The following is a 72,089-nucleotide window of genomic DNA, read 5'->3' as shown; positions in this document are numbered from 1 at the left end:
GTTTCAGGAGGGGCTCTGATGTCTTTTAGTATAGGAAAGCATTAAGATGTAACTACACAGAAAGGTAGAAATAAAAGCTAGATTTTAGTGACAGCAGCATCAGGTTTAAACAAGTTTTTGAGCTTGTTTAAGAAATATGAATATTTGTTTCGCTGTATCTCGTGTACTGTCAGTGATGACTTTTCAGGGACCTCAGAGATTTAATGGAAAAGTAAACTGATGAGCACGTGATTAAGCCATCAGACCCTGCAGCCATCAGGTAAATGGAAAACCCAGCTTTCCCCTCAGCCCCGTCTCTATGGCCCCTGAGCCCACCTCGACCTGAGGTGCAGATTTCTTTACAATGCTCTCTCTCTCTTTTCTCTCTTTCAGTCTTTCTCTCTGGTGTCTTATTTACCGAGTTTTTCTATCCTAAAGCTTTCACGGTCCAATCTCTATGGTGCTCCCTTGCAAAGTCATTTTAACATTTGGTAGGTTTAATTGCTGGAATAATTATGCCCTTCCCTGAACTGATGTGCTGGGGTGTGGAGTGGAATGAACAAGTGAATATCTGTTTATGGCACTTGAAGAGTGATAAACAGATTTACATCAAGCAAGCTGCATAGTCTGAACTGACATGTAAGATGCCCCTGGAGAGTGACTGATTTTTTGCTTTTTTTTTTTTTTTCATTTGAAGTACCTGTCGTTTCTTTTCATTTCATATTTCTTCAGAGGCAATCAAGACATGTTAGTGAATATAAAATGCACAAGTCAAACATTTCTTTAAAAAGAAACTGCTTTGAAATAATGTAACCTGTAGAAGTCAGATATATTTTCTAACCTTATGAGAAACATTTGCTAGTGTAAAAGCCTTATTATGTAAGCCCATCTGCATATGCAATGGTAAATATTTCCTTAATACCATCAGTGGGTTATGAAATAGTCTTACAGGTTGAAAAATAAATTATACCTTCTGTTAAAAGTATATATTTCTCTCCTTCCTCACTTATGGTTCCTGTAGCTCAAAATCCATGGTGGTCTGTGACATCTCCTGCATATATTAGTTTGGTTTCTCCGGTGAACCTCTGTTTGTTAGATTACCTTGTGGTTCTTAAGCCTCTTTCAGTTCGTTCTTGTCTCATTTTCTCTTTCTCTCTCCCAGAAAAATCATTTGGAAAATTTATCGCTAGTCAACATGTGTTGACTGTTTCCCATTATAGGCTCTTTGTGGTTTGGAATGTGGGGAGATATGAATTAAGCAGTGGGAGAGGCAGCCTGTGGAATGGACCAGGCTGACCTGGTTGATCAGGTTGATGTAACCAGATCAATCATCTCATCACCCTCTCTCTCCGCTTCCCCCCATCTGCCCACCTCCTCCCACTGTCCCCAGTACTTCAGACAAAGGCAGTAGAAAGAGCATGAGCGTTGGCGTCAGACAGACCTGTCTTTGAATCCTGCCAACTCCTAAGCTGTGTGACTGGTCAGGCACTTGGTCCTGTAGGTCAGGGTTTTGTTAGCTGGAACATGAGCTGGGTGACCATATGCCCCGCCTTGCCTGGCCAATCTTGTCTTATGCTTTGTGTCCTGGCATCCTTATTAATAACGTCTCCTGGACTTCCCTGGTGGCGCAGTGGTTAAGAATCTGCCTGACAATGCAGGGGACACGGGTTCGATCTGGTCCGGGAAGATCCCACATGCTGCAGAGGAACTAAGCCAGTGTGCCACAACTACTGAGCCCACGAGCCACAGCTACTGAAGCCCACGTGCCCTAGAGCCCGAGCTCCACAACAAGAGAAGCCACCGCAATGAGTAGCCTGCGCACCACAAGGAAGAGTAGCCCCCGCTCACCACAACTAGAGAAAGCCTGTGTGCAGCAATGAAGACTCAACGCAGCCAAAAAATAAAAAACTAAAAAAAAAAGTCTCCTTTCACTGCCTCAAGTGCCCTGAGTAGATTATATGGTGACTCTAAAAATGAGGATAACTGTTATCTTCTGTTGTTGTGGTGAGGATGGCATTACAACCGTCTACTGTAGTGTCTGGCACATAGATCCTCGAGATGGTACCTTTCATTAGTAGCAGTAATTATTTGAAAGGAGGCTCCACCTGATCTAAGTGGTTTACTTGATGGGTGAGTCTGGACATGAGCTCAGAACTGAAAATTTCATTTTCGTTTTCTACTATAGAATTCATTTAGGTTTTATGCTTTGTTTTAGAAATAGAATTAACTCCCACCTAGGTTTTTTAGGCTCTCAATTAAATGTAGGGCTCACCAAATAAATTTACCAATGTCAGAAGAAGTAATGATGACTTTAGGTTGGAAAAGAGAAGAGAAGTTAGGCACAATTTATTTCATTTTTAACAGGAAAACAGTGCTGTTTAAAACAAAAAAAACAAAAAAAATAAAGCATTCCAGGGAAGGGTAGAATTAATCATAGGCATAGATTGCTTTCTTAAAAGTACTTCTCTCGGATGAGCTCTTTGGGTAGAGGTTGAGAGCTGAATAGCCTGGTAACAAAATCCAGAGGGCAGAAGTCCTTGGAAAGATGGGTGGGGTGTCCCAGTAGGGGTCCAAGTGATGCACAAGGTAGAAACCACATATACAAGAAGTTCTCTATCGTGGAAATGGCAGAGGGATTTATGGGAAAAAGATTGTTAGGAAGAAAACCAAGGGTTGGCCCTGTGTGTTTCTTTCCTGGAGTCATGAACCAGCTGCCAGACATATTAACTGCACACTGTCATGTTCCAGACCCTGTACGAGGCCCTGGTAAGGTGGGGATGTGACACACGGTCCCTGCCTCAAGGAGCACAGACTATAGAGAAGGAGAGACACATGAACAACAGCAGTCCTCTGTACTGTGGTAAAGATGTGCTTGGTGGCTAGATTGGTTAACTGCTGCAACAAACAGCCCCAAAGCGCTCAATGACTCACCACATAGACATTGTTTCCCTCTTCTGTTAGAGTAATGAGGTGTTGGGAAGGCAGTCCTCACACGGCTCCGGTGATCTCCATGGCCTTCGAGCTCTCTTCCAGATCCTCTGCATCCAGTCATCAGATGGAAGAAAGAGGACACGGAAGTGTTGCACAGGAAGACTTTCTGGGCCAGGTTTGGAAGTGGTGCCCACAGCCATTTGTCATAGCTTAGTCACATTGGCCCATGTAATGCCCTGGCCAGGCAGCCAATTTCTGGCAACAATTCTACACTATGGAAGAGGAACTTTAGTCTTTGGTGAACAGCCAACTGTTTCTGGGACTTATGCATGGAGAAGGAGTGTAATGGGAGCTTAGAAGCAAGAGAAACGCAAGTGTGTGCCGGGGGTCGGGAGGAGGGAAGGGAAATGATAGTAAAAACCTCTCAGGAGATTAACATTTAAACGGAGTTTGGGAAGAGAAATAGGATTTAAGTCATAAAGAACAGTGGGGGAAGGACGGTTTAAATAGAAGAAACAGCATGTGCAAAAGCACTGGGGCACTCATTCATTCATTTATCTAACGAATCTTTATAAAAGCGCCTTTGAGGTGCAGGAATCATTCCAAATGCTGGGATGGCACTATGTAAAAGACAGACGGGTTTCCCACTCTCATGACCCTATATTCTAGTGAAGGGAGACAAACCATAAATAAACAAGCCAGTAAGAACACAACTCAGAACATCAAAGAGCGTGTTGTGTGGGGGAACCACATGTCTTCAAGTCGGGTTGGGGCAAACGGCACATGGTGAAGGTGGAGGTGAAGGCAGAGAGAAATGATGAGACTGGAGAAGACAGACAAGGCAGCCAGGAAAGGGCCCTTCATGCATTAAGGGGCAGCAGGCAGAGGAGACAGGCTCAGCTTTGACTCGTGGAAAGGTCTGGGGCGGGCTCGTGGCTGCAGGGAGGCCAATTACAAGGCTGTTGGAATAAATGAGGTATGAAATAACGAGGCGTTGGTGGAAACGAGAGCTACGAAGGCGGTACAGTATGTAGCAGGGGTCCCCAACTCCCGGGCCACAGACCGCTATTGGTCCGTGGGCTATGAGGAACCCTGCCGTGCAGCAGAAGGTGAGCGGCGGGCGAGTGAGCGAAGCTTCATCTGCATTTACAGCCGCTCCCCATCGCTCGCGTTACCGCCTGAGTTCCGCCTCCTGTCAGCATTATGGTGAGTTGTATAATTATTTCATTATATATTACAGTGTAATAATAATAGAAATAAAGTGCACAATAAATGTAATGCGCTTGAATCATCCCCAAACCATCCCCCCCTCCCCCCCAAGTCCATGGAAAAAGTGTCTTCCACGAAGCCGGTCCCTGGTGCCAAAAAGGTTGGGGACTGAAGGTATATAGGACTAGGCAGTGGCGTCACAAGCACTAAAGAAACAGAGAGTCCAAGAATGACCCCTTGTCCCCTCCTCCCAGGTTTCCAGCAGAAAACAGGTAGCATGTGTCTCGTTGACTTCAGTCCAATCATTCTAGTTTGTGAACACTTTTTAAAAATATATTTGTACAATGTCACAGAAAAGTTGAAAAATTAAAATTTGTCTCTGTTCTTTTATTAGACAGTAGTGGGTACAAATTATTTACTTAACACTATTTGTTTTATATGTATTGGCTTAACTATTTCCATTTCTTGTTCCAGGTGTTACCTGTTGTGAGGGGCATGTGTCCAGGGAAGGGTAGACTTAATGGCATTGCTGTGAGAGGGGAGTGTCCACAGGGTCTGTTTCCGGTAGGGTGGGCCCCCCACTGGGGGGCATCATTGGACTGTGTCTGCCCAACATGACAGTCGAAAGGGGGAAAACGCATTTGAATATATGCTGATGTAAATATAAACAATCCACTAGATTATAGAATTCTGTAGTCACGTGTTGTATATGAGGGTTTTCGGAGCTTGGTAGAGGTCAGCTGTGCACCATGCAGGCTGGTCCATAGGGATCCAGACAGAGAAGAGAAATCACTGAGAAAAGACTGGCTTGTGTGAGTTCCTTATAATAGAAACCTCCCGCTTTTTACAGCCTGACAGATACTTACTACACTCCTCTAATATGTCACTGTGTTAGGTGGCTGGGAAGGCAGTAGATTAAGGTTCAGCAGAGCAAACTTTGGAATCAGACTTGGGTTTAAGGCAGCGGTGTGCCGGAAGCAGCCTGAACAGGCTCCCAAGAGCCGGTAGTGAAATAGGCAGGAATTTTGCAAGGTGCATGTTAAACCATTGGTAGCTTGAAATCAGCCACGGAATATTTACACTGTGGAAATTGACAAGTGCTACAAATCAGGCCTTTATTTATTTGTTCATTTATTTTTGCCCAGTGAGCTGGTGTACCAGCATGCCACTGGAAGTCAGCTGCTACTTACTAGCTATGTGACTTCAGGTGAAAAATGTAACATTTTCTAGCTTCGTTTCCTCATCTGTAAAATGGTGATTCAGTTCAATGCTATTCACCCCATAGCCTTATCTAGAGAGTTAAATGAAATAATGGTTGGAAAGCACTTTGTATAATGTCAATTCCATATTAAGAGCTCAAACCATGGTTACTATTATTGTTGTTGTTGGATGCTGTTAGATAACAGTATCTACCTATACTGAGGACACAGACTGATTTGCTTGCACAGTAGGTGTTATTATCTCCATATTAAAGGTCAGGAAACTGAGGTTCAATGAAGTCAAGTTACTTGCTTGAGATTATAAACCTAGTAACTGATGGAAGTAAAAGCTGCCAGATAGCAGAGCCCATGTACTTTGCAGAAAGTACAGATTCCATCCTGCATCTGTGCTGGTTGCCGGTGGCCTTTAAGGTTGCCTGACCAGGTTACTGGCCCAGAACAGCACAGGGAAGCACCTGGCAGCCTTCTGTGGGCTCACCCATCTCCGAGACAGGCTGGAACCACACCACCTGCCGCTTTCTTTCCACGTTATCACATTTCACTTTCTTTCATCCCTCAAATGAGACGACCCGACATTCTTCGTGACCAAGCTGGAATTCTAGCTAGTATTTTTGATTTGGAACTAAAATTTTTAAAGATAGCAATGGACAGTTTAGAACTGATTCACTATTCTATTAGAAGTGAACAGATATATTTTGGGGAATAGGAAAGAAAAGAATATTGAGGTGACAAATGCAATTATTATTACACAGAACAGCTTTCCTGAAGACCAGCTCTGCAATCTTTATATGTTTTTAAATTAACTTACAAAGGATGTGACTAAACATATCTACTTTGTTTGTGTCTGTGGCTCCTGGGGTTTTTAGCATACACTTTTATAGTAACTCTTTGTAATAGAAACATGGCTGTCTTCTAAGACAGATTTAAAATATTTCTCAGAATAAATATGACCATCAACTGGGAAGGAGACTGTTAAACGGTGAGTTTAGTTTCCTAAGGTGCATCATTAGTAGCAACTGTTTTATGTGTAAGAACTTCTCCCTTAGGGAGAAAAATGGAACCCCAGTAGTCAAGGCAGAACATTATGCCTATAACCTTCTGGATTCAAATGATGGGGCTCTAACCTGAATGTAATGAAAATGTCAAAGATGAAGTGAGTTGCCAGAAGTGCAACTCCTTAGAGCATAGAGGGAGGAAGGAGAGGCATCAGAGAGGATCCCAGGACAAGTCTACTCACTCCAGATACCCTGGAAACGAGACAGATGTGCTGCTGAGGCAGGGGTGCAGCGGCCTTCCCTCTGGGTGGCCCCAGATATCCCTGTGGAAGGAGCTGGGCTCCTACCCCTATGCCCTGGTGAAGGGAAGGGATCAGGAACTCTGGAGACTGACCTGTTTTCTCAGTGAAGCTGAGCAATGCTAGGCAGAGCTCAGAAGCCAGAAATAAACAGTCCTTTAAAGTTCAAGGTATCCAAGAAAGAAAGATCATCTCCTTTCTGCTGTGTGTGTTTATAGAGAAGAGGCATGCTAGATTTGAGTGTGAATTTAACACCAGTGCTGTTAATCAATTGCTTATTCATTTTTTCAGTTTTTTGTTTTTTATTTTATTCTCTTTTTCCAGTTTTATTGAGATGCAATTGACATACAGCACTGTATAAGTTTCAGGTTTACAGCATTAATGACTTGACCTACATACATCTTGAAATGATGACCACAGTAAGTTTAGTGAACATCTGTCACCTCACCTCATAGATACAAAAGAAAAGGAAAAAAAATATTTTTTCCTTGTGATGAGAACTCAGGGTTTACTCTCTTAATAACTTTCATATATAACGTACAGCAGTGTTGATTATATTAATCACGTTGCACATTGCAGCCCTAGTCCTTATTTATCTTATACATTTTGCATATTCATTTATTCAAACTCACACTTCTTGAGCATCTACCATGTGCCAGAAACTAGGCTTGATTCTAAGGATCTAAAGCTGAATTAAGCATAATGTTTTATCTTCCAAACTCAAAACCCCAGTGGCAACAGTCGTTTAGACAAGTCAATTTAATACAGTGAGATAAGTGCTAATAGACGTATGTACAAAACGCCAGGAGGGACCATGGTAAGACCAGCTCCATGAAGTTGGGGAAGGTTTATTTCATAGTGGAGATGATATTTAAACAGATTAAACTTATCTTCCCTTGTCTGTCTAAACTCCAGTGAAAACCAGTAAACATAAACAATATTGTCTAGTTCAGTGCTTCTTCTTAGCTACGCAAACCACAGAGGACAAAGGAGCAGTTTCCAAACCTGGCACCCTGCGGGTGCCTGTGGGGCTTAACAGAATTTCTGTGACCTTGAAACATATGAAAAAACTCTCAACCACACTCACACACACACAAACGCAAATTACTTGTCACATTGACGAAAATCCAAGACCCATTCTGTTCGTGAGGCTGTAGGGGAGACGGGTCCTCTTGTGTATCGTGGTGGGAATGTAAACTGGTACCATGCAGGGGAATGTGGCAATACATTATAGGGTAATAAATTAAAGAAGCGCTTATTCTTTGACCCAGCAACTCCACTCCGAGAAATGTATTCTAAGCGTAGACCTGCATAAGTGCAAAATTACACATGCACAGAAGTTATTCTTTGTGGTTTTCTTTCTTTCCCCTCCCTCCCTCCCTCCCTTCCCTTGTAATTGTTAGGTATCTGTGGGAAGGGACTTTGAAACTATGTAAATATCCTGTTTCTCAACAAACTTTTGATTAACTCATTAATATCGTGATTCCCTATTTTATTCATGGATTATAATTTGTCCTATCATTACTTACTTTGAGGCCCAAATTGTCCCAGATTGGTCTAGTAGGAGCTTCTTTAAGCTGGCTTCTTTGTCCTTTTTAGATGGTGTCATTATTCTTGGAGTACTTCCTTGCTTTCTGGCACAAGATGTTCTAATGTTGGACTTTCCCTGCCCCACCCCTGGAATTGGTCACCTCTCCAAGGATCCCTGGTTCCTTTTCGTGGTGAATGGTGTTTAGAAACTAAGATTTATGTGCTAGCTCTGCCCATTCCAGTTGGGGTGTCACTGCTCTCAGGCTCTCTCAGTGGACAGATGGATATATATGTGTGTTTGTGTATATATGTTTACATCTGTATTTATTTCTATGTCTATGTATATATTTCAAAACTGAGTTTACCTTGATATCTCCAATTCCTATCTAATATCACAGGATTCATCCTAGTTTTCTCCTTATTATTTGTAACTCCCTTCTCTGACACTGAGAAACTTGGCTCCCATTTTCCTTAATATAGTCACGTATTTGCTCAATCCACCTGGTGTAACCCACTTCCCATCACTGCCTCTGCCCCTATGCAGATGCTCTCCTCACTCCGCCTGTGCTCTGATACTTGCATCAGTTGGAACCACGGCCCAGAGCCCTCACCTTGCTGGGGCTCCAGCACCCTGCACCAGGTAGCCCTCCCAGGTGAACCCCTCCTCACCCTGCTCGGGCTCTGATGACGCACGCCCAGCCCCTGCCACCTGTGGATGCCCTCCTTACCCAGCCTGGGCTCTGGCCCCCTGTTTTGGGCCATCACAGCAATGCCTACCTTCCTCCATAGCCACTTGCTTTACTCTGACCTGCTAAGAGCTTTAGGACTAAATAGTTCAGGAAGGCAACATTGGGAGGAGGAAGTGGAGGAAGACAAAAAGTGGAAGCATTTAAATAATTTCTTTTTTTTTAATTACAAGATGGAGGAGACAGGGTTGGAATCAAGACTCACGTACATTTTTATTTAATTCTGATTTTTTTGACCGAGTGACTCTTTTAATATTCAAAAAGAGAATTCTTAAATTTGAAAATAAATAAATGTAATTATATATCAAATAGGTAACAAACATACCAAGAAAATCAAATTATTTTAAATGCTTTAGAAGACAATATTTTAAAATTTATTTTATTGAAGTATAGTTGATTTACAATGTTGTGTTAATTTCTACTGTACAGCAAAGTGATTCAGTCATACATATATATATATATATATATATAAATTCTTTTTCATATTCTTTTCCATTATGGTTTATCACAGGATATTGAATATAGTTCCCTGTGCCATTCAGTAGGACCTTGTTTATCCATCCTGTATATAGTAGTTTGCATCTGTTAACCCCAAACTCCCAATCCATCCCTCTCTCACCCCTCCTTGGCAACCACAAGTCTGTTCTCTATGTCTATGAGTCTGTTTCTGTTTCGTAGATAAGTTCATTTGTGTCATATTTTAGATTCCACATATAAGTAATGTCATATGGTATTTGTCTTTCTCTTTCTGACTTACTTCACTTAGGATGATAATCTTTAGTTGCATCCATGTTGCTGCAAATGGCATTATTTCATTCTTTTTTTATGGCTGAGTAATATTCCACTGTATATATGTATGACATCTTCTTTTTCCATTCATCTGTCGTTGGATATTTAGGTCATTTCCATCTCTTGGCTACTGTAAATAGTGCTGCAATAAACACTGGGGTGCATGTATCTTTTCAAATTATAGTTTTCTCCAGATATATGCCAAGAAGTGGAACTGCAGGATCATAGGGTAACTCTATTTTTAGTTTTTGAGGGACCTCCATTCTGTTCTCCATAGTGGTTGCACCAATTCACATTCCCACCAACAGTGTAGGAGGGTTCCCTTCTCTCCACACCCTCTACAGCATTTGTTGTTTGTGGACTTTTTAATGATGGCCATTCTGACTTGTGTGAGGTGGTATCTCATTGTAGTTTTGATCTGCATTTCTCTAACAATTAGTGATGTTGAACATCTTACATGTGCCTACTGGCCATCTGTAGGTCTTCTTTGGAGAAATGTCTATTTAAGTCTAGAAGACAATGTTTTAACCTGCTTAGTGGGATATATTCTCAGAACAAAAAATCTCAAATTTAATTCAGGATTTTAAAACAAGTTGTAATACTATTTTAATTTTTTAAAAAAAGACATACCAGTTAGCCGATTTATTTATTTATTTATTTTAATAAATCTATTCATTTTATTTATCTGTTTTTGGCTGCGTTGGGTCTTCATTGCTGCATGTGGGCTTTCTCTAGTTGTGGTGAGCGGGGCTACTCTTCGTTACTGTGTGTGGGTTTCTCCTTGCCGTGGCTTCTCTTGCTGTGGAGCACGGGCTCTAGGCACGTGGGCTTCAGCAGTTGTGGCACGCGGGCTCAAGAGTTGTGGCTTGTGGGGTCTAGAGTGCAGGCTCAGCAGTTGTGGCGCACGGGCTTAGTTGCTCTGCGGCATGTGGGATCTTCCCGGACCAGGGCTCGAACCCGTGTCCCCTGCATTGGCAGGCAGATTCTTAACCACTGTGCCACCAGGGAAGTCCCTGATGTTTTAATTTTGAAACTAATATATATTGCAAGATAAAGCAAATAAGTGATATGTTAATGTTGTTAGCAACTAAATTTTTAGTATAAGAGAAAAGCAGTGTTAAGTATAAAAATCAAAAAAGTTAAAGACCTCTGTATTGTTAAATTTGAATTGGAAATTTCAATATGAACATATGATTTAAAAATATATACATGTATATTTCCCCCTACCTCTATCCATTGGAAGGACCTAGAAGCATTAACAGCTCAGTAGCAGTGAGTATCCCTAACACCCAGATTTTGATGTCTAACCATTATTCCCACTGAAAGGAATCAAGGTTCTTTTAGAGAAATGGCTGATCTTGGGTCAGGGTACAAGGTGAGACTGGGCTACATTTCTGTGCCAATGATTGGTTCTCACTGGCCAGAGATGGGACAATTTGAGCTTCAGAAAGAAAGACTGCAATGGAATAAAACACTGAATAGATACAAATCTGTAAGTCTATAAAATGATACTCAGAAAAGAGAAAAACAAAGACAGAACAAAACAAACGAAATACCATTTGTCACCTATCCCTGACTCTGAAAAGTGATAATTTAAATAAATAATTATCTACCTTGCCTTTCCAGAAGGAGCAGTTGATGAGATAAATCTCCCTTTCTCTCTCTCACTCTTTCTTTCTCTCTCCTATTATCAGCTAATAAATGTTGGATGAATGTTAGAAACAAAAACATAATCATATTGCAACCCCTAATGTAGTAATTGATTGAGGCAAGAACCATCCGCAGATGAGAAAGCAATTATATATATAGTGATGGAGCATTGGGTGCTCCAGTGCTGCTGAAGTATTACTCCACAGATTATCTGATGATTTAAAAAGAAAAATGGAACTTTACGATGGAGGCATGAAGCTGTCTCTGGCTTACTGATAATGGGTCAATTAGGTATGATGTACTTCGCAATGTGTTGCAATATGATACAGCATCGGTAATGATATCTTGCCTAAAATGTTTAACCAGAACGTAATCCAGCCTCTATCTCCAACCTCCAGTTTACACGAAATGCTTGGGTGACTGGAATAAGTTAAATGACACTACAAATTTAACAGTTGGGCAAAGTCAGAAAGTAGGCCATTCTGAGGAAGAGCTGGCCTGGCCAAAGAAATGGGAGGGGGGCATTTTTCTGGGTTACAAGTGACTTAACAGATATAACAACCAAATATAATGTGGATTGGATCCCGGTAGGACTAAACTGGGAGTAACATATATTTTTGGAGCAACTGACAAAATTTGAATATGGATCAGGTATTAGAGGATGATAAAGAATTTTAATTAATTTTGTCAGCTGTATAATGGTATTGACTTTAAGAAGGAAGATGTTCTTATTTTCATGGTGTCAATATAATTTATTGAAAACACTTTAACATAAAGATTAATGAGGCAAACATGGTAAAAATGTTAACAATTATTAGTCTAGGAAATGGGTATGTAGGTGGTAAGTATACCATTCTCTTTTTTTCTTTATGCTTGAATATCTTAATAATAAAAAAGTTAAAAATCATTCTGATCCCTAGGTCCCAAACCAGACTTACTGAATGAACATAAACCCTAGTTGGTATCTGCATTTTTTTCAAGTAGCCTATCTCAGTGAAGGGATGGATGAATGAATGTCTTCTTCCTATGTGTAATCTTTTTTTTAACAAGTATTTATCAGGTCCTTACTGTGAGCCAAGCACTTTTCTAGGTGCTGAAGATTCAGCAGTGAACAAAACAGATACAAGTCATCTTAAGCCCATCGAGCTTGGCACCCTGCCTTGTCCATAGTAGGCATCTTTAAAGCAAACAAGCAAACTTAAAAAAAATCATTAACTGTAACACAGACACAGGAAACCACATGAAACAGATGCACAGTTTAATGAATTGTTCGGCAGCACACCCCCGCCTCCCACAGGAGTTAGGAGTCTTCCATTCCCCCCACACCCCAGTCACCACCGCCCAGTCAGAAAGCCTCTTACCCCCCGGCAGAGTATGTTTTAGGATGCTATGAAGAATCAAAGACAAAGTTCAGAACGCTGCCCTTAAAATTCTTCTGCGTATGTCTCTACCCCCGCCCCCAAAGTGAGATTTTACATTTTTCCTTTGGTTCAAAAGGTTTTTTTCATCTCAGTTTTACAGAACAGTACAACTCAGTTATGCATTATTAGACATGCACTTTTCACTTTATGATATCAAGGAAATGGAGCAGCTCTGGGGCAGACTCATTCCTGATTCGCAGCTAATTCTGAGAACATAATGTCATAAAGGATCTTCAGAGGCGAACACGTAATACTATCATGGTGGGATGAAGAAATTAAAACGTTATTTAAAATAACCTCAGCGCCGGCGGCTTCAAACGAGTGAAGGTAAGGTCTCCAGAGACTGTCTGCAGAGTCATTACGCTTGTAGTGATGTTAAAAGGTGGCCGGAGGCCCTGCTTGTTACCTGGGGTGGTCGAATCAAAATGAGAAATAAGCTTTTCTCCTTTTTTTTTTTTTTTCCCCCTTAACACTCAGAGAACTTTAATCTTCTCCCCATTTTATACGATTTTTTTTCCTCTTTTAATTTGGGTCTTCCAGACCCAGAGCTGAAAGAGTGTAAAAATGGACCATGTGTTCCCTGCCTGACTGTTCTCAGAATGCCCAAATCTTGGTAACAACACAGGGGCTGAGAAGTAAAGATACATGCGTTTCGTTTGGAAGTCACAAAGCTCTAATACTAGGCGATTTTTAATGCACAGTAATGTGCCGTCTTCACCAGGCTGTTGTGTGCATTAAGTAAAATAATGAGCATGCACAGCGGCTTGGGGTACACCCCAGGAGTGCAGGAAGGGTTGGGAAAGCAGCTGAGTTGGGGGGCAAGCGTTCCAGACTGGGTAGGAATTGGACTCCCCTTCCTGCAACTCTATCTCCTCCTTGGATGGCCTTGGGCCCATCTCCACGTGGTGAAGCCTCAGTCTCTCCACAGGTAAATGGGGGGAAGATACCACTTTCTCCCAGGAATGCTGAGGATTAATGGTGATTCTTACCATTGCCCTAGTGCTCACTGTGGGCTGCTCTGTCTTGACATCTGTCATCTCATGTGTTCCTCTCAACGTACTGCCCTCCTCATGTTACTTACTCATGAGCAACTAGAAAATGTAGGAGACGTAAGTTTTTTTTTTTTTAAAAAGGGGCACTTTGCCATTTCCCCTCATCCCCACCCCATCCTCAGACAAGAGGCATATTGATTGCGTACTGGGTCCTCCTTTGACAGCTTGAAACCTCTTTCAAGTTACTTGATCTCTCTAAACCTTAATTTCCTCACATACAAAATGGGGATTAAAATAGTACCTTTCTATTGGGCTGTAGTGAGGATTAAATGAGATAAGGCATTTTTGTTTTTACTGGTGGTGACAAGTCTGGGTTGTTATGGAAGGTCTCATCTGAGGCTCTGCTGCCCACGGGGCGACCTTTGCTGTGCTGAGAGTTCCCCCACCTCATCCCTCCAGGTGTGAGCAAAGTAGAGAGAGTTTTCTGCAGCTGGGGCTAGAGGATGACAGATGTGGCTTTTGGCCTGTGATGGAAACTCCTGCTACAGCCCAGGCTCCCCTCAGCAAGACCTGGAAAATAGCAGAGAGATGGGGAAAGCACAATTGTATTACTTTTCTCTATCACTTCCTTTCTCTAGTTCATAAATTTCTCCCAGCTATTGCCTCTCAGCGGCTTCCTCAGGGTTTAGAGCTTGACACTTCAACTTTTAATGAGGAATGATAGCCACATTTGGCTTTCACTGTTTTTCTCTTGTGCAAAACCTTTTATTTGTTTGCTTTCTGGAAGAAAAATAGAAGTGTATCATGTTGTCCATCTTGGGCTGGACATTAAATAAAAACAGTCAGATTGAAACTGAATGTCAGAAAAAGTGTTTAGCTTTGGCTGTGGGGTTTCAGAAGTGACCTTCCTGGTCCCTGAGGACTAGGAAGAATTGCGACTCCTCACAGCAGGAGTACAGGCTGTTTCTTTATGGAAGTCTCTTAAAGGGCCTTGATGAAGGAAATTTTCACATATTTAGGTATGGGGAAGTCATTCTTGTTTATACATGAGTTAACTTGAGTCTGATGTTAACTAGAACAGCCTGTTTGTGGTCTATCAAACATACATTGTACATCTGCTTTAATTATTAACGAAAAGGGCACATTGACTAGAAGTAAAGAACATCCTTGTTAAAAATAAAGACATCCATTTGCAGCAACATGGATGGACCTAGAGATTATCATGCTAAGTGAAGTATGCCAGACAGAGAAAGACAAATATCGTATGATATCGCCTATATGTGGAATCTAAAAGAAAAAAGAATGATATAAATGAACTTCTATACGACACAGAAATAGACCCATAGACATAAACATAGAAACCATAGACATAGAAAACAAACTTGTGGTTACCAATGGGGAAGGAGGGGGAGGGATAAATTAGGAGCTTGGGACTAACATACACATACTGTTATGTATAAAATAGATAAACTATTTTATACAGTAGCAAGGACCTACTGTATAGCACAGGGAACTATACTCAATGTTTTGTAATAACCTATGAGGGAAAAGAATCTGAAAAAGAATATGTATGTGTATGTATATATATAAAACTGAATCACTTTGCTGTATGCATGAAACTAACACAACATTGTAAATCAACTATATTTCAATTAAAAAAGTAAGAAGATAAAATAAAGACTAAGTTCCTCCCTTCCTGGGATGCAATGCTGGTACTCCTTCGATGATAGGACTCCCTTCCCAGATGCCAAGGCCGTACTGACTCACTGTGTACGTGCTGACCTGTTTTTTTGAAACTTTGAAGGAATGTATCCCTGACTTGTTTGATGTTCTTTGTTCTGACAAGAACGTGTAAAACTGCTGAAAACCATCCTTCTCTGGAGCAGTTCCCCAGAGTTATCTGAGAGGCTGTCTTCCGGGCTATAGCCCTCAGTTTGATTCAAATAAAACCCTTTTCTATTCCTATTATAGATTGTTTATTGATTATCTTCATCGACAGCCTATTGTATCAAAAAGCCATGTGGCTCTGTTCACAGGTTGAATGCTGCCTTCATTTTGCTTCTCTTCTGGGTCCTCATTTGAATGCAGGGTATGTGCCCAAGGACTAGAGAGATTCAGGCTGCTCTGAGGACCCTCATCTCCCCTGAATGTCTTCTTTGCCCACTGACCTAGATTTCTGTCACCAGCCATGACCCCTAGAAGGCTACTGATGTAATGTTACATGGGAGGTGTTCTGTTCCAGGGTCTCAGTTTCCTTCCTTGGAGAGCATCGTGGGCACTGGCTGCCAGACTCCTCCCTCCAGGCTCCCAGGCTCTACCCCCTGTGGCCTCAGCACTCTCCTTTGACCACTTAGCCCCAATTCTCCTCTCCCCCCGCGGCTGTATTTCATCCACAGGCCATTTACTGTTGAGTCTGCCGACTTTATATTCTCCTGGGAAAAGTACATATACTTCTCTCTTTGTAAAATACATTTTATAGATTAATTTCTTCCTCTTCCTTTGTAAAATTCCTTGGCATGTGAAATGTGTTGAAAAGTACAAGGTTTTTGATCTCCCTTCTGTCTCAAGGAATTAAGATTCCCACAAGACTGCAGATATTTTTCCCCAAGCACTCTATGCTTTGGCAAAAACAAGCCGACAAACAGAACAAAAAAAGCACCCTTCTCAATTAGCTGTGTAATGTATTAGCAATTCTCACTGAAAATGAGACACAAAAATTTCTTCTCCTTTCTTACAAATATGATTTTAAAATCACTTTGAAACTGTTCTTCTCTTTCTTCAGGTGAGATTAGAGTAAGTGTCTTAAAGTCTATTTGTACATTTCTGATTACTTGTACCTCAGGTGTTTATGTATATGCCCATATGACCCAATATGTGTACAACTAATACGTTTAATTGGGCCCTTGTTCTTTCCCTGGGGATTCCTGTTATTCATTCATCCACTCAATCACTCTCTCATTCTTTCATTCAATAAATAATTTTGAATGCCTCCTTTATATTAGACTTTGTGCAAAGTCTACTAAGGGGATACTATGGAATACACACAACCACAGGCTAAAATACTACATTTTTTTAGCCATCTGAGTATCTGAGTATCACAGGTTGAGTTGTCTAGAAGTAGACTCTGGAGTTTGGAGTATATAGAGTTTTTAAGGGATGGATTCCCCTTCCCAGCTGAGGTCCAGTGGTATCTGTACTTTTCTGAGCTTCAGGAGACTGAGTTCTACTATTAGCTCTGCCCCTAACAAGCTGTGTGATCTTGAACAGGTTGCTTCACCTCTCTGGATTCAGTTTTCCAATGTCAAAACCTAGGAAAGAGAAGTACTACCTGCCATTTCATCAGAAATGGGCATAGTAATAATGATGTTACTGCTTACACTTGTGTGAATACTTCTTTACTTGCAGAAATAGAAAATCTGTCTTCATGACATCAATATGCAGTAGGCTGGAAAGGAGATGTAATTCCAATTTTACAAATAAGAAAATAGTTTTAGAGAGCTTCTTAAGAAACTTACTTTGGTGGTCAGTTTTGCCTCAGTGAAATCATCAGACCAGGAATGTAAAATAGCTCCTAAATTCACTCAGGTATCCAATAGTTTTGGAAATAGAATCTTTACTTGGAAGGAAGGAGACTAATATTTATTGAGTGCTTACTCTGAAGCAGCAGTGGTAGGTCATTTTACCCGTATACTTTCATTGTGTGACCATGTTTCTGTGTTGTTATGTATTATCCCATTTTACAGACGAGAGAACTGAGGTTCAGTTACATGGCTTGCCCTAGCGAGAAGTGGAGATGGATTTAACCTTTGTCTTCTCTGACTCCAAAGCACAGAACTGCCAGGGAGCATGGAGTACAACCCTCAACTGGACTTTTCCAGTGGGGCCATCAAAGCAGGGCTTCCCTGAAACAAGGGTAGTCTTGACTGGGGTGTTTGTGCTGTCCCAGCCTGACTGTCCCAGTATCCACAAACCTTCTTTCATGAACTGCACATACTGTCTTTATGGAGATTCATGGAAACCCTGTGCTATTGTTACGGTTGATGTTTTAATGTATCTCTTCTCCAGGCCATATTTCTTCACATGGTAGTCACGTCATTTGAAAAAAGGTATTTAAGCACGCTTATTTATTAATTATGCTCCTTCAGACTGGTAAACACAATCTGTTAGACAGGCTTGATCTAAAATTTATTTATTATTGAAATAGTACTGAAATTTCCTGGTTTCCTGGGTTTACATGAAGTCTCGTGGTGTTGATATATTATCCACTTTAATATTTAAATGTTTAGTTAGGTTCAAAATAAATCATTTTGTCCCTCTTCCTAACTCTTACTTTGTCATAAAGTTTGTTTGGCTTACTGGCTGCTTAGATTTCCCTCCACAGCAAATCCTTTTGTAACTCCGTATTTCTTCCCCCAGAGTTAGAAATATGCCCGGAGCAGGAGGCTGTGGGGAAAAGCAATTTGCAGTTCTTGGTAACATTGGGCAAACCACAAACAGCATCAGAGAACTGAGAAAAGTTCAATCTCATGGGCAGTAAGCGTAGTTGTTTATTGCAGAATCAGCATTGGGCATAATAGTCCAATAGAATTTTTTTAATACTCATTGAATTCTTTTTCATCAAAATCTTGAACTGTTTGATTCACTAAGGAAATATCATATTTAGGAAGTTACAGCTGAATCAGGTTTTCAAATGGACGCTTATGTGAAGTTTATTTCCTCTTTAGAAATTTTGAGCTTAGGAAGAAGTTGAGAGGAAATTTGGTTCCATCCTCTTGATAGAGGTAAAAGATGAAGTAACTTGCCTAAGAGAACACAGCTGGCTGGGGCAGAAGAGGAACAAGACAAGGTCTCTTGACTTTTCTTTTTTTTTTTTTTTTTTTGTATGGGCGTATAGTTGTTTCACAAGGTTGTGTTAGTCTCTACTGTACAGTGAAGTGCAGTAGAGTGCCCTCTCTTGACCTTCTGACAGGGCTATTGTTCTTGCTCCAAATGCTGCAAGCTCCCCTGTATAAGAAACAGGATAGGACTTCCCTGGTGGTGCAGCGGTTAAGAGTCCTCCAGCCAATGCAGGGGACACGGGTTTGATCCCTGTTCCGGGAAGATCCCACATGCCGCGGAGCAACTAAGCCCATGTGCCACAACTGCTGAGCCTGCGCTCTAGAGCCCGCGAGCCACAACTGTTGAGCCTGTGAGCCACAACTGCTGAAGCCCACGGGCCTAAAGCCTGTGCTCCGCAACAAGAGAATCCACTGCAATGAGAAGCCCGCGCACTGCAACGAAAAGTAGCCCCCGTTCCCCACAACTAGAGAAAGCCCGTGTGCAGAAAAGAAGACCCAACGCAGCCATAAATAAATAAATAAATAAACAAATCAATCAATCAATCTATTAAAAAAAAGATCATTAAAAAAAAAAAGAAACAGGATATTCAAATGTTGGTTAACAAAAAGTTACCACTCACTGATGGTAACCTACACATGGGTGACTGATTATGTATTTTTATAATGCTACATACTTATAAAAAATTCAGGCAATATGAATGTGTATAAAAGGATATAAAAGTGAAAACCTGCTACTTCCTGGCCTCCTTCAACCTTACTCCCCAGGGTTCACCACCAATAGCCTGGTCTGTAGCCATCTGGATATTTCTAGCCATATTTAAAGCCCCTTTCTCCCCCAGAACACACACAGTTTACTTTTAAAAATTAAAATTAAATTGTTTATATATATATATAATCTTCTGTAATTTGCTTTTTCAACAGAAAACAGATTGTGGGCTTCTTTCCATGTCATTATACATAGCTGTACCTCCTTCCTTGTGTGGTGCTCCAGTGGGTACAACAGAATACATTTAACCAGTTTTCTACTGATAGGAAACGTTGCCAGTTTTTAAGAATTACAAATCATGACCATGGAATATTACATTAGTGGGCCACAGCACCATCCAGTCTGCCTCTCCCCTCCCCTTGCAGTTGTAGGAGTTCCTTCTACCCGTGTCTGATCGTCATTCAATCTTTGGTCTAATAGTTCCAGGGGCCATTACAGTCAGTACCAGCGTCTGCCAGTCACAATGCAATGTGCAACTCTAAAATCCCGCTGAACATAATTTGTGCTCCTGGAGTGATTCAGAGTCTTGCAGCGCTGCAGGCTCATTATTAAATGGCCATTGTTCTGTAGAAATCAGGCAGTGCTGGTTATTAGAGGCTTAGACCGAGAGAACATTAAAATCAGTCACCAGCATCTGTACACCTGAAAAACACTGCTGCTATTTCACTCTTTCTTTTTTTTCTTTCTTTCTTTCTTTCTTCCATTCTTTCTTTCTTTCTTTCTTTCTTTCTTTCTTTCTTTCTTTCTTTCTTTCTTTCTTTCTTTCTTTCTTTCTTTCTTTCTTTCTTTCCTTCTTTCTTTCTTTCCTTCTTTCTCCCTTTTTATTATTATTGTTTGGCTGCAACAGGTCTTAGTTGAGGCATGCAGGATTTTACCTTGTGGTGCATGGGCTTCTCTCTAGTTGTGGCATGCAGGTTTTCTCTCTCTAGTTGTGGCACGCGGGCTCCAGAGCATGTGGGCTCTGTAGTTTGCGGTATGCAGGTTCTCTCATTGAGGTGTGTGAGCTCAGTAGTTGTGGCACATGGGCTTAGTTGCCTGGTGGCATGTGGGATCTTAGTTCTCCGAACAGGGATTGAACCCAAATCTCCTGCATTGGAAGGCAGATTCTTTACCACTGGACCACCAGGGAAGTCCCTCTTTCTTTCTTTCTTTCTCTTCCTTCCTTCCTTCCTTCCTTCCTTCCTTCCTTCCTTCCTTCCTTTCTTTCTTTCTTTCTTTCTTTCTTTCTTTCTTTCTTTCTTTCTTTCTTTCTTTCTTTCTTTCTGTCTTTCTTTCTTTCCCTCTCTCTCTCTTTCTTTCTTTCTTCCTTCCTTCCTTCCTTTCTTTCTTTCTTTCTCTCTCTCTTTCTTTCTTTCTTTCTTTCTTTCTTTCTTTCTTTCTTTCTTTCTTTCTTTCTTTCTTTCTTTCTTTCTTTCTTTCTTTCTTTCTCTCTCTCTCTTTCCCTCCCTCCCTCCCTCTTTCCCATCCTTTCTTTCTTTTTTTCTTTCTTTTTAAATATGAGAATAAAGGACCTTAGTATCTGAGATTAACAAACTTGAAAAATCCTGCATATCATCCCTTATGTCATTCATAACTCAACAGCCATTTCCTGAGTGCCTGCTCCATGCAGGTTCTCATCAGACACCAGGCTTCCATGCACATCACACATGGTTATACCCCAGGTGCTCACAGTACAGACACTGACGCTTGAAAAGGCTGTGTGTTCTTTGGTAGGTAATGGATGTTTGCTAATATTAAAAAAAAAAAAGGAAGAAAAAAACATAAGGCAAAGATGAAGATGGAGAAAGAGGAGGAGAAGTGGGTGGCGGAGGAGAGAACGCCCTTCTGCACCCTGTGTTAAAAATGATTCAAGAAGAAAATTTAGGGGATGCAAACAAATTTTATTTAACACTTTATGAAGCAGGTGGTCTCTGTTCTCAAGGGTCCAGAGCACTGGAAAATGGGGCGGAAGTCAGGAAACTTTTATAGGATAAAGAATAAGTAACAAGGAAGAGAAAAGGAGAAAATGAATAAGGAACAAGGAAATAAATATAGAGCCCAGAGCTGGCTTGGCGTGTGGGGATTGGCTGACTGGACAGACTGCATTTCTAGTCACGTAGAGCCTTTATAGGGACATGACAGTTGGCTGAGTTGTGTTTGCTGATGTGGCATCTGGGCAGGAGCTGCTCCGTCCTGGGCCCAGAAAGGTATTTCAACACCTGTATACCCAGAGCAGTGGTTTCACATTTTAGTGGGGATCAGAAACCCTGGGGTGCTTGTATTCAAGCCCCAGCACCTTTTGGCTAAATTATTAGGAAAGAAGGAAGAAAGGATGGATGTGAGGGAGGAAGGAGGGAAGGAGGAAAGAGGAAGAAAGAGAGAGAGAGGAAAGAAGGAAGAAAGGAAGAAAGAAAGAAAATAAGACTTGAACAATCAGTCCTAGCAATTTCCCTTTTGTCCCCCATTTCCGCTGCCCCCCAAGCCCCCCAAGCCCCCCACTTTCACTCTCTGGCTCTAACTCTCAAGAGCTTCACAGCTGGGCCCTGAGCGCCCCCTTCCCCTCCCCAGTGGCTTCCAGGGGCAATGAGGGGCCACATCTGCCGAAATGTAGTCTCTCTGCTACTCCTAGCCTGCTTTGCTTACTGGACCTCGCGTGTAACGTTTCATTTTATCAAGAGTCCCACTGCCCAAGAGCAAAGCAATACAAACCGAGTCTAACAGCTGTTGGCCTGGAGGATGGAGTCAGGCGCCTAGCCTGGCTTCTGAGACAGGTCTTTCTGTCATCTGCCCACCATCTCCTTCCCCATTCCCTCCAGCTTCTCCTCAGGGGGATCCTCCTCTCTTTGGATCTCCTCTGGGTCTTCACCAAACACCTGCCACCATCCTGCTTTTCCTTGTGACAAGTGCATCTGGGTCCCTGAGCCCTCAGCTCAAGTCCCCACCCTGATTCCACCTCCACCCACGCTGGGACCTGCCTCCCGAGAATGGAGCGGTTCCTTCCTGTGGGTGTTGAAACAAAAACAAAACCAGGCCGTGCGGCCTGAGGACGAGGGGCTTGGACTCAGAATTCAGAGCACCTGGGGTGAGCAGACTCCGGGGCTTTGTGAGCCTTTGTTTCCTTACCTGTAATTATTCCCATTCTGCAGGGTTACTGTGAGGACTGAATGAGATAGTGTTTGTCGAGCGTTTAGAACAGCACTTTGTGCTTAGTAAGCACATAAATGTTAGTTGGTATGTGCTTATTTTCTTTATAAGTATGATTAGGATCCCATCTCCTCTCATCTCTTTTTTTTTTTCTGAGAGCTCTCCATTTATTTATTTATTTATTTATTTATTTATTTATTTATTTATTTATTTATTTATTTATTTATTTATTTATGGCTGCGTTGGGTCTTTGTTGCTGCGCGTGGGCTGTGGCCTACGCTTCATTGCAGTGCACAGGCTTCTCATTGCGGTGGCTTCTCTTGTTGCGGAGCACGGGCTCTAGGCACGTGGGCTTCAGTAGTTGTGGCGCAAGGGCTCAGTAGTTGTGGCACATGGGCTCAGTAGTTGTGGCACACGGGCTTAGTTGCTCCGCGGCATGTGGGATCTTCCCGGACCAGGGCTCGAACCCGTGTCCCCTGCATCGGCAGGCGGATTCTTAACCACTGCGCCACCAGGGAAGTCCCTCCTCTCATCTCTTTAAGGACACACATCCAGCAATTCTTCCCCACATCCTGCTTCACCAGTCTGACTCTATAAGATCACTTCCATACGCAAATAGGTCGTTGTTACTCCCATCTTAAAAAACAAACCCAAACAAATTAAAAGGCACCACCCCACCCTTCCCATTTGTAGCAAAGCTCCCTGAGGGTGTTCTCTCTACTCCCATCTAGATTCTCCTCCTTTACTTCTTTCCTGAACTCACTCGAATCAGGCTTTTGCTTCCCCTGCTTCACTGAACCGGCTCTTGCTGCCAAGACCACTATGACCTCTGCATTGCCAGTGCAGCGGCCACTGAGAAGTGTCACCCAGCTGTGACACAGCTCTCCCCTCCTCTGTGAACCACTTTTTGGCTTGGATTCTGGGCACCACACTCTCCTGATTTTGCTTTTTCCTCAGTTCAGTCTCCCTTGCCGGCTTCTCCTTAGTTTTCTGGCCTCCTAGACACTGGGATGCCCTGGGACTCAGCCTTTGGCCCTTTTGCCTTTTCCATCTACACTGACTAGTGATCTCATTTGTCATTTGAGATCATCGACCTGCCCACACTCCTAAATTTACATCTCCAGCCTGGACTTTTCTCCTGAATTCCTGACTCAAACAATTATCTGCCCACCTGGTACCTCCCCTTGGATTCTAGCAGGCATCACAAACTTAACATGTCCAGAACCGAACTCCTGATCCCGCCCCGACTCCCAGCCAGCGCTCCGCACTGTCTTCCCTGTCGGGTAAGGACAACTCCATCCTTCCATGTCAGGGTGAAAATTTTGGGGTCATGACTGACCATTCTTTCATCGCAAACCTGGTTGCTTGTTCCTTAAAAAAATACATGCAGAATCTGCCCACTTCTCACCACTACCGCTGTTCTCATTCTGGTCCAGGTCACTATCGTCTCTCCTACACATGCAGATTTCTGTAGTCTCCTAACTGGTGCTATAGCTCGGGACGCTCCACAGTTAAAGGAGAAAGGTTAAATCAGATAGCACCACTCCTCTGTTTTAATCCCTCCAGTAGCTCCCCATGTTGTCCTGCGTATAATCTACAGTAGATAACAAAGGCCCTGCGCAACATGCCTCCCTCCCAGCCCACTCCCTTGTGGCCTCATGAGTTCTTTGTCAGTCATGTCAAGCATGCTCCGACCTCAGGGCTTTGCACTGGCTGTGCCCTTCACCGGGAATACTCTCTGCCCACATATCGCATTGCTCTTTCACGTCTCCTTCAAGAATTTGCTCAGATGTGTGCTCCTCAGTGAGGTCTTCCTTAGCCACTTTATTTAAAAGGACACCCCCTCCCCCAACTGGCACTCTCTTTCCCTGTTTTACATTCCCCTCCTCCATCATACTAATAGTACCTAGCACCATCTAACTATACTTGTTTACTGTATTTTTTGTCAGTGTCTGAATTTTTGTCCCTTTTGTTCACTCTGGCACCTAGAACACTGCCTGGCACACAGTGGACACCCAATAAATATTTGTAGAATGACGAATGAATAAATGAATGAATGAGGAAATGGGTAAAACAGGCAGATTATTTTGAGGGTTGTGATCTTTTGATGATTTGGAGCCTCAGTTTGCTGGTTAAGAAGCTCAGTTGTATTTGTACACGTGGAAAAAAATCAGATTTGGAGGAAGGAGCTACAAGAACTAAACTCACAGGTGGCAAGTCTGTCCTAGACATGTGTTTACAATGAGCTGTACCTGGCCCAGATCCAACCCCTGGAGGAAGGAGTGCCCTTTCTGGCGCTTACATCTGTTTAGGAGCCCAACGAGTGCAGGAGGCTTCTGGATGCATGAAGAACTAGAGCAAAGAGAGCTGCTTATTCTCTAAAGACATTTATTGATGATTCATCTGTATTCATGGTTACTTTGGTCCAAAGAATAAGGAAATATCAGACGCTCTTTTCTTTGGATGATCCTGAAAAACTGCTACAACCTCTTACTTTCTGCCTCTGGGTGTTCTGTGTTCTGTGGAGGCCATTGCCTCTGCTTGTATTTGCTGCGAGAACTTCCTTCATTTCATCATTTCTCCCTTCAAATTACATGTCTTAAAGGTTACAGACTATTTTTCAATGGTTCTGTTTCAGTTGGCTCTTCCCTAAGGGACCTATCTCTTAAAGCAGCAGTTCCCAACATTTTTGGCACCAGGGATCGGTTTCGTGGAAGACAATTTTTCCATGGACGGGGTAGGGGGGGACGGTTCAGGCGGTAATGCAAGTGATGGGGAGCGATGGGGAGCGGCAGATGAAGCTTTGCTTGCTCACCGCCCCCCACCCCCACTCACCTCCTGCTGTGCAGCCTGGTTCCTAACAGGCCGCGGAGTGGTAGCGGTCTGCGGCCCAGGGGTTGGGGACCCCTGTCTTAAAGTCCTGGGGAAACTGTTTCAAATGTCATGGACACCCTGGCACCTTTCAGCTGAGATCTGGTAACATTCCTCATTGCTCAAATTCAATAAAATGGCAGAAAACCTTTTCCCATTGGAACTAGTCTAAAATTTTTCATACTGGTAAGCACTAATCCTTATTGACCTGAACACTTTAACGAACTCCATAGATGTCTTAGTCCTTTCGGGCTGTTATAACAAAAACCCATAGACTAGGTGGCTTGTAATCAACATACATTTATTTTTTATTGTTCTGGAGGCTGGAAGGTCCAAGAACAAGGTGCTGGCATGGTTGTGCTCTGGTGAGGGCCCTCCTCCTAGTTCATAGCCAGCTCTGTCTCCCTGTATCCTCATGTGGTGGAAGGGGTGAGGGATCTCTGTAAACCTCTTATATAAAAGCATTAATCACCTCCCAAACACCCCACCTCCTCATACCATCACATCTGGGGGTTAGGATTCAACATATGAATTTTGGGGGTGCACAAAAATTCAGACCAGAGCAATAGACATCATCCCATCTGGTTAGACTCAGAGAATATAGGGCCCCATTTTTAAAAATGACAACTATTTCATGGACCATAGGCCTTTCACCTCAATGTTTCACAGCTCTCTTCTCTCTATCCTGCAGTTCTGGGCTTCCAGGGCCAACATTTTATATGAGGAACAAATGAGCTTCATCTCGGCCTGTTCATTCATGGCCACTGTGCACCCTTCACTTTGCTTGAGCTTTTACTGACCTTTCCTCAAAATGTGGCCCTATGACAGAAGCCAGCTTTGGGTCAGGCTGAATGAGTTCCATATGGATTCATAGTTTTTGATATTCACAGAAGTCATGATTGCTGTTTTAGTGAGGTAGCACCTCTATCATATCACATACTTATCATTTCTTTTTTTGTGATGGGAATAATTAAAATCTAGTCTCTCAGCAAGCTTGATATTTATATGACAGTGTTTTGTCTATAATCACTATACTGTGCACTAGGTCTCTGGGACTTACTAATCTACTAGTTGCAAATTTGTACCATTACACAGCATCTCTCCTATTTCCCCACCCTCCAGTCACTGGTAACCACCATTCTACTCTCTGTTTTTATGAGTTCTGATTTTTTTAGATTCTGCATATAAGTGATATTATGTGATATTTGTCTTTCTCTGTCTGACTTATCTCACTTAGCATAATGTCTTCAAGCTCCATCCATGTTGTCACAAATGGCACCGTTTCCCTCTTTCTCATGGCTGAATAATATTATATATATATTATATATTATACATAACATGTTCTTTACCATTCATCTATTGATGGACACATGTGGCTTCTGGCTTATCTTTTAATGATTCGGCTAACAATGTCCAGTGGCATAAAGTAGGACTGTGTTCTGCAACCCTCTTTTGTATAAGTTAAATACGAGTGGTTTGAAGCTTACTTTGGTTAATTCAGATGCCTGTCCATTGGCCCTAGAAAATAGTTGAATGAGTTTCTCCCTCTACAATAACATCAGTGTCACAACCTGGAAGTGGCCCCTGGGTGACACATCCTGTGATCAGACCGCTAACAGAAAGTCTAGTCTTAGATCAACTATTTTACAATTAAAATAATTATTTTGTGGGTGTTCTCCAAATGTAGTGATTCTAAGTTTGATACTTCCATTCAACCAGCTAATTTTTTTTAAGTTATTTAAAGCAGTGGTATCCCAACTGTTTTAATTACATACCTCATTAGTGAAAAAATGTCAGCATGCTCTCCCAATCTGTATAGATTTATTTATAAATTCTATACACGTGCTATTATATTACTATGTTATCTATATTATAAAACATACATAAAATAGCAATTTAAAAAGATGGGATGGCTTCTTTTCCGTTCTCCTCGCTTCAGGCTGCTCACGGTTCCGGCCGCGCTCTCCGCGCCTCGTCGCCATGCCTCGCAAAATTGAGGAAATCAAGGACTTTCTGCTCACAGCCAGACGAAAGGACGCCAAATCGGTCAAGATCAAGAAAAATAAGGATAATGTGAAGTTTAAAGTTCGATGTAGCAGGTACCTTTACACCTTGGTCATCACAGACAAAGAGAAGGCAGAGAAGCTGAAGCAGTCCCTGCCCCCAGGTTTGGCAGTGAAGGAGCTGAAATGAATCAGGCACACCGATTTGAACTGTATTAAAATTTTGTTAATTCTCAAAAAAAAAAAAAAAAAAAAAGATGGGATGAAGATGAAATGTGACTTTTTTCTTATTTTATTCATTAATGGAACAATATTATGTTATGATGATGAATGTTCAGGCTGCTTTCTTTTAAAAATGTCTTGCTAATCCTGATGGCTTCATGTTTCCATTAGCTAATATGAAAGGCACAATAAAAACTCAAGGCAAGTCGCATCATTAACGGGAGTGGAGGTAAATCCATATTTTAAATAGCCTTTTTATTAATTTTAAATTTGGAGATTGACTCTTGGTCAGATATGATGAATCCCTGTTTTACCTCATAATGCAGCTCCTAAAAAGTTTGTCTATTCTAAGAATCAGAGCAGTGCAGGCTCTGCCATTTTTTTTTTGTTTCTTTGTTTTTTTAATAAATTTATTTATTTATTTATTTTTGGCTGCGTTGGGTCTTCGTTGCTGCGCGCGGGCTTTCTCTAGTTGCGGCGAGCGGGGGCTACTCTTCATTGCGGTGCGCGGGCTGCTCATTGCGGTGGCTTCTCTTGTTGCGGAGCACGGGCTCTAGGCGCACAGGCTTCAGTAGTTGTGGCACGTGGGCTCAGTAGTTGTGACTCGAGGGCTCTAGAGCGCAGGCTCAGTAGCTGTGGCGCACGGGCTTAGTTGCTCTGCGGCATGTGGGGTCTTCCCAGACCAGGGCTCGAACCCGTGTCCCCTGCATTGGCAGGCGGATTCTTAACCACTGTACCACCAGGGAAGTCCTGCCATTTTGTTTTTGTTGCTTGTGTTTGTTACTGACATTTCTTGAATGCTCTCCATTTTATGAAAGTTAGTTTAGTTGAAACTAGATGGTACATTCCATACAGCTGCTTAATTAAGCACATCTGAACTCCAACATGTGGCCATTTGGTGAAAGTGAACAAAAATGTGTCAACTCTCTACCTAGGGAACTTCCAATTTTTCCCAAAGACACCCTGAGAACCACAGGGTGGGGGGACCCAGCAGTCGATCTCTAGCAAGCTGACCAAGCAGGTGAGGTGTCTGTCTCAGTTGGAATCTTTAAGTGCTACTAAAGCTTGACTCCTTTCATATTGTTACATCTAAATATATTTCTAATATTTTCTTCCTGCATGCCAGTCTTACATGGCCTCTATAGTGCACAGACTCTGCAGAGAGATATCTGCTACTCACTCATCCTGGGAAGTTCACTGGGAAGCAGTGCTACTCATAAATGGATGTTTGAGAGCTGCTTCCCAAACTCCAGGCATTTACATCAGAGCTTCACGAGTTTGCCTAACCTATACATCATCTGTACTCTTACTTAATTAACATTGGTATCTGTATTAACTTACTTTGAAAACTTAAGTTTATTTAAAAAGGAAACATGTGTCACTGGCATGAATGGAAAAATGCCTATCACTTGCCCTTCATCCTGTCTCACAAACCCCAGTTCTTCTCACCACAGCCTGCACACAGCCCCTGCTGCTGGCCTTGGTGAGCTCTCCATACCCTGCAGCTGAGAGCCCAGGGTGCTCCTTGTTCCCCTCCCTGCAATACCCAGCATTCAGCGTGGTGAGGAGAGACCTGGACAGGAAGGGCATTGCATTGCCACCTGCTGAAGGGCTTCTCAGCAACTGGTCCACAGAGGGTGGGAAGGTTGGGTGCATGCTGGCAGCCTTGTACCACCGCAGATCAACTTGGGTATAGTACTTGGGTACTATACTTGGGGAACACATCTCTTTTTGCTTTACTTCTGGGAACTACAGAACCAAATATAAGACTCAAATATGGTCATGGCATTGTCCTTATGGCTTGCATATTTGGGGTGGTATCTCTTACCACCTCTAACCCTGGGTCTTGATTTTCTACTGTCAATTATATTTTTCCTAGTCCTGATTCTTTGTTCTTATTTATGGTATGCTGCTATTTTTACATATGCATTCTTGTAGCAAGCTACCTCAAAGCTTGTGGAACAAGGACAGAAATACATAAAATATCTCACATGACATCCCCTGCCCACAATGTCATCACTGGCTTCACCTCTAGTGAGGGTATAAGTCTGTGTATCTTATGAATGACAGCACTCAGACAGGACTTGTCAGTGGATGTCTTAGTACATTATATCTGCTTTATGACACTTTATGATTTATAAAGTCCACACAGAGACCATCTCATTTCGTCCTCAAGACAACTGTGAAAAGGACAGGTCAAGAGAATGTGGGAGATGAGCCAGAGGGCCAGTTCCCAGCCTGGGTCTCAAGATGCCACGGTCTTTCTATCTCTCCCCCTCTCCCCCTCCCTCCTTACCTTCTTTGCTCTTTCTGTTACCTGTTCTCTTCCCTCCTCCCTACTCCTCCCCTCCTCTCTTCCTCTATCTCTCCCCTGCCCACCCCTCAGCCCCCTACCATGAGAACAATCCTGGGTGAGCCTACTGAAGGACGAGATTAACTGCATGAAGCTGAACCAATTTGTCAAGCTGAAGCCATCCTAGAACCACCAGCCCCCAAGTGATCCGCCAACTGACCCCAGAGGGATGAGCACGGCCCAGCTGAGCTCAGTGAAGCCTGTCCCAGATCAGCATTGATTTGCGAGAAATCATAAGCGGTTGCTGTTTTTCGCCACTAAGTTTTGGGGTGTGGTTTGTTGCCACATGGTAATTCGCTAACTGATATAGAGACCCATGGATTCAGGTTATATGACAGAGGTTGTTGGCGGCAAAGCTAGGAGTAGAATCAAGCTGCTTATTATTCCCTGTCTAGGAATTGTCTACCATACCAGACTACTGAATCCATCTACCTGCCTTCCCCTTGATGAACTGATCCTCTGTCCTCTCAGAAGTAACCTCTGGTGCAATCTACCCCTTCAGGGAGTCAACAAAGGCCACGTGGATGCATGGATGACATTCTTATGCAAAGGAGATCCATTTAGATTTTGTAAAATGAGTTTCTATTTTAGAAGACATATCAAATAATCTTTGGTTGTTCTGTAACTCTCTGGCATCTCCATCTGCCTGTTTTTTGACATAAAATTTTCATAAACCAAATCAAATTAGCTCTATTTGATTTTTCATCTTAATATATGGCAGTAAAATGAAACACTACACACTGTCATCTAGAGGTCATGAGATACATCAGAGTGATTTCCTGATGTTGTTTTGACTCTGGGAAGCCTTCAGGGAATGTTTTGAGGTAGATCCTCCTCCCACCCCACCTTGACTTGATGCTTCACTTCTGACTGTTGTACAAAAGGTCAACCTACCGCTTATGCTAGGCTTGATTTCTAAGACCATGCTGATTCGCATGCTTTGTAAAATCTCATAGCAATATAGTAAGAAAGGTCACTTAACAATGAGAGAATTAACATGTTTCCTCCCCATGAATGAAGTTTGGTGTAAAAAGAAGCAAAAGTAGTGCCAGAAATAAATTACCAGCTTATAAACATGTTTATTAAATGCATCATACTTGGAGCACCAGATGTGAGAAAGACAAAGACTAAATGCCAGCACCGGAGTCGCTAAGTAAATTATTTGGCTTGTTGATGGTAATGAGAGTCTGCACTTTGTGTGAGTTGCCATGAAATTGCATGTTTCTGCTGTTTTGTTCCTCAATGAACCGTGATCAACTCTAGAAATTGTTTGGATAAATTTTCCCCTTGGTGTTGATAGAAAAGATAATTCTCTGTAAAGGAACACCTTTAGAAGTCCCAATATTTTTTTCTGAATTCACAATTCTTATGTCTTAATTTTTGGTTGTTACACAGCAACAAATAAGTGAAATTGATTAATAAATGTATCAAATAGAATTTATGATTACCCCTGTCTCCCCTTTCCTCATACTTTGCAAAAAAAATATTTTTGATCTGAGTTATACTCAAGACTTAGAATGAGCAGAAAGAAGAAACTAGAAAGACGATTCTGTTCTGTTAGCATTTCCAAATCATATTTCTGCTGCAGAAATGGGCAAATCTCACAGCAAAGCTGCTGATTTGATTAGGAAGACTACTAATTACATACTGTAGCGACATCCTCACGCACAATCTCCTATTCATAGATCTGGCATTCTTCCCATTTCTTGTTTAGAAAAATATTTTCTGGCTTGGTTGAGAAGAATAAGTCATTAGAAGCTCCAGTAAACAATTCCGTGTGGGGTGTCCATTTGAGCAAGCAGCTGTCCTTTGAAAATTGCCTTTATTGTTTGAGGCTCCCAATTTTGCAGTCAGGAGGTGGTATAAAATCAATTAAGTAAAAGGATCTCTAGGTAATCAGCTCTGAGAACTGTGGCCCCAGCTGCGATTATTTGCCGACTGTTGCAGCTTACTCCTTTATTCCTGTGTCACTTGTGCCCACGCGTTAGCCTTCACCTCCTGGCAGCAGTGTGGTCCTGCCCCGCTCCCCTCAGCTTCTTTTCTTCAAGCTGGTTCAGCCCAGGCTGCCATCTCCCTGAGTCTTATCCTGACTCCCACTCTCAAGAGATGCCAGGAGAATGCCCTGCTGGGTTAAGAGGTTGTGGCTTTCAGGTCCTCCTCACAGGCAGGTAGGAAGCTGAAAGGAAGTACCACAAATTGATGTTGTTGCTATGGCAACCAGAGCTGCTGCTCTGAAAAGCTGTTTAAGAGGAAAGGCTCCTCTGGTCTTTTGATCTATCTTTCTGTATCTTCCCCTTCCTTCACCTCTTATTAAGCACCTCGAGCAACCACGTCTCCTAACATCCCTGTACATGTCCCCCTAAGGAAATCATTCACACTGAGGCTTAAACAACTGAAGACCCTTCATCCTTTAGTAAGGCACAAGTTCTTAAACCAAAGCTCATATTATAACATCTAGCATTATAATTTTATGCATCATTTGGCTGGGTGGGGGAAGTGTCTTAAAGTGTAGGGTAGAGTTCATTCATTCATTCATTCATCAAGCACTTATTAAATACTCACCAATAAGTACTGAAAAATGCTAAACACTGGGGATTCAGAGATGAGTAAGACACAGCTTCTACCTCACAGTCTGGTGGAGAGGCAGATATGAAAATAAATACCCACAATAAGGTATTGCTGTTGTCTGATAAAAGTCTATCTGGGGTCTATAAGGCATGGGGGGTGGCAAGTTGTTCTACTGGGAAGGGGTATGTGAAGGATTAGGAAAGACTCATGAAGGAGGTGAGTTGTGAGAGAGAGACAGGTGTGCAGTGAGCACACACATTATTTCGGAGGCCTCTTAAATGATCTCCTGAATTCATTGTCTTGGCTTGATTTATTGGCTAGTGGGTTGAGAGGCACAGAGAGCCTTTGTGAAATTTAGCATAAATATGATTCAAAGAAAGCCAGGGGTGTCTCCCTAGTGAGTGCTTAGAAGGTGGAGGTGGTAGTGATGGAAGCAGGGGTGGTGGAGCCTGGGAATGGGGGCAACCACTCAGGGACTCTCATTGGAGGAAAGCCCTGGCTAGAACATTCAACTGGACCTTGGGGAGGGGAGAGTGGGGATAATTGGAGGCTGGCAGGGGAGGAATAGCTGGTGTAAGGTAATAAAGCTCCTGGGGGTGTGGGAGCCTGAAACTGGGTGGGGATACTGATGGGAAAAGATACACCTGACTATTAGTGAAAGCAGTAGTATAGTATCACGGTTAACAGCTGGGCTTTGGACTTCAACAGATCTGGATTTGTCTTGGCTCTACTGCTACTAACTGGAGACTTTGGACAAGTAGCAATCTTTCTCAGTCTATTTCCTTAGCTGTGAAATGTAGAATATATATCTGTTATTGGTTGAATTGTGTCTTCCCCCAAAATTTATATGTTGAAGTCTTAACCGCTGGTACTGTATTTGGAAATAGGGTCTCCAGAATGTCACCATATTTAGAGATAGGGTCTTTAAAAGATGATTAAATTAAAATAAGGTCATTAGGATGGGCCCTAGTCCAATATAACTGTTGCCTTTAGAAGAGGAGGAAATTTGGACACAGACACATACAGAGAGAAGATGATGTACAAACACAGGGAGGAGGCAGCCGTCTACAAGCCAAGGAGAGAGGCCTGGAACAGCTCCTTCCCTCATAACCCTCAGAAGAAAGCAATCCTGCAGACATCTTGATCTTGGAATTCTAGCCTCCAGAACTGTGAGAAAAGAAATCTCTGTTGTTTAAGCCACTGAATACGTGGTATTTTGTTATGGCAGACCTAGGAAACTAATCCATAGAGCTATTGTGAGGATTAAATAATTTATATAATACACTAACTCATGTGATAATATTCAATATATGGTAGATATTATTATCAATAACAATAAAATTGGCTCTACTTTAAATTTAAAAAATCTGAACGCACTTGCATTATTGGATTGTTCAGACTATCAATCAATTTTTCTGGTTAACTGAGCACCAGAGGGCACTTTGTTTCCATTCTGATGCTGAAATCTTTTAAATATGCCTCAACCGTCTTTGTGTTGATTAAAATTGAACCTCTTTTTTTGATTTACAGGCCTGAGTGCCTCTCTCTAATTGCAAGAGATTGAAATTGAACGTGCACTGCTTCTAGAAAGAAGTTTTGTTTTGTTTTAATAAGTCAGTTGTTAATGTTTTCTAATGATTTACTTCTTTCTTTTTTTTCCCTCAATGGAGTGCTGAAAACTCTGGTTCACTTTAAGGTTCCAGGCAACTGGACAAATGCAGGGTGTCAACATCCTTTACTTTCCATGAGCACATTCTGCAAAACATAGTCTTGCATAACTGCTCTACGTTGTAAAGGCTCAAACTTGTTTCTGGAACTTTAATTATAATAAAAAAATACGCAAATTACTATCATTGTCTGCATTTATTTTGGACCAGCTGCTTCTAAACAATTAACAAATAGATCATGTAAATGCACTTAGTTAAGAAAAATACCAGACTCCAAAGAGAAAACAGAAGAAACTGAATTCTATTTACAATCTTTAAGATTATGCTTCTCAATCGTGTTTATGGCAGCTGGTACCAAACAGTAAATTGTACTTTATCATTACCCTGATCTGACGTTTCTACTTATCTTCTAAGAGTGAAATTTATTTAGCTTCTTTCTCTTCCTTGGGGAGAAGGTTATAAACCACAGAACAAATGATCTTTATTGGTTCTTATCTACCCAAGAAAATGCTGTGCCTGGAATTTCAAGTAAAGAAGAGTGAGGAAGAAAGACTATGGGAAGATGTCACTCAGAGTTTCAGGAGGAGGGAATAAAAGACCTTTAATGAATGTGATGGATTAAAATGTCACTCCTCCCGTTAGGAGTTTGAGCCTAGCTGAACTTGTATCTGAGCTGTACTGGGCTGTACTTTGCAACTACCTCTGGCAAATAGAATGTAAGAGAACAAACTGTGATTTCCAAACAAGGCCTCAAGAGGACTTGCAACTGCTGCTCTCACTTTCTTGCGTCATTGCTCTCAGACTGTCACGAAAAGAAGCTTGGTCTAGTCACCCAGAAGATGACAGACTACATGAAAAGAGTTCCAGCTGACTGCTAGCATCAACTGCCAGACATGTGAGTGGGACCATCTTAGACTGTCCAACTCCAGTCCCAGGCAAGACCAGGACAAGAACAATCTAGCTGAGTCTAGCTCAAATTCCTGACCTACAGAGTCAAGAGTCACTAAAGGGGATGTTGTTTTAAGTCACTAAGTTTTGGGTTGTTTGTTATACAGCAATAAATAGCTAATACAAAAGCATAGAAAAACAGGGCATAGAAAAAACATTTTACAAAATCCAACACTCTGTCACGATAAAAACATGCAGCAAACTAGAAATAGAAGGGAATATTATCAACCTGGTGAAGGATATTTTTGAAAAACCCACAGTTAATATCATCATACTTAATCATGAAAGACCAAATGCTTTCCCTCTGTCTTCCCAGAATCTTGATCTCAGCTCCCAACATTTACAATAACATAACAGGGAGAAGGGGGCACATACTGGGCCCTACGAAGTCCTGGTGCACTTCTCCCTTCAGCGAAGAGGAATTTGCATACAGGCAAAGCTTAATCTTGCTGTTTCTACAGCAAATTCTCCCGAGTAGACACTTCCCTGACAGCTCCTCTCTTTGGGGATATAAATGTTCGAATTAAAATGCAATGAGGTTTTTGAGATTTATTTTGTTGAAAGTAGTAGGTTGCAGAAAGATGTGTATTGACAAATTGAAAGCATAAAAACATGCAAGTGTTGGTATAAACTGTGTAGGGATCCATACGTGGCCAGTGAAAACTCAAGCAATACGCAAGAATGGAAACACCGAACGGGATAGGAAGTGGGGAAGAGGATTGGGAAGAGGAAACAGGGATTTCAATTGGGCATCGTTTGTATATGGTTTATTTCTTAAACTGAGTGGTGGGTGCAAGGGTTTTTGATATTATTCTTCATACCTTTTTGTGTCTGAGGTATTTCAGAATGTAAAATAAAAATACACAATTAGGTTTGTAATCATTGATCTCTACTCTCTTTTGGAAGGCTGGTGCTTCCAAAAATAGTAGCTGGCTTAAGTGGTTAAGAGTCCAGTCTCTGGAGCCAGCTTCTTGGGTCCCCAACCCTACTTCACCACTCATTGCTGTGTAACATTGGGCAAGTCGCTTGAGCTTTCTGTGCTTGAATTTCCCCATTCATCAACGACTACTCCCACATCTTAAGGATATTAATAGGATTAAGTGAGTTATTACATGTAAAGTGCTTACAACAGTGCCTGGCATATAATAAATGCTTAAAAGATGTCAGCAATCCTTTTCATTTACAAACCAACTGACATTGGTTTTTCCAGGGACTTCTCATGACCAAATATAGGTGCTTCGAAAATTTTTCAAGGGAGTTATAAGCAAATGCTTTTTGGTATTGCCCACTGCACCCCTCTTTTTAGGAGGTGCAGAGTTCCTTGTTTCCAGAGATAAGTCAAAGTGAAGAGCTAGGAAAAAGCAAATGTTTAACTTTGGTTTGCAAAAGTCTAAGCCCTAAGGACTACTGAAAGGACTTCGGACATAAAGCAAACATTTGGAGAAATATTAAGGGAGTGACAGGGCTTTCCTTTCTCCCTAATCCTAGAGAAAGGCCCCCAGGCTCATGAGAGAGAAAAGAGATATTAAGTGAGCTTCAGAGAGAAGGGCATGGGCTGCTGCTTCCAGGCAGTATCTAGCAGAGAAGGCAGGACAGAGAAGGATATGGAAATACAGAGGGCTGAGTTTCTGAAGTTGCCTTCTTGAAATGGAGTCATTGTAAGAACTCTGAGAGGGAATGCCTCAGAGAATGTTTGGGCAATAGGTTCACCAAGGCCGATAGAGTCCCCTTGTCCATGATTGGCCAGGAAGAAGCAGAGGATGCCCTATAGCTGGGCACAGAAGTTCCAGGAGGTCAGCTGGGCCTGGAGAGACTGTGAAGGCAGGAATGGCAGTGGTGACCCATGAGGACAGATGACACTGAGGACTCATCAGCCCTTCCTCCCTAAGACATACCTATAATTTCCCTTTGCAATGTCCCTGAAACTTCAACCTTGAGGAATGGGTCAGAGAGCTCTGACTTAACAGAGGTCAGACTGTAGGAATGGAGCTCAAAATAGAACTTGTTACAGGAAAATAAGGAAGGTTATGTTTCTTGGACCCCTGCGTTGTTGGAGTATGATTCAGATACTATGGCAGGCAGATGCCCCCAAAGATTCCTGTCTCCTGATATTCATGCCTTGTGCAATCCCCTCCTCTTGAGTGTGGGCTGCACCTAGGGACTCGCTTCTAATGCATCTGGCAAAAGTGATGGGGTATCACTTCTGAGATTAATTTACTCAAGACTGCAACTTCTGTTTGGCTGGCACTCTAGCTCATGTTGATAAAGCCAACTGTCATGCTGTGAACTGCCCTATGGAGAGACCCACATGGCAAAGAATTGGGGGCAGTCTCCAGCCGGTAGCCAGCAGCAAGGAAGCGAATTTTTCAGTCCAACAACCCATAGAGAAGTAAATCCTGCCAACAGCCATGTGAGTGAGCTGGGAAGCATCTCCTTCCCCAGTCAAACCTTGAGATGACTTAGCCCAGATGGACATCTTGATTGCAGGCTCATGAGAGATGTTGAAACAAAGGACCCAGCTAATTTGTGCCTAGACCCCTCACCCACAGAAGCTGTGGGATAATAAATATGGCTGTTTTGAGTCACTACATTTTGGAGTGACTTGTCATGATTGAATAAATAACTAATGCAGATACACTACATATGTAAAGACAGTCATTTTTTTTTTTAAACGTGATGATCCATTTATTTATTTATTTTTGGCTGTGTTGGGTCTTCGTTTCTGCGCGAGGGCTTTCTCCAGTTGCGGCAAGTGGGGGCCACTCTTCATCGCGATGCGCGGGCCTCTCACTATCGCGGCCTCTCTTGTTGCGGAGCACAGGCTCCAGATGCGCAGGCTCAGTAATTGTGGCTCACGGACATCATTGCTCCGTGGCATGTGGGATCTTCCCAGACCAGGGCTCGAACCCGTGTCCCCTGCATTGGCAGGCAGACTCTCAACCACTGCGCCACCAGGGAAGCCCAAGACAGTCATTTTTTGAAGAGACAATACCATTTCTCTACAGAGAACATGGCAGGGAAACTCTAGAAAGCCCCATCCTTGGAGGTCAAGATCTTTGCTTTCCATGCCTTTGGGAAAATTAAAGGCCAATATCACTGATAAACACAGATGCAAAAATCCTCAACAAAATATTAGCAAATGGAATTCAATAATATATCCCAATCAAGGATCATACATCATGATCAAGTGGGATTTCTCCCAGGGATGCAAAGATGTTCATTATCCACAAATGAATCAATGTGATAAACCACATCAACAAATTGAAGAATAAAAACCATATGATCATCTCAATAGATGCAGGAAAATCTTTGATAAAATTCAACATCCATATATGATAAAAATAAAACTCTCAACAAAGTGGGTATAGAAGGAACATACTTCAACATAATAAAGGTCATCTATGACAAGCTCAAGCTAACATCATACTCAATGATGAAAAGCCAAAAGCACTTCCTCTGAGATCAGGATCAAGACAAGGATGCCCACTCTTGATACTTTTATTCAACATAGTATTGGAAGTCCTAACCACTGCAATCAGACAAGAAAAAGAAATCCAAATTGGAAAGGAAGAAGTAAAACTGTCACTATTTGCAGATGAAATGATATTATATATAGAAAACCCTAAAGATGCTACCAGAAAATTATTAGAGCTCATCAATGAATTTGGTAAAGTTGCAGGATACACAATTAATACACAGAAATCTGTTGCATTTCTATACACTAACAGCAAACTACCAGAAAGAGAAATTAACTTGCTTACAAGAACATCAAAAAGAATAAAATACCTGAGAGTAAATCTAACCAAGAAGGTAAAAGACCTGTACTGGGAAAACTATAAGACACTGATGAAAGAAATTGAAGACAACACAAACAAATGGAGATATATACCATGCTCATGTACTGAAAGAATTAATATTCTTAAAATGACCATACTACCCAAGGCAATCTACAGATTCAATTCAATCCCTATCAAAACAAAATTGGTATTTTTCACAGAACTAGAACAAATAATTCTAAAACTTGTATGAAAACACAAAATACCCCAAATAGCCAAAAAAATCTTAAGAAGAACAAAGTTGGAGGTATCACACTCTCTGATTTCAAACTATACTACAAAACTACAGTAATCAAAGTAGTATGGTACTGGCACAAAAACGGACACATAAATCAATGGAACAGAATAGAGAGCCCAGAAATAAACACACACTTACATGGGCAATTAATCTATGACAAAGGAGGCAAGACTATACAATGGGAAAAAGACAGCCTCTTCAATAAATGGTGTTGGGAAAATTGTACAGCTACATGCAAAAGAATCAAACTGGACTATGCTCCCACACCATGCACAAAAATAAATTCAAAATGCACTAAAGACTTAAATGTACACCTGAAACCATAAAATTTCATAGAAGAAACCATAGGCAGTAAGCTCTTTGACATCAGTCTTAGTAACATGTTTTTTGGATCTGTCACCTCAGAAACCAAAACAAAAATAAAACAGGACCTAATCAAACTAAAAACCTTTTGCACAATGAAGGAAACTATCAACAAAACAAAATGGCCACTTACTGAGTGGGAGAAGATATTTGCAAATGATATATTCCATAAGGGGTTAATATTCAAAATACGCAAAGAAGTCATACAACTCAACATGAAAAAGCAAGCAAGCAAACAAACAACACAGTTAAAAAAATGGGCAGAGGATCTAAAATACACAGTTTTCTAAAGAAGACATACAGATGGCCAACAGACTCATGAAAAGATGCTCAACATCACTAATCATCAGGGAAAAGCAAATCAAAACCATAATGAGATATCACCTCACAATAGTCAGAATGGCAATTATAAAAAAGATGACAAATAACAAGTGTTGGTGAGGTTGTGGAGAAAAGAGAACCCTTGTGCACTGTTGGTGGGGATGTAAACTGGTGCAGCCACTATGGAAAACAGTATGGAGGTTCCTCAAAAAATTAAAAATAGAGCTGTTATATGATCCAGCAATTCTACTCCTGGGTATTTATCTGAAGAAAAAGAAAACTCTAATTAGAAAAGATATATGCACCCCGATGTTCACAGCAGCATTATTTACAATAGCCAAGATATGAAAGTAACAAGTGCATATCAATAAATGAATGGATAAAGGAGATGTAGTATATATACCCTCTGTATAGACACAATGCTGTATTATTCAGCCATAAAAAAAGAATGAAATCTTGTCATTTATGACAATATGGATGGACCTAGAGGGTATTATGCTAAGTAAAGTAAGTCAGACAGAGAAAGACAAATGTGTATGATTTCACTTATATGTGGAATCTGAAAAAACAAAACAAATGAACAAACATAACAAAACAGAAATAGACTCGTGGATAAAGAGAACAAACAGGTGGGTACCAGAGGGGAGGGGGATGAGGGACAAAAGAAATAGGTGAGGGAGATTAAGAGGTATGGACTTCTAGTTGAAAAATAAATGAGTCATGGGTATGAAATATACAGTGTGGGGAATATAGTCAATAACTATGTAATATCTTTGTATGGTGACATATCATAACTAGACTTATTGTGGTGATCATTTTGAAATGTACAGAAATATCGAATGACTATGTTGTGTAACAGGAAGTAACATAGTATATAAGTCAATTATGCTTCAAAAACAAACAGACTCATAGAAAAAGAGATCAGATTTGTGGTTACCAGAGGCAGGGGCTGGGAGGAGGGGGAATTGGGTGAAGGAAGTAAAAAGGTACAAACCTCCACTTACAAGATAAATAAGTAGTAGGGATATAATGTACAACATGATAAATATAATTAACTGCTGTATGTCATGTATTGAAAGTTGTAAAGAGAGTAAATACTAAGAGTTCTCATCATAAGGAAAAATATTTTTTCTATTTCTTTAATTTTGTGTCTGTATGAAATGATAGATGCTCACTAAGCTTACTGTGATAATCATTTCATTATGTGTGTAAGTCAAATCATTATGCTGTACACCTTAAACTCATACAGACCTGTATGTCAATTATATCTCAATAAATCAGGAAGAAAAAAATAGCTACAATAAATAGTAACTTATTTTTATCAATTTTTTCTGATCATGACTATTTCTTGAATCCCACTTATTTCTTCTGGATTTTTTTTTCTTTTTGCTGAAGCAAATCCTTTAGCAGTTGTTTCAGAATGTAAGTGTCAGAATGTAGAAATATTTTTTGTCTTTGTATATCTTAAAATGTCTTTAGCCCTCAATCTTGAATAGTTAGTTTCTTGGGTATAGAATCTAGGTTAACAGTTATTTTCTCTCAACACTTTGAAAGTCTTACTCTCTAGTCTTCTGACCTGTATTGTTGCTAATGAGAAATCTCCTGTTAGTCTCACTGGGTTGGTTTTGTTTTTGGTTTTGTTTTGTAGTTAATTTGGCTTTTCTCTCTGGCAGTTTTTAAAGTTTTCTTTTTACTCTTGATGTACTGTAGTTTTACTATAATGTACCGAGGTTTCAGGTACATTTTTAGTTATGCTGCTCAGCACTCAGTGTGAACTTTCGGTGGGAGGATTCCTATTTTTCCTTAGTTGTGGAGACTTCTTAGTCACTATCTCCTTGAATATTCCTCATCTCTTTTTCAGTTTTCTGTTCCTCTGGAACTTCGGTTAGACGTGAATATGAGCATCACATCTTTTAAATGCTCATTTTTATTTTTCCTCTTTATCAGTCAATGCCACATTCTGGAAAATTTTTCAGAATTTTCATTTGGTCTTTCCTTTTTCAAACACCCATCAGTTCTCATTTCATTTTACCTTTTTTTCTTCATGGAATATTGTTCTTTAAAAAATAAGTGCTATTTCTTGATTTCTTTTAGTATCCAAATATCCTTATTTTTATATTGTTTTCATTCCATCAGAGTGAACTTATCTGCAGGTTGATTTGTTGGCAATCTTTCTTAACATTCATCTCTATTTGCTTCCTTTTTTTAAATTAATTTTTATTGAAGTATGGTTGCTTTACACTGTTGTGTTAGCCTCCGCTGCACAACAAAATGAATCAGCCATACACATACAGATATCCCCTCCCTTTTGGACTTCCCTCCCCTTTAGGTTACCACAGTGCATTAGGTAGTCTATTGGCTTCTTTATTTGATTTGCTGCCTCCTTTTGTGTAGAAGTTATTTTTCCTGTCTTTCTCTGTGCTCACCATCCTCCTCTACTCCCCACATCTAGTGGTTGATTTTGTCAATTCAGGCCTCTCTTCCCAGGGTGTCACTGACAGTATCGCAGGTCCATGCAGTTCTTGGGGAAACAGCAGATCCAGCCACAGAGCAGAGTGAGGCTTGAGCCAGGTCCTGGCTGCTTTTGCTGTCTGTCTCGGTGTGCAGTTAGTAACTGCTAGTCCCCAGGAAATTTCTGGTGTTAGCAGCTTTTATTCTCAGCCTTCTTTTAATGTTGGGATAGCCCTACCCCAACTCCTGAATTTTAAGAATCAAGTCTGGCCCCGGATCCCTATCTTTTTTTTTTTTTTAAAGTCTTTATTGAATTTGTTGCAATATTGTTTCTGTTTTATGTTTTGATTTTTTGGCTGTGAGGCATGTGAGATCTTAGCTCCCCGACCAGGGATCGAACCCTCACCCCCTGCATTGGAAGGTGAAGTCTTAACCACTGGACTGCCAGCGAAGTCCCCGGGATCCATATTTTGCATGAGGCACTGTTCGTCTCTCTGATCCCATGGGACCTAAAATCTCTGGCTGTTCAGCTTACTCTGGGAACAGACCTTGGCAGGCCTGTGATTTTATTCCTGTACACCACTTTGTGCCCTCAGAGATATTTATCTTGTGCTTGAATTTGACAATGTCTTTCTAATGTTCTTTTTATATTTTCATGTCACTTCTAAATATTTGAAGAGAAAGGGGAGGGAGGGAGGCAAGGAAAACCTTAAAGCATGAACTTATAGTGCTCTTTTTACTATACACCCCAGTCAGGATTTGATGTACTAGGTATGAAGGCCAGTGAGCTACGACAGGCTGGACACCTAGATAAATTACCAACATACGTGACAACATCATCAATGATCAATTTTATGAGTCTGCTCTCTGATAAAAGAGTTCCATGGTCAAATGCATTTGGGAGATGCTGCAATGTATACTCTATTCATGGAAATCCAAAGTGACTATTAGCATATTGAAGGCTCTGAAAAGTCCTGTAGTAAATAAACGTCTTTGTCTTCATTTAATCTGGTACTTCCAAATTTTCTTAACCATGCAATAATTTTTTCCAGAAAACCCATGAATATTTCATGAACACTTTGGCATATACTGGCCCAGAAAACCTCTCTTTATGAACATATAACCACAATACTTACGGAGCTAGTTTCTATAAGACATAGGAAGAAGTGGATACTATATGAGTTAGAAGGAAATTTAAAGACTCAAAAGATTCTAGGCCAGTTCTATTCACTCTGAACAAATCCTCTAACAGTATCTCAGAATTAGGACATGGTTTATTCTGGAATGTGTCTTTCTCTGTCAGAAACTTTCGGGCGGCATCTTTGCATGGCAAGTCTGTCCTGCTTCAACTGCTGTGTGCCTAAGCTTTTCAGACAGCTGACCTACTCTTCTGGTCTCTATTGGTGCCTGCTTTTCACAATGAGCAGCTATGGGGGAAACAGTAATTTCTCTTGCAGCTCCCTGATGGCTTCCAGACGAAAGTGAACTCTTCCACAAGATGGTGGCTTGAGGTTGTCCCTCATTCACTTTTTATTCTCCACAACAGGCACAGGTGGTAATCCATAGTAGCTGCACGATAAATAAATGTAACATGAATGAATGCTTTTCATAGGGATTAAAATGATTTTTGAATAATTTCAAACTTTAAAAAAATTACACGAACCAGACGCGATGACAGTTACCAAAGATTTGAAATAGTACTTTCTCCCCAAAACAGTAAGACAACAGGGAGAGGTTCCTAACTTGGGTCCATTTCTCCTCAGTCCTTTCTCTTCCCTCCCCTTACTCCTCCCTTTTTATTTTGAAAAAAGTTGTGAACTACAGAAAAGTTGAAAGAATAGTAGAGTGAACACCTAGAACACCTTCACCCAGATTCCTCAACAATTATTATTATTAATGCAAAAAAATTAACAATGATATATAATATTATTTGAGACAACAGCCCATATTCTTTTTTTAAAAAATTTTATTTATTTATTTATTTAATTTTTGGCTGCGTTGGGTCTTCGTTGCTACGCATGGGCTTTCTCTAATTGTGGAAAGCAGGGGCTACTCTTCGTTGCGGTGCACGGGCTTCTCATTGCGGTGGCTTCTCTTGTTGCGGAGCACGGGCTCTAGGCGTGTGGGCTTCAGTAGTTGTGGCATGTGGGCTTCAGTAGTTGTGGCTCATGGGCTCTAGAGCACAGGCTCAGTAGTTGTGGCACACGGTCTTAGCTGCTCCACGGCATGTGGGATCTTCCCCGACCAGGGCTTGAACCCGTGTCCCCTGCATTGGCAGGCGGATTCTTAACCACTGCGCCACCAGGGAAGCCCTACAATTACTTTTTAAAGCCAACTGTGTCTAAAATAATCAGCTGATAGCCTTATGGGAGTTCCCTTGTATGTTATTTGTTGCTTTTCCCTTGCTGCTTTTAATAGTCTCTCTTTATCTTTAATTTTTGTCATTTTAATTCCAATGTGTCTTGGCATGTGGTTAAATTTAAAAGAAAGTTTAACTGTGGCCAGGGGGCCATTTGCAGACTTGTGCACACCTCTGGTTGAGGTTGCCTAGGTCTAGACTTTTAAGTAGGGCAGTTTTTATGTGACAGTAGAGGTTCAGTAACAGCTTAGAATAAATACACTGTCATTTCTGGCTTTGGACCTAAGGGGCTGTCTTTTTTTTTTTTTTTTTTTTAATGCAGTAGGCTTTCAGCTATGGGGACAGCAGGAATAAGTTCAATGACTGCTTTGAGCTTCCTATGCCTCTGACTTTATAAAAAGGGCACACTGTTTCAGAGGCAGACCCCCAAAAGGCCCGGGAACATCCTGGGCAATCCTTCAGTTCTGGGCAATTCCCATCTCAGTTGTTTCTGTGGAAACTGCTGCGCAAATCATGGAAACCGCTGACAACAGAGAGCAGAAGGGGAAGCATTTTTGTAAAACATCTGTACAGCGTCCACTTCAAGCAGCGATGGGGGTGGTGGGGAAAATTAATGGTTGCTTTGACAGCCTGAGTCTTTAAGCTGAGGCACTAAAAAGTACTTTGCACATTGTTAAATACAACTTCTCTCCTTCCTCAAGGTTGAGCTGTCACAATGGTTGATTACCATGTACAGGCTACTCTGTCTTGACTATTTCTCAGTAGTTCACGTGGGAGGTTATTAATCACAAAAGTCATCTGAGACTTGGATAGAATGCTTTTGGTCTTCTTAATAGGTCTGACATTAAATTGGTGAAAGTACATGCCTACTAAAATGTTGATGGCCTCATCACATGTTAGGGATATTTACTATCTCTGGGAATTTCAGGGACTAAACATATGAGCAATTTTGGGGATTACATCTTTACCTAGATGCCTTTTATGTGGAGGGGCCGATTCTTGGTTCTCTGAGTGGTAAATGTGGAGAACCACCATGGTCTAGTGGAGAGAATTTGGGGTCTAAATTCTAGAGATTTGGACCACTTGGTTTAAGCCTTGCCTTGGGAATCGAAGTAAACTTGATTAAGCATGAAGAGTGAACTTGATAAAGGTCACTGTGGGATTCATGATAAACAGTTTTAGGTGTCAGGCATTGACTCAAGTGTTTCAGCTATGCTCTATTATTTAATTCTCACACTGACTCTAGGAGGTGCTATTAATCTCAGAAAGTTTTGTTTAATCTCACATGGTTAGATCCACCTGGTATGTTCCCCTGTGCTGCATGTCTTTACATGGGACACTTTATGATTTGTAAATTCTAAAAAAGGCTGTGAAAACCTAAGAAATTACTGTTCTCTTAATTCAACCAAAATGGATCACACACAGTCCAAGCTGCTTCCTTGAGATTCACAGGTTTGGAGACTGTTAGGATTTCTGCAGTAAGTGAGAGAAAACAGTCTTATGGTTATAAAATTAACAGTTTAGAAAATCAAGTCCCAAGTAAAATGAAAGGGAGTTTGTTTTAAGCTGAGTAAAACTTCAGTTTTCAAATGTCCAAACAGTTGATGATTATGGCAGACATTGCGGGCTGACTCAACTCCATTTCCAACCGTGTTTTCCCTGTCTGTTTCTGTCTTAGAGGCTGTAAAACCTAAAACCTTGTTTTCCAGCCTCCCTTACAGCCAGGGGTGGCCATGGAACACAGTTCCAGCCTTTTGTGGGGAGCTAAGGAGTGTCATAAAAAAGAATTTGGCTAGCTTTTGTCCTTGGCTCCTGGGGGAGCCTTTAAACGCTTGGAATTTCCTGAGTGATGGACAGATCTTTGTTGTTCATGGTAGACCCCTTAAATCACTCCTAAGTTTATGCTAATGAGGTGACTCATGGTGGGTCCCTAAGTAGTTTCAGGATGGGCCCCTAAGTAGTTTCAAGATGGGAGCTGGTCATGCTAGAAAGACCAACCTTGTGATTGAAGGGTTGGAGCTTTGAGCCACATGAAATCAGCCAGACCTCCTGGGAGACAAGGGGCATTGAAATTCAGTTATGTGGCCAAATGATTCAATCAATCATGCTATTTAATAAAACTCCAATAAAAATTCTGGTTTCCCAAAGTTTGGGTGAGGCTCTCTGGTTGGTGATATACACTGAAGTGCCAGGAGAAGTTTTCCATTTGGGATCCTCTCAGACCTTGCCTTATGGGTCTCTTCTTTTGACTGGTTTTGATTTGTATTCTTTTGCTCTAATAGAACTATAATAAGTATAGTGCTTTCCTGAGTTCTATGAGTCATTCTAGCAAATTACAGAACCCAAGAGGATAGTGGGAACCTCCGAATTTGTATTCAGTTGTTCGGAAGCGCAGGTGGCCTGGGACCCCCTAAGCTTGTGGCTGTTGTCTGAAGTGAGGGTAGTCTAAGGAGGACGATGTCCTTAACCTATGAAACCTGATCTAACTCCAGATAGCTAGCATCAGAATTGCACTGCAAGGAGGAACATCTTTTTCCAAACAAAAAGGCAAAAGCACATTAAGAGAAAAACCTCTGCCTTCATTCCTCACCCTTCACTCTTCTTCCTGCCTAGAATGTGAACACTACGCTTGGTGGTACAGCAGCTCTTTTGTGACCATGAAGACTAAAGCCACACAAAAAAGATGACAGAGCAAAAAATTAGAAGGAGCTTTGGTCCATGATGACACCATAGAACAGCTATCTGAACCCTGGAGTCCTTGTAATACGAGAAAAACAGATCCCTATGTATGTAAGCTTCTCTTGGTTTTCTGTTATTTGTGGCTAAATACATTTCTAACTGATACCCCCCATGTGCTGTATATTGTGATAGCTCAGAAAGGGGGGCAAATTAGGCAAACTCTCATGTAGCACAAGTTGAATGTAAAGAAATATGTGTTTTTCTTCTCTCTCATTTTTGAAATGAGTGCTTGACATGTGTTTGGTATGACAAAAGGAATTATGTTCAGAAAACAAAACTCCTTTTTCTTTGCTATAATGCTGATGGTTTCTTCTGTTCTAAAGTTTTTCCTGCTTTCACAATTTGGTGAAAATTAGAGATGATTTCTTCCTTAGAGATCAGCAACCCGTTGCTCCATTTATGACATAAATCACTTTATAAAGTTACTAAGTTTGTTTTATCTGACATAACTATATTTGCCAAACAATTTGTGAACAAATCAAATTGTACCTTTTTATGGTCCTAAACTAACAAAATTACCTACAGCTTTAAAGATTGTTAAATTTTTAAAAAAACATTTAAATTATCCCTAAAAATTTATAGATTAAAAAAGACTTTATAAAAATACCAGCCAGTTGCAATTTATGGACCTTATTTGGATACTGATTTTGAGACAGGAGGAAAGGGGGCAGAGCACAAACTTTAAAAAAATGACATAGCCATTGACGATATGACAAAAACTGGTTAGAACTGATTAGGCCTTAGATGGCAGAAGATTCAACTTCCAGTAGATCTTGAGCCTCATTATATGCTCATTGTAACACATCAGCAAGCTAAATGGCACACCCACAGGTGCCATGACAGTTCCAAAGCTGACCATAAAAGGCCAAAAAGTGGGCAGTGGCCCAATTCCTGGAAATTTCCACCCCTTCCCCAAAATAGTTGGAATAATCCTCCCACTCGTTAGCCTATGAAATTACCCAGCCCATAAAAAACGAACCACCCTTTATTTCGGTGCTGCTCTCGCCTTTTGAGATGACCACATTCTGCCTATGGAATGTGTATCTCTCTCAATAAGCCTGCTTTCACTTTACTAAGGCTCATTCTTGAATTCTTTCCTGCGCGAAGCCAAGGACCCTCACTTGGTGACCAGGCCCAGGAACTTGCCTGAGACCTGGGACGTGGCCATCCTCTCATGCCCCATTTTCCTGCAACATCTTTACAAAGGAAGAGGAAGAAGGTGGTCTTCTCTTCCTCTCCACTTTTCCTTTGATTATAAAAAAGTAGCCCACTTAGTTCTCGGGGCAGAGCCCTCTTGCGTGCCAGCTTGTTTCCTTCACAAATTAACTATCTGACCTAAAATTATCACTTTGCCTCTTAACTGAATTCCTTCTGTGCCAAGACATAAAGAACTCGAGCTTCATTAAGTCCTGAGATGAGTTGTGTGGTTTCAGTTGGAAGATTGTGGGTTTGAGTCCCATCTGAGGTGAGGTTTCGTCTTTGCATGGCTTGATAACTCATTTCTTTTTAGCACGGAAAAATATTCAATTGTTGGATGCACCACAGTTTATTTATCCATTCACATTTAGAGGTCTCTCCCACCCCCAAAGTTCTTACAGATGCTGCCCTCAAATTCTCTCTCCTTCTTCTCTTCTTCTTTGTCATCTCCAAGAAGTACCACTAATCCTCCCTCGCTAAGACTTTTTTCCCCCCAAATAATGCAATCTCTAGGCTGAACCTCCTTAAAAGAGAGAAGAGGGAAATGGTAAGCAATGTATTTATAATTTAATCTTTTTATTCTAGGACAATTCAAACATGGAGAGTGCCAAATAAAATATTAGCATCTATCCCTGCCCTCTTCTCCAGGGTTAAAAAAAAATCACCCATAAAAGATGGCCTTGGAATCCTTTAAACTCTCCTCTATTCAAATGTAACTGTTGATTTCTGGATCTGTATATAGTTTTAGCAGAAACAGAAAAAAAATTGATCTTTCATAAGATGTCAGCTGTATGCACCCCTTGTTCTAGGAAGAGAGTTATCTTTTGTTTGGGAAAACAAAACACTTTCAAGGACTTTTTGAAAATGCAGAGACAAGGTCCAGAGCCCAATCCACATGGAGAGGTTGAGATTAAGGCTGCTTTGCATGGTAAAATAAAAGAATGTCCTCAATGGGTAGAGAATGGTATGACCTTGGATTCCTTAAAAATCTTTGGAAATAGTGGGAGGTCACTGGGATTGGGGGGCTACTATCCTGGGGGATGAAGGTTTGGATCTTTCTATCTGGATGTCACAGGGAAGGGTTGAAACTGAGCAGGGCCCTGTGGGGCGCTCCCGGGTATGAAACCCTTTCTGTGTCCCCTATTTCTTGTTTTCAGGAAAAAGGTGTTAGCCTCCTAGACCTTCCCAAAGTTCCAAAGGGCAGATTCAGACAGTTACTAATTAGGGAAGTGAGGGAATGCAGAAACAAAGGAAAGGCAGTCAAGAAACAATAGTGCAGGGATAGGGTCCTGGGATGGGACAGGGTCCTGGTTGAGTTCTTCTACAGGAACTAAGGCGCCCTCCCAGGTGAAGGATGGTAACTTTGGGCTAAGAACAAGCAGTGGATCACAGACTGGTTGGAACCAGAAGGCTGATGACTGAGATTCCTGGAACACCACCCTGTTATCTCCCTACCAACCGATCAGAGAAAGGTCACACACCTTGCAGAACACTCCCCAAATTTTGCCTATAAAAACTGCCCCCCCCATTGGGGGTTCAGGTCTTTTGAGCACAAGCCACCTGTTCTCCTTGCATGGCCCTGCAATAAACCTTTCTCTGCTCCAAACTCCAACGTTTCGGTTTCTTTTGTTTCACTATGCATTGGGCCACAAACTGGGTTTGACAACAGGGTGACCCCAGAAGGCTGTAGACCTGGGGGCCAGTTGAATCACCTAACTGGGATTGTGTTACACATAGTCTTCAGCACATTAGTGTTTTCCCTCAGCTTTCTGTCTTAGATGTCTTCCCCCGTCAGTGCTTAGAGTGAGTTCATCACAACTTTGTGGTGATAGTGAGTGAAAAGCCAGTCCAGAATTTAAGGGTATAGCTCATTAATAGATGAAAAGAAATGCATATCACCAGGCAAGGAAGTAAATTAACTTTGCTTCAAATGTAAATGTTCCTGCTAGGAGCTGGAAGTGCATTTTAATGACCTTCCTGTGGCCAAATATAAAACACATCAACAGACCAGAGCTTATCTTCTTTTCTAGACTTTAATTTCCTCCTTTGAACAAAGGGACAATGGGGCATTTGATTCAGAACAAAATGTGTTGCAGGGCTGTCAAATTAAATGTGAGGCTTTAAAAATATGTGCCCATTTTTTTCCATCCACAGGAGGCCTCTGCAAAATTATCACCTTACTCAAAAAGAACTCTATTGTTGGATCAGAAAAAGGCCCCAAACCCTTGGGAAATGAAAAGACTTGAGGTTAAGTGTGGTCTGTTTGTTGCTGGGCCTCACCCTGACATCTTTGGTTTCCCTTTGGACTCTCTCCTTGCCTCAGTTTCCCTTCTTTTTTCACTTTTGTCTTTTTCCTGAGTCCTGTCTTCAGCACACCTGGGCTCTCCAAAAACACTCACCGGTTCACCTAATTCCTGAGACTCTGATTTGTCATGAACAGAAGGTTCACTTTGGTGTTGAGGACCTGGGTTTGAGCCTTGACTCTGCCATTTAAACTGCTTTATCTTCTGTTTCTTCAAGTGCAAAGTGGGTTAGTAACAGGGTCCTTACAATCCTTAGAACAATGATGGGTGATAACATTTGGGGATGTGCTTTCTAAGCTTTCAAGAGCCATAGAAGTACAAGGCAGCTGGCATTAACAGAAGTACTCAGATTTACACTCCTTGTCACTGTGGTGGTGACTTCATAAATACTGCCTCTGGGCCAGAGGTAGATATTACGAAGTGTTTTTTTTTAGGGATTCAGAAAACATTTAAACACACAGAATGTTGGAGCTGGTAAGATCCTTGGAGGTCATCAAGGTTCTAGCCCAATCATTCCATTTCACAGTTGAGAAAACTGAGAACAGTGACTGTCCCAGGGCAAAGTGTCAAACAGGCAGAACCAGGACTGGATCCCAGGTTGCTTGATGCTTACTCCTGGGCTCTTCCCTCCACCTGTGATGTTGGCTCAACCCTGTGGTTGGCTGAGCCTCAGAGGAAGGTGAGTAGCCCAACTAAACTCTTCTGCTAGGATTATCGCTCAGGGCAACTCAAGTGCTGCTTTGGCCACCCAGCATTTAGAAGATGAGTTATTTTTCAGGTTTTTTTTTTCGCATTTTGTTTTTTATTGGAGTAAAATTGATTTACAGTGTTGCGTTAGTTTCTGCTGTACAATGAAGTGAATCCGCTATATGTATACTTATATCCCCTTCCTCTTGGACCTCCCTCCCATCCCCACGTCCCACCCCTCTAGGTCATCACAGAGCACCAAGCTGAGTTCCCTATGCTATACAGCAGGTTCCCACTAGCTATTTTACACATGGTAGTATATTTATGTCAAACCTAATCTCCCAGTTTGTGCCACCCTCCCCTTCCCTGCCCTGGGTCCACATGTCTGTTGTCTATGTCTACATCTCTATTCCTGCCCTACAAATAGGTTCATCCGTACCATTTTTCTAGATTCCACGTATATGCGTTAATATACGATATTTGTTTTTCTCTTTCTGGCTTACTTCACTCTGTATGACAGACTCTACGTCTATCCACATCTCTACAAATGACCCAATTTCGTTCCTTTTTATGGCTGAGTAATATTCCATTGTATATATGTGTCACATCTTCTTTATCCATTCATCTATCATTGGACATTTACACTGTTTTTGATGATGGCCATTCTGATCCATGTGAGGTGATATCTCACTGTAGTTTTGATTTGCATTTCTCTACTAATTAGTGGTGTTGAGCATCTTTTCATGTGCCTCTTGGCCATCTGTATGTCTTCTTTGGAGAAATGTCTATTTAGGTCTTCTGCCCATTTTTTAATTGGGTTGTTTGTTTTTTTGATATTGAGCTCCATGAGCTGTTTGTATATTTTGGAGATTAATTCTTTGTACGTTGCTTCATTTGCAAATATTTTTCTCCCATTCTGAGGGTTGTCTTTTTGTCTTGTTTATGGTTTCCTTTGCTGTGCAAAAGCTTTTAAGTTTCATTAGGTCCCATTTGTTTATTTTTGTTTTTATTTTCACTACTCTAGGAGGTGGGTCAAAAAAGATCTTGCTATGATTTATGTCAAAGAGTGTTTTTCCTATGTTTTCCTCTAAGAGTTTTATAGTGTCCAGTCTTACATTAAGGTCTTTCATCCATTTTGAGTTTATTTTTGTGTATGGTGTTAGGGAGGGTTCTAATTTCATTCTTTTACATGTAGTTGTCCAGTTTTCCCAGCACCGCTTATTGAAAAGGCTACCTTGGGCTTCCCTGGCGGCAAAGTGGTTGAGAATCTGCCTGCCAATGCAGGGGACACGGGTTCGAGCCCTGGTCTGGGAAGATCCCACATGCAGCGGAGCAACTGGGCCCGTGAGCCACAATTACTGAGCCTGCGCGTCTGGAGCTTGTGCTCCGCAACAAGAGAGGTCGCGATAGGGAGAGGCCCGCACATCGCGATGAAGAGTGGCCCCTGCTTGCCGCAACTAGAGAAAGTCCTCGCACAGAAACGAAGACCCAACGCAGCCATAAATAAATAAATAAATAAATAAATAAAATTTAAAAAAAAAAAAAAAGGCTACCTTTTCTCCATTGTATGTTCTTGCCTCCTTTGTCATAAATTAGGTGACCATATGTGCCTGGGTTTATCTCTGGGCTTTCTATACTGTACCATTGATCTGTATTTCTGCTTTTGTGCCAGTACCATACTGTCTTGATTACGGTACCTTTGTAGTATAGTTTGAAATCCAGTAGCCTGATTCCTCCAGCTCCGTTTTTCTTTCTCAAGATTGCTTTGGCTATTTGGGGTCTTTTGTGTTTACATACAAATTGTAAAATTTTTTGTTCTAATTCTGTGAAGAATGCCATTGGTAGTTTGATAGGGATAGCATAGAATCTGTAGATTACTTTGTGTAGTATAGTCATTTTCACAATATTGATTCTTCCAGTCCAAGAACATGGAATATTTCTCCATCTATTTATGTCATCTTTGATTTCTTTCATCAGAGTTTTATAGTTTTCTGAGTACAAGTCTTTTGCCTCCTTAGGTAGGTTTATTCCTAGGTATTTTATTCTTTTTTGTTGCAATGCTAAATGGGATTGTTTCCTTAATTTCTCTTTCTGATTTATCATTGTTAGTGTATAGGAATGCCAGAGATTTCTGTGCATTAATTTTGTATCCTGAAACCTTACCAAATTTGTTGATTGGTTGTAGTAGTTTTCTGGTGGCATCTTTAGGATTTTCTATGTATAATATCACGTCATCTGCAAACAGTGACAGTTTTACTTCTTTTCCAATTTGTATTCCTTTTATTTCTTTTTCTTTTATGAGTGCCATGGCTAGTGCTTCCAAAACTATTTTGAATAAGAGTGGTGAGAGTGGACATCCTTTTCTTGTTCCTGATCTTAGTGGAAATGCTTTCAGTTTTTCACCATTGAGTATGATGTTTGCTGTGGGTTTGTCATATATGGCCTTTATTATGTTGAGGTAGGTTCCCTCTATGCTCATTTTCTGGAGAGTTTTTATCATAAATGGCTGTTGAATTTTGTCAAAAGGTTTTTCTGCATCTATTGAGATGACCATAAGGTTTTTATTCCTTAATTTGTTAATATGGTGTATCACACTGATTGATTTGCATGTACTGAAGAATCCTTGCATCCCTGGGATAAATCCCACTTGATCGTGGTGTATGATCCTTTTAATGTGTTGTTGGATTCTGTTTGCTAGTATTTTGTTGAGGATTTTTACATCTATGTTCATCAGTGATATTGGTCTGTAATTTGTTTTTTTTGTGATATCTTTGTCTGGTTTTGGTATCAGGGTGATGGTGGCTTCGTAGACGAATTTGGGAGTGTTCCTTCCTCTGCAATTTTTTGGAAGAGTTTGAGAAGGATGGGTGTTAGCTCTTCTCTAAAAGTTTGGTAGAATTCGCCTGTGAAGCCATCTGGTCCTGGACTTTTGTTTGTTGGAAGATTTTTAATTACAGTTTCAATTTCATTACTTGTGATAGGTCTGTTTATATTTTCTAATTCTTCCTGGTTCAGTCTTGGAAAATTATACCTTTCCAAGAATTTGTCCATTTCTTCGTGGTTGTCCACTTTATTGGCATATAGTTGTTTGTAGTAATCTCTTATAATCCTTTGTATTTCTGCAGTGTCTGTTGCGATTTCTCCTTTTTCATTTCTAATTTTATTGATTTGTGTCCTCTGTTTTTTTCTTGATGAGTCTGGCTAAAGATTTTTCAAATTTTTTTATCTTCTCAAAGAACCAACTTTTAGTTTTATTGATCTTTGCTATTGTTTTCTTTGTTTCTATTTCATTTATTTCTGCTCTGATCTTTATGATTTCTTTCCTTCTACTGACTTTGGGTTTTCCTTGTTTTTCTTTCTCTAGTTGTTTTAAGTGTAGGGTTAGATTGTTTATTTGAGATTTTTCTTGTTTCTTGAGGTGCGATTGAATTGCTATAAACTTCCCTCTTAGAACTGCTTTTGCTGTGCCCCATAGGTTTTGGGCCATCCTGTTTTTGCTGTCATTTTTTTCTATGTATTTTTGAATTTCTTCTTTGATTTCTTCAGTGATCTCTTGGTTATTTAGTAGTGCACTGTTTAGCCTCCATGTATTTGTGTTTTTTACAGTTTTTTTTTCCTGTAACTGACTTCCAATCTCGTAGCATTGTGGTCAGAAAAGACACTTGATATGATTTCAATTTTCATAAATTTTCCAAGGCTTGATTTGTGACCCAAAATGTGATCTATCCTGGAGAATGTTCCATATGCACTTGAGAAGAAAGTGTATTCTGCCACTTTCGGGTGGAATGTCCTATAAATATCAGTTAAATCTATCTGGCCTATTGTGTCATTTAAAGCTTGTGTTTCCTTATTTATTTTCTGTTTGGATTATCTGTCCATTGGTGAAAGTGGGGTGTTAAAGTCCCCTACTATTATTGTGTTACTGTTGATTTCTCCTTTTATGGTTGTTAGCATTTGCCTTATGTATTGAGGTGCTCCTATGTTGGGTGCATAAATATTTATAATTGTTATATCTTCTTCTTGGATTGATCCCTTGATCATTATGTAGTGTCCTTCCTTATCTCTTGTAGCATTCTTTATTTTAAAGTCTATTTTATCTGATATGAGTATTGCTACTCAAGCTTTCTTTTGATTTCCATTTGCATGGAATATCTTTTTCCATCCCCTCACTTTCAGTCTGTATGTGTCCCTAAGTCTGAAGTGGATCTCTTGTAAACAGCATATATATGGGTCTTGTTTTTGTATCCATTCAGCCAGTCTGTGTCTTTTGTTTGGAGCATTTAATCCATTTACATTCAAGGTGGTTATCGATATGTATGTCCCTATTACCATTTTCTTAATTGTTTTGGGTTTGTTTTTGTGGGTCTTTTTCTTCTCTTGTGTTTCCTGCCTAGAGAAGTTCCTTTAGCATTTGTTGTAAAGCTGGTTTGCTGGTGCTGAGTTCTCTTACCTTTTGCTTGTCTGAAAAGCTTTTGATTTCTCCATCAAATCTAAATGAGATCCTTGCTGGGTAGAGTAATCTTTGTTGTAGGTTTTTCTCTTTCATCACGTTAATTATATCCTGCCACTCCCTTCTGGCCTGCAGAGTTTGTGCTCAAGAATCAGCTGATAACCTTATGGGGATTCCTTTCTATGTTATTTTTTGCTTTTCCCTTGCTGCTTTTAATATTTTTTCTTTGAATTTAATTTTTGTTAGTTTGGTTAATATTTGTCTTGGGGTGTTTCTCCTAGGGTTTATCCTGTATGGGACTCTCTGTGCTTCCTGGACTTGGGTGACTATTTCATTTCCTATGTTAGGGAAGTTTTCCACTATAATCTTTTCAAATATTTTCTCAGACCCTTTCTTTTTTTCTTATGGGAATAAGATTGTTGGTGCATTTAGTGTTGTCCCAGAGGTCTCTGAGATTGTCTTCAATTCTTTTCATTCTTTTTTCTTTATTCTGCTCCTCGGTGGTTATTTCCACCATTCTGTATTCCAACTCACTTATTCGTCCTTCTGCCTCAGTTATTCTGTTATTGATTCCTTCTAGTGTATTTTTCATTTCAGTTATTGTGTTGTTCATCTCTGTTTGTTTGTTCTTTAGTTCTTCTAGAGCTTTGTTAAACATTTCTTTTATTTTCTCAATCCATGCCTCTATTCTATTTCTGAGATTCTGGATCATCTTTACTATCATTACTCTGAATTCTTTTTCAGGTACATTGCCTATTTCCTCTTCATTTATTTGGTCTTATAGGTTTTTACCTTGCTCCGTCATCTGTGACATATTTTTTTGTCATCTCATTTTTTTTTTTTTGATGGGTGGGATTGTGTTCCTGTCTTACTGGTTGTTTGGCCTGAGGCTTTCAACACTGGAGTTTGTAGGCAATTGTGTAGAGTTGGGTCTTGGTGCTGAGATGAGGACCTCTGGGAGACCTCATTCCAATGAGTATTCCCTGGGGTCTGAGGTTCTCTGTTAGTCCAGTGGTTTGGACTCAGAGCTCCCACCGCAGGAGCTCTGGCCTGATCCGCAGCTCATGAATCAACATCCCGCAAGCCTTGTGGGGTGGCAAAAAAAAAAAAAAAAAAAGAAAAAAGGAGCAGAGCAAAAACAAAGAGTAAAAAAAATAAAATGAGATTAGAAAACTAACAGATATGTTAGAAAGAATAAGAAAATAAAAATATAGATGAAATAACAACCAGAAGGTAAAACAGAACCACAATAGTAAAAAAGAGGAGGAAAAGAAGAAGAAGAAGAAGAAAAAGAAAGCCAGAAAAGGCCTTGGCTGTGGCGAGTGGGGCTTAGGTAGGGATGGGGTTTAGGTGGTGGGCAGAGCTTATGCTTAGGACCCACAGGGCTGGAAAAGGCCCTGGGGGTGGGGTGGGGGAGGCCTTAGGCTCAACACAGTAGGAGGGGCCCAGGCATGCCTCTGGCCTTGGAGGGCGGAGGACTAGGTCCAGGACCTCAGCAGGCTCACTGGGCCCTAGTGGGCAGGGGAAACCCTAGGCGCGTTTCCCCCCATCCTCCTATCCCAGAGGGCCCCTCCCCATTGGCCTCTCTTCTTCTTCTCCCCCCTCCCTCCCTCCTATGCCCCTAGGACCCGTGTGGCCGGAGGGGATGCCGGAAGGCAGGGGACCAGACCTAGAAGCCCAACAGGCTTCCCAGGGCCACGTGGGCGGAGGAAACGCCCACGGCATCTCCCCTGATCCCCTGGCTCCCCCCATCAGCCTCTCCTCTTCTCTCCCTGCCTCCCTCCTACACCACTAGGACCCACACGGCCAGGAGGTGGCCCTGGAGGGTGGGGGACCCGGCCTGGGAGCCCAGCAGGCTTCTGGGGGTCGAGTGGGTGGGGATACACCCACCGCGCCTTCTCTGATCCTCCGGTCCTGGAGGGCCCCTCCTATCCACCTCTCCTCTTCTCCTCCATGCCTCCCTCCTATGCCCCTAGGACCAGTGCAGCCTGGAAGGGGCCTTGGAGGGTGAAGGACCCGACCTGGGAGCCCTGCAGGCTTCCTGGGGTCCGATTGGGCAGGGGAGACGCTAGGCGTGCTCCCCCCTGATCCTCCGAGTCCCGGAGGGTTCCTCCAGGCATGGGAACCCCTCCCCCGCTCCTAGCCACCCCTCAGAGGTGCTGGTCCTGTCTGGCTTCCACTTCTCTTCCCCCTTCACTCTCTCCTCTTCCTACCCGGTCACTCGGGGTTTCTCCCGTCTCCTTGGGCATCGAGGTCCCCCACCAGCATCTAGCAGGTGCCCTAGTTGTGGGGAAACATGAACTCCACGTCCTCCCCTGCTGCCATCTTGACTCTGTCCTCATTTTTCAGGTGTTTTTATTAGGAGATAGTGTTTGTTGGCATGAGGGAGTCGAGTATTGGTTTAAGGCCCTGTTTCTCCCTTCCCATTAACACTGGAGACTATGATTAAGAAGGTAATAAAGGACAGGCCTAGGCAAGATTGTGATAAAGACACATTGGTCTTTGGGGCCTCATCCTAAATATTTGCTTTCTCTCTAATTTTGTGATATCTCTTCCTTTATCCATCCCCAACTCCAGTCACTGTTGTTCTGGCATCTTGAGGCAGCTTTTGAGAAATTCCTATGATTCAGATCTTTCCTGGCTCCCTTCCTTTGCCCAAAGAGTCAGTCCCCATCACTCATTTCTACAGGACTCTGCTTGGGAAGATAGTGTCCTGAACTCTGAGAAATTAAAGGAGAATAGTGGCCTAATGTCTTTTTTGTTCCACATGGGAACTGCATCTAGCTCTTGTGAATTTTATATATTATAAAACAGTATAATGATAACAGTAAATGAAAGAAAAATCCACCCACAGTTCCACCCTCTAACACACCAACTGTTTTCGTTTCTTGCCTTCCCTGCTAGGCTTTGTCCATGTGCTACATGTTTTCCAGAGTATTAACTCTTAGCACATCTACCATTCAGCTCTCTGCTTTTATCTGTAACATTGTATTAGTTTGCTCTGTTGTTACATAGGTTTTGGAGTCATCATATCTAATGATCAGATAATATTTCCTACCCTGGCTATATCATGATTTTTTAACTAGTCTCCCTTTTTTGGATGTTGGGTTATTTCTGATTTTTCTCCATGATCAGCAATATTGCTTTGAAAAAACGATACCTTCAATTCTTTTCTCCTTTTGAAAGATTTCCACAGGAAAAATTCCAAAGAGTTGATTAAATTAGTCAAAGGCTAGAAACAATTTTAGGGATGTACAATTTATTAAAAAAAAAAACAAACAGAAAACAAAAAAACGCTTAGTGAGCATCTGCTGTGTTGTGTCCTGAATCATCACAAATGAAAGTTATAGATAGAGCCTTCACTCAGTGAACTCAGCATCTAGTGGTAAAACTAGACAACTGTTATAACAATTACCCTCACTTGTGAAGTGTCTGTTCAGTGCCACACACTATGCTACCAGGTGTTTACATATATTAATCAATCAATTAATGAATTAATTAATTAGGCCATGGTGCACGGCTTGTGGGATCTTAGTTCCCCGATCAGGGTTTGAACCTGGGCATTCAGCAGTGAAAGCGTGAAATCCTAACCACTGGACTGCCTGGGAATTCCCTACCTATATTATTTTAATTCCCCAATATCACTAGAGGTAGCACTATTACATTTCTATTTTGCAGATGAGAAAAATCAGGCTCAGAGAAGTTAACTAACTTGCCCAAGTTCACACAGCTAGAGTCCAAGCTGGAGTTCAAACTGAGGTCTACCTGACTTCAAAGCTCATGGGCTTCCCATTAGGCTACCCAATTCCTCTTCATATATAGGTGTTTGCTAAACTGTTTTCCCCACAGATTGTGCAATATTGTAGTTTGTCAACAGTGTGAGTCTGTATTTCATCTCTACTCTGTCAGCATAAAATGTTATTATTTTCACACCCAATTTTGTAGATTTTTCAAATGTAAAAGTATAAGCATTATTATGCTTTTAAAGAGTGGCTTTCGAGGACTTAAAGGTTGACCAAAGGGTTGACTGATAAAATGCTTCAGAGAGCATGGAAAGGTTCACCCTCAAATACTACTCTGGAAGCTGCTGCCTATGTGGAGGGTTTTGTCTTGATAACTAAGGAGGGCAGAGCTCACTCACGTGGTTTCTGTAATTGTTCTGGATAATGTCATCATCCTTAACAGAAGGGGATTTGTGGGATGTCCTCAATCATTATCAGATTTCAGAGGCTATGAAGCTCTTTGGCTTATTCCAGGGCATGGGAGCTGCACCATAATACATTTGGTTTTGAATAACTTTTATTACACAAGAGATTCATATTCATTATAGAGAAATCATGTAATCAAATAAACCAAAAATAGATTAAAAAGCAGCCATAATTCCACCTCTCAGATATATTATCACTGTATCTATTGTATAGTTTAGCTTTCATATATATGATTGTGCCATACTTAATTTCCTGTGAATTCTCTGTGAACTGGTTTCTGCATTCAAAATATAGCATACACATGTCCCCAGGTGGTTAAAGATGCTTTGATAATGTTTCTGTAATGGCTACTTTGTGTTTCATTGTGTCATAATGTACTCAGTAAATCCTCTATTATTGGATATTTAGGTGGATTTCCTCTTTTTGCTGCAGTGCTGCAATGAACACCGTTGTACTTAAATCTCTTATCCACATTTCGAATCACTTTCTCAGGATAATCCCTAAAAATGTAATTACTGGGTCAGAAGGCACGTGGTTTTCAAAAGGCTTTTATCAATATTGATGAATTATCTGACACAAGACTACATCAATTTACACTCTTCAAACTCTTGGACAACACTACGTACAATACTTAATTTCCCCTGCCATCTTAATTGGGCTATATATTATCTTATTTTAGTTTTGAATTGCATTTCTCTGGTTAAAATGACGTTGAATATTTTTTCATGCATCTGTTGGCAAAACGCACTGGTTTTAAATCAAATTTGACCAAACACTTATTTCTAACTTACCACGTTTGGTTGGACTAGTTTCACTGTGCCATGAAATCTGGAATTCTTCCAATCTAGAGGTGTTTATGAACACGGCAGCCGCGAAGAGCAAAAAAGATTGCAGACAGAGAATTTTCTGGAAGTAGGATTTTAATGTGCTGCTGTGGTTCCAATCAAATTATTGTTGAATGAAAAAATGGTGAGAGTCATAAAGCATCTTGTGTTTAACCTAAGAGACCTTCCCCAGCTGTGAGGTTTTGAGTCCATTGTGGGTATCTGTTATTACACAAGTGAGGGATGGCTGCTGCTGACTTACTGGAATACCGTTTCTATTTGTTGGTGCTTAAATCTGGCAATCTGCCGCCAAATGTTACCTTCCTCTCAGGAGAGTCACACCTTTTAACTAGGCTGGGAGGGAGTGAGCTGTACTATTGCCTGCCAGATGACACTTCTTGGCTAGAAAAGGAAATCGGTAAAAACATTAAGACCATTTAAAATTGAGTTGCCTCTGTTTCCTAAAATGAAATCTCTCAAGGAAGTCTCAGCACGACAGGACTGTAAGAAAGACTTGCTATTTTTCTTGTACTTATTTCAGGAAGCTCCTTTAGAATTATGAATCAGAGGCAGATGATATTAGAGTTTACAGCTAGCTATGACTGAATAATATCAGTATGAATTAGTGTATTTAATATGCAAAACTGAAAAAGAATACTTAAGGCAATGATTGCTCTGAAAGCCAAATTTACAGCTGACCTGCTTGAATCTTCCTCCTTCTCAACAGCATGCTTAATCTTTCATGCTTAATCTTTCACTTATTTATTTATTCATTCTAAAGAAGCTTTTAGTGTCTAGCTTATGCCAGAGATGATACGAAGCAGTGAGATAGTATCATATGGCTGCAGTGCAACAGAAAATTGTATCCAGAGAAGATAATCAAGTAGACAAATAGCCATAATATAAAACGTGAAACAAATGTTGAGAAAGAGAGAAACAAAACGAAAAGTGGGTCTAAGAGGGAAAAAATTGCTGCCTGGAAAAGTCAACTTTATGCCTCATTTCCTGTATTGTGAGTATGTGAAATTCAAACAAGTTGAAACACAGAATTGAAATTGTGTTGTTAAAGGTGGCTGCCTTGGCAGGGTGGGGTTGACAAGAAGAAAGCAGGAGCATTTTCCTGCCCTGTGCCTCTGAAGCAGCCCTGGCCCCGAACCCCAGTCTGTATCTACTGACGTTTCTAGACTTGCTGGGTGCTGAATGCTCGTGTGAAGGGGCAGTGAGTATTAAGAGATTTTATTTCCAAGTTTAGTGCCATAGGATTATAGGGAAGTCTTCCGTTTCCTAGGTTTTGACAAACTCAGTTATGCCCCAGTACATGTCTATTTGGATTGAAAAATGCAGCTTTACAGGCTATACTATTTAAGCCCCTTACTTTGGCTTCAGAGGCATTTCTTAGTATATATGAAGACCAATTTGCATTCAGGAGCCTTGTGAGCTGCTGAATGCTAGGAGTTGTGAGTCTCCAGACTGTCTTTTCGACAGTTGTATGTGTGGCTTTTCTTACGCAAGGTCTGTTCTCAGAGCATTAGTGACTCCTAATTTACAATAGTGACTGTCTCGTGGGTCATTTAAATAAATCTATCTTGTGTTTTTATTTGCATTACAGGTTAAAGATTATAAACATTGAGTATTGTATGTATAATTCATATGTTGGCTAAATGAAGTCACTGTGTACTATTCATTTCAAGTGGTAATTATGTTTTCAAGGTAATTACTATGAAAAGGGTCCATAGCTTTCAGCAGATTATTGAAGGGATCAGTGATCCCAAAAAGACTGAGTTGAATTTCAGCCCTCTGGGCACAGGTAGGGGAGAGTTTTAAGAGGGGCAGCAGGCTTTTCAGAAGCTCTGTGATTACACCAATATGGCACCCATCTGCTGTTCCAGCTCAGCACTGCCTGCGCTTCTGAAGAATTGCCACATACATTCTATGTTGCTGCCTGTGAATTATTGCTTGTATTTTCTTTGATTAGATTTAAATATATGAAATTGCTGCTTTTTGACCATTTTTACACACAAAAATCTGAATGCAAACAGTTCAACCTAATATATAAAACCAAGGACTGGAATTTGAACACTTTTGAGAAGTGAAATGGAAGTCCATTTGCATTACTCTCTCTCTTTTTTATTTTTTTTACTTCCAATTGCATTATTCTTAAATGCATTTGTGGCTTTGCCACTTTTCCTCAGGACTATAAAGGCAAACATTTGCTTTGTTGTTGAATCACAGCCAGCTCTCTGGGGTAAGGAGTCCAATAATTGACTTTTTAGGACAAGACCTTAAGCATGAGAGGCTGACTCCTGTGCTCCAGGGCCACCTGGAACAGATGCTAGGGCTGAAAACTGAGAGAAGATAAATGTTTCAAGTGAAAGCCTTACTGGGTTGTGCCATCAGGAATATAACATGCAAGAGCTGGGTAATGCTCTGCACACTTCTCTTGACATTAGTTTGGCCCTTACACGAGAACTTTGTATAGTTTATAGCCCCACAATTTGCCAGGTGAGGAGAAACAGGAGTGAGAACCAGAGAAAGGCAACACCAGGAATTAAGGGTTAGAGCATCATTCCTTTGAATAAAAGCCTTGACGTTTGTTAGCCTGAAAAAGAGAAGGATTGGAAGTGATTTAATAGCTGTCTTGTATTTAAGGCACCGCTAGGATCACTGCCACAGTTCTCTACCTCAAAGGAGGACTGACTAAGGGAAAATGGACTTCAGTCGCAGGGAGGAATGGCTTCTTGATCATTATGGCAACTAAATATAGAAGGTGCTAGGTGACATTTAAAATCATCTTTTCCCAAAGCACTGTGTAGAATCTTGGCATCATCCTTGCAAGATCTCATCTCCTTTATCTCTAACCAGTAGGATTAATTGTCCAATAGTGACTCTGTGGGAATTGGGACGAGGCTGGTGGGAAAGGGTTTGGGAGCCCAGAGGACTTTTATGTTGTCTTAAATTGAATGACGCTTGAGCTAAAGTCAGTCCTGGCTGTGATAAAAATAACATAATCTGTCTTGAGTCTTTTCCTACTTGTCACCAGAAGGTTAATCAGGAAAAAAGTACCATCAGAATACTAAAAAATAATTTATTGGGATGAAATCCATACAATATAAAATTAACCACTTTAAAGTGAACAATTCAGTGGATTTAGTACATTCACAATATTGTGCGATGACCACATCTATCTAGTTTCAAAACATTACCATCAATCCAAAGGAAACCCCTTTACCATTTAGGAGTTCCTCCCTATTCTCCCTCCCACCCACCCAGCCACTGGCAACCACCAATCTACATTCCATCTCTATAGATTTATCTATTCAGGATATTTCATATAAATGGACTGATGCAATATATGACATTCGTTTCTGGCTTCTTTCATTTAGCATGATGTTTGCAAGGTTCACCAACGTTGTAGCATGTATGAGTACTTCATTTTTAATGGCTCAGTAAAATTCCATTGTATGTATATACCACTGTTTGTTTACCATTCATCAGTTGATGGGCATTTGGGCTGTTTCTACCTTTTGGCTGTTGTGAACAGTACAGCTGTGAACGTGCATGTACACATACTTGTCTGAGTACCTGTTTTCAATTCTTTCGTTACCTTCCTACTACTTGAATTGTGGGGTCATATGGTAATTCTAAGTTTAATTTTTTGAGGAACTGCCAAGATATTTTCCACGGTGGCTGAACCATTTACATTTCCAGCAGTAATGTACTAGGATTCCAATATCTCCACAGGCATGTCAGCACTTTTTATATATCATCTGACTTTTTGATTCTAGCCATCCTAGTGGGTGTGTAGTAGTATCTCATTGTAGTTTTGATTTACATTTCCCTGATGACTAATTTTTTTATGTTTTTGTTGGCCATTTGTATATCTTCTTTTCAAGAAGTGTCTTTTCAAATCCTTTACCCATTTTTCAAATTGAGTTGTTTGTCTTTCTGTTGTTGAGCCATCATAATAGTTTACTTTATAATAATTTATATAATAGTCTAATTATCCTCCAGCACTGTAGAGGATATTACTAAGACTATGTTTTCTTTGTCACAGACCAAATAATCCTGTCCTATAGTGTGTTGCAAAATTTAGCATGCATAAGAATCACTCAGAGTTTGTGTTAAAACAGATTCACGGTCCCCTCACCCCTCTTCTTCTAGATTCTGACTCAGAAGGTCTCGGGTGAGGTCAAGAATTTGCATTTCTAACCAGCTTCCAAGTGATGCCAATACCGTTGATGCGTGGACATCACTTTGAGTAGTACTGCTGAGAGAGACAGCTTATTGAGTATCTGCCCCATCCCTAAACTCCTGTTATGAGACCCTCCTCATCTTTTTCCAAAATAATAGGTTCCTGTGGCCATGTGTGGACTCTATGACCACTTCCCTCCATGGGCTATTAGACTATAGGAGGATGCCTGACCCAAGCTGGACCAACCAGATTTTTCCTCTTGGAAATTTGTGACTGGGACGTGGAGATGCTAGTTCATTTTCTGCTGGTTTCATGAACTGAGTTGTGTAGGTGTTAAGCTGTGGTGTGACCATCCTCCACCATGTGCTTGAAAACAGAAAACCAATCTGTAGAAGGGTGAGTAGGAAGAAGCAGACTTGTCAAGAGAATAGGGGATGTGAGAGAATAATAATAATAATAGCTAATGCTCATTGAGCACTTATTAAATGTCAGGTACTGGTTTTTCTATTTTTAGTATCATTTTAAAAATAAACTTTTAATTCTGAAATAATTATAGACTTACAGGAAAGTTACATAGATAGTGCAGAGAGTTCCTGTTTGTATCTCACCCAGTTTCTCCTAATATTAGCATCTTTTTTTTTTTCTAATATTAGCATCTTAAATAACTATAGTGCCCTTGTCAAAACCAAGAAATTAACATTGGTACATTATTATTAACTAAATTTCATACTTTACTTGGATCTCACCAGTTTTACACTGAATTCCCCTCTTTTTTCTTATTTTTTTTCCCCCAGGACTCAATGCTGGAAACCTCACTGATTTTAGTCATGGTGTCTGCTTAGTCTCCTTGAGTCTGTGACAATTTCTCAGATTTCCTTTGTTTTTCATGCCCTTGACAGTTGTGAGGAGTAATGATCAGATATTTTGTGGAATGACCCCAAGTTGAATTTGTCTGATGTTTTCCTTATGGATAGACTGGAGTTCATGGTTTCTGGGAAGAATTCCACAAAAGTGAGGTGCCTTCCTCATCACATCATTTGGGGGGAGGCATGACATCAACATGACATCACAGGTGTTGTTGACCTTGATCATTTGGTCTGCAGGTTTCTCTAATATAAAGTTACTATGTATATTTCCACTCTCTATTCTTTGGAAGTGTGTCACTAAATCCAGCCCACACTCATGGAGTTGTTTCTCTAAAAGCAAATTACTTACTGTATTTTTATGACAGGAGGGAGAAAAAGTGTTAAAAATGTTTCTAATCAAGTGAGATATTTAAATAATAAATGAATAATGTGTTGTGTAGATACAAAATAAACCAACAAATGATTAAAAAGCTTAAAGATTCAGCCAGTCTTCTAATACTGAAACTGCCTGTACCCCATCACCAAAGTGACAGTTCCAGTGAGGTAGGTAGTGTGGGCTCAGTGGTCCCCCCCCCCGCTACTGTGGAGTGTGATATTCACAAATTCTGTTCCATGTGGCAGCTGACAAAATAAGTTTATCCCTGTCACTCTCACTTTTCCTCATACACCCAGCAAATGTGTGTAACATATCCTGGACAGAATTGTGTATATTAATATGAATAAAGAAGAAGAAGAATAGTAATAGCTAACATTTAAGCATTTACTATGTGGCAGGTAATGTTCTAAGCACTTTACCTTTACTAACTCAATTCTCATAAACCTATGCAGAAGGTAAACTAATAATATCCCTGATTTAAAGATGAGGAAACTGAGGCACAAAGAAGTTAAGTAACTTGTCAACATCATGCAGCCAGTAGGTGACAATGATAAGCATTTCATTCTTGGCCATTGTAATTACAACCTTCCATATGCCTCTCTTATGACTCCAGTACATGTTGACATGTGAGTTTTCCAGGTAATTATGTCATGGAATATTGTCTTTGCGGGCTTATTTCTTCCTCTCCCTCTACTTCTGAAGACCTCTGAACTGTGGAAGAGGCAGAGAACACCAAACTCAAGTGCTGTAGAAACGCACTTGATTATTAGAAACACAACGTGATGGAGAAATGTCTATTCCCTTCACAAGTGGTTTGCAGACCCCTTGATGGAGACACCTATGTTTGTTGAGAAGATATTGCAATAAACTTGCCTTTGTGGGGACTCTGGGCCTCCTAAGCTTGGCGGAGGGTTCAGCGGCTCCGTGGTTTCGGAGAAGCAGCCTGCATATTGAGGGAGGGGGTGGAGTGGGTAGGGGTGGTGTCTATTGCATGTGAAACGAGGAAAGAAAGGTGTTCACTTTGAAGGGGAAATGAAGGCAGAGGCAAAGCGGGAGAGGGGCGCCCAAGTGACAGCACAAAAGAGAAAGGGAACGTTCTGGAGAGAAAAACGCAAGAGGGGGATTTCTAAAGTGAACCTATGTGCGTGCGCTCGGCAGTGTGATCCCTCTTGTGACCTGTCCCCCAATCTTCAATGACTTTGTGAAACCTGGTTTAGGGCTATGGTCATTGGTGCAGGGTCAAGACAGAACCAGAGAGTATGGGCACAGTGGTGCCAACGTCTGGGTCCAGAAGGATGTAAGTCAGAGAAAAAAGCACGCATCAAATTTTCTGAGATGCGCACATATAAGTTACAGATATAATGATGTAAAGGTTAATTACAAATAAAAAGGTGTGTAATGAACATGAATTCAAGAGTTGATTGACAAGATTCCAGTCTTTGCCTGGCCTTCACTGCAGTCCTGGTGTAAGATCGTGGGCCCTTCCTGGGCCCGCTCTCACTGCCCTGGGATACGCCACCTGGATTCTTTCATGAAGGTCAGGACCAATGTCCCTTTTTGTACCACCACCTTTCTCCTGCATGATGCCTCAGCTCTCCCCAAAGAGCCATTTCTCATCCCTTAGGAATCTCTCTCCCTGCCATCACGCTGGAGATGTGCTTCTCGGTCGTACCCACTGGGTGACTCTGCCTCCATCCACCCCCAGTGACAGGGCCGTGGCTCAGATTGTAAGCTGGCCTGCTGTTTCAGGCCTCCTGACACGTGTGATGCAACTACAAGGCAAGAGCTCAGGGCTCCTCTGCCCCAGCTAGCAGCCCTGCCCCTGATGCCCAGCCTGGGCCATTCCCCCTGGGGAGTGTCAGCCGGCTCCCTCTGCCCCTCACTGTCGGCAGAGAATAAGTCCTCTCCTGCTGGGGTGGGGCCAGCATATTGGCCACTCCCCCAGATCTCCCCGCACCAGGCTGGTTCTTCTTGCAAGTGGAAAGGGAAAAATGCATTCACTTACTTGTAAAAGGAGGTGTTTAAAATTATATGTATTTCTAGATCTGCAAATTTATAACCTGATGAATAAGCTGAACATGTGGAAAACAAAATTAATATACTGAAAACACAGTATAATTATGAAAATAGACAGTTTCCACGATAATCACCCACTCTCCAAGCTGACACAGGCAGCTGCAGCACCAAAAAGGACATCAAGCTTAGGCAGTATTAGAGACCCTTTTCACCACCAGACCCCACACAGACTGTCCCCTTGGTCCTTCCACACTCATCAGAAGTCTCAGTCAGGTGGCCCCTTCAACAAGCCTGGCCTCTTGGAAGTGCAGGACCAGAATGCAACCAGCATCTGCCCCTGAGAACCTGAGTCCCTCCACTTATCTGGACCTATCTCTGAGGAATATCAGGGAATGGCATGATGGGGCAGAAAGACAACAGGACTGGTACCGTGGCTGTTTCTCCCCCGATCAGTGAAGAGGAGAGCCTGTAATAGCACCAGCCTTTCAATGCTGGCAAAGGGGGGACCTTTGAGAAAAATGACCCAACTGAGTCAGGTGGCCATGGGGTGGGCTGGGAGTTGCTCTTGGGTAACTTGGCTAAGGCTGGGAAACTTACCTTCTCCTCCCCTTCTGTCCTTTTATGTCTTTTCCCTGCTTTCCCCATTTTTGTTTTTACCCCATTGTCTTCAGATGGTTCTCACAGCTTTGTCTTCCTGTGGGTAGCACTCAGGGCACTTCAGCAGAACGGTTGTCATAACGACAGTGTGTATGGTGCTTACGGAGAGCCTTGAAGGAAGGATGAGAGTGGAAGTGAAGAGCCAAGGCACCTGGGATAAAGAAAAGCAGTAGAAGCATCTATGCTGTGTTCTAGATATGTTCACAGAAAAAACCCCACCAGATCCCCTAAAGGACAAAGATTACCAGGGCAGTGTGTTGGCGAAGCTTTCAGGAGGCCGATATGTAGCTGTACAGATTTCGATCAAGGTCACTTTTGTACCAGTTTGAGCTTTCAGTACAGAAGGAAGCTGAGCGACGTCACAAAGTTAGTGACCTGATATGCTCTTCTGGTTGCAGAGGACACCAGCTCTGGGTTCTTTCTTCTCACTTGTTGGAGGTAAATCTTTCTCCCCCAGAGAGAGCCGCACCCGTGGGAGCTGAGCCCTGAAGAGGCCAGGCCAACTCTTTCAGTCCCACTTTGTGCCAGCAGCTAAGGAAAAGCACGGATTTTCTGGCAGCCAGATCACCGAGGGCTGAGAGGCTCTCCTGAATATGTAACAAAGGACGGCAGTCACGTCCACGGTCTGTGCTGGTGAGGCTGCCCTGCCGCAAGAGTGCAGACTCACTTATGCTACCTCAAGTGACCGGGACTCTGCACTTAGGACTCTGGGGATGATTAGGGACTTAGCCACATGGCCAGGCCTCATGGGCACTGAAATATGATAAAACAACCAGTCTCCAGTAGGAGATGTGACCAACATCCTTCAGAACACAGAGCCACTCCAGGGACACAAGCGCTGGGATTCTCTGGTCTTCGCTTGAATGTTCTCCGAGTCCTGGGACTCAGAGCCTTCCTCTTCCTCTTCTCCTCTCTGTGCATCACCTTGCTTCTCCTCTCCTTAGCCGCTACCTGATTCTCTCTACAGCATGGCAGCTTGCTTTTCCCAGAGCCAGAGATCGGAGAGAGAGAGAGAGAAAGAGAAAGAGAAAGAAAGAGAGAGAGGTCACTCTGAAGACAGAGTGATAGTTTTTTCATAACCTAATCTCAGTGACATGTCACTTCTGCCATATTTTATTGGCCACAGGGACCGACCCTGGTAAAATGTAGGTTGGTCTACATGAGCGTGTAAACACCGGGAGGTGGAGATCGTTGAAGGCCAACTTGGAGGCTGGTTACCACATCCTCTCTAGAGGTATTGGATATTTGCTGTTCAATATACTTGCCATCTGGCAACTATTTCCATTCCCTACTATGCTTCCTTCTGTGAGGAACTACATTTCTCAGGCTCCCTATACAGCAGGGTTCTGGATGCGATTTAGATTCAGCCAGTGAGCTGATATTTGGGAGGCAGAATGAAGTGGAGGCCATTCATCCTCCAGCATTGGCGGCGGCTGACACATGGGCTTTGGTGGACGAGAATGCTCAGTGTGTAGCCAGGTTCTGTACCCCTCTGCCTGTCACTGGCTCTGGGGCTTGGGGGCAACGTTGACTTCAGCAGTGGCCCCGAAGCTTTCTGATCTCTCAAAGGTAGCAACAGCTTCTTAAACTCCGGGTCTTAGCTTGTGGCCATATGACCAAAGCAACTTAATTGGCAGCCCCCTGACTTTTATTCTTCCAGGTCTTCTCACAGTTTTGTAAGCACAAAATTCACATGATTTTGTAAGCACCTAATTGTAAGTACATAATTCTAATAGTTTTGTAAGCACGTGATAATACATAAAAGAGTAGGAAATCTCTCTTTGCTTGCATACCTAGAAAGTTTTCTGTTTTCCTGGTCTGCGAGTGGTAGTGTAAGTGGCTAAATATATGGTCAAACTGACCCTTCAAATTCCATCTCTTCCACTTATTTGCTGTGTAGCATTGAGCAAGTTACGTAAGCTCATTAAGCTTTGGGTTTCTCATCTATAAAATTAGGATAATAATAGCATGTGTCCCATAGGGATGATATAAGGATTAATGTGTTAGGATAATGAATAAAAAGATTTAGTGTGTACCTGGCACACAGTAAGCACTTCATAAATACGTATTATGATTATTATTGTTAACACTGATGTTGATGACATCGCAGGGCATAGTGAGACCCCCAATCTCTAAAGCCCACATGAGAGTGCTTGCAGGGGAGACATAGACAAGCTCAAGCTGTCTGGCCTCTCATCTAGGTGGAGTAAACATGTGACCTTTAGAACTGAAAGGGGTAAGCATATGGCCAGGAGTTGAATGAAGGTCAGCTCAGGAGCGCCGCTGCTGGAGAACCAGGGAGAGTAGATGGCAGACCAGGGCAGGTTGGTGCTGGAGAACCACCCGCTGTGGCCTCCAGGTCTGACCCATTGAATCGATGACCATGTGCTCTCAGGCTCCTGGACCATCTCACACCATTATAAATGAAGCCAGCCCATCTGCCAACGGTTGGGAAACCCAGCAAGGTGGGCGAGTAGAGCTTCCTCTGTTTGTTTTAAAAGACTGCTCAGTCCATGAAGCAGACAGACATAGACAGGATCCAAGTCCTCTTTGTAAATCCAAGAGCCAAGAGAAGCCACCTGCGCCCTCAGGGGGAAACGATTCAGCTTGCTCCCATGATCGAGATGGCCAGGGTACCTTCCAAAGTTGACGGTGAGTCTAGGGACACCTTCATCTCCCAAAGCACATGGAGGACAAGTGGCCTGCCCGAGGTCACACAGCCAGTTAAGCCAAATCTCCTCACTCCTTTCTGGCACGTTCTCTACTTCTACAGAGGTGGCAGTACTGAAAAGCAGGTGGATCTCTCAAGTTTGTGAGCCTCCAGTTACTGGGTTATTTGGTGAAGGAGCAAGAGGAAGACTGTAATTTTCTCTTAATTTTGTTTTC

The 72,089-nt window shown here is 41.5% G+C and overlaps 1 protein-coding gene across 1 annotated transcript; it reads left to right on the top strand.

The window, feature by feature from the left end:
- The first annotated feature begins 27,278 nt into the window (after positions 1 to 27,278).
- LOC137775080 (large ribosomal subunit protein eL38) lies at positions 27,279 to 27,608 on the top strand. Its single transcript, XM_068560725.1, has one exon. The coding sequence runs from the start codon at positions 27,340 to 27,342 to the stop codon at positions 27,550 to 27,552; it is 213 nt and encodes a 70-aa protein (XP_068416826.1). The 5' UTR covers positions 27,279 to 27,339; the 3' UTR covers positions 27,553 to 27,608.
- Positions 27,609 to 72,089: the final 44,481 nt, after the last annotated feature.

The sequence above is a fragment of the Eschrichtius robustus genome, chromosome 13 (assembly GCF_028021215.1).
Source record: "Eschrichtius robustus isolate mEscRob2 chromosome 13, mEscRob2.pri, whole genome shotgun sequence".
NCBI classification, from domain to species: domain Eukaryota; kingdom Metazoa; phylum Chordata; class Mammalia; order Artiodactyla; family Eschrichtiidae; genus Eschrichtius; species Eschrichtius robustus.
The sequence above is the reverse complement of the archived record's forward strand: the minus strand, read 5'-3'. Positions and strand labels throughout refer to the sequence as shown.

Bases quoted from the DNA above. Each gene is read 5' to 3' on its own strand.
- LOC137775080 (XM_068560725.1), top strand. From the start codon at position 27,340: ATGCCTCGCAAAATTGAGGAAATCAAGGACTTTCTGCTCACAGCCAGA.